Source organism: Anser cygnoides, chromosome 1, assembly GCF_040182565.1.
Source record: "Anser cygnoides isolate HZ-2024a breed goose chromosome 1, Taihu_goose_T2T_genome, whole genome shotgun sequence".
NCBI lineage: Eukaryota > Metazoa > Chordata > Aves > Anseriformes > Anatidae > Anser > Anser cygnoides.
In genome coordinates, this window is record NC_089873.1 from 68,823,847 (window position 1) to 68,878,918 (window position 55,072).

The 55,072-nt window shown below is 35.6% G+C and overlaps 1 long non-coding RNA gene across 2 annotated transcripts; it reads left to right on the top strand.

Annotated features, from left to right (window-relative positions):
• The first annotated feature begins 1,062 nt into the window (after positions 1-1,062).
• Positions 1,063-50,565, top strand: LOC136791058 (uncharacterized). Of its 2 annotated transcripts, XR_010832234.1 has the most exons (6): positions 1,063-1,370; positions 1,817-1,930; positions 13,332-13,433; positions 15,914-16,028; positions 21,710-21,763; positions 50,438-50,565. It is a non-coding gene; the product is annotated as an uncharacterized lncRNA (long non-coding RNA). The 2 variants fall into 2 exon arrangements; XR_010832232.1 differs by having other exon boundaries at positions 1,063-1,930.
• The last annotated feature ends 4,507 nt before the right edge of the window (positions 50,566-55,072 follow it).

Below are 55,072 nucleotides of genomic sequence, written 5' to 3' on the forward strand. Positions count from 1 at the left end.
ATGGGTGCAGGTGTGCCCTGCTCAAGGAACTCCTCGAGCAGGTGGCTGGGCTGCAGCGAGAAATCAGCAGCCTGAGGGTTGAGGGTCTGGACAGTAGTCAGAACCCAGGAAGCAACCCAGAGAAGCATGTCAAGACTGGGGGAAGTACTGAGCATAGGGAGCGGGGCCGGACGGGGTACTGCATCACAACCAGTGCCACAAAACAAGAGCGGAGAGTCCTAGTGATTGGAGACTCCTTGCTGAGGGCACTAAGGCTCCCATTTGTCACCCAGATAACCTATCCAGAGAGATGTGTTGTCTTCCTGGAGCATGTGTCAGAGATGTTAGGAAGACTCTGCCACAGCTCTTTAAACCGGAGGACTACTATTCTCTTGTTGTCATTCAGGTTGGATGCCGGGAAGCTGTGACAAGAAAAATGAGTAATATTAAAAAGGACTTTGCATCCCTGGGAAGGTTGTTGAAGGGATCGGGGGTGCAGGTAGTGTTCTCCTCTGTCCTCCCGCTGGGTGACTGGGACCCAGAAAGAAGGAGGAGAACGGGACAGGTGAATGACTGGCTGAGGGAGTGGTGTCTGGACCAAGGCTTTGTGTATTTTGATCTTGGGCAGCCCTTTGAGAAGCCGGGTATGTGGGCTGCTGACCAACTCCAACTCGGCAAGTGGGGCACAAGTATGTTGGGGAGCAAGCTCTCTGGGCTGATTACTGGGGCTTTAAACTAGGTTTGACAGGGGAAGGGAGGGGAGCTGAAAGTTACAGAGGACGGCTGGGGGAAGTTGTCACTGCTGTCACTGTTGAAGATAGTAGGGAAAAACCTCTGAGTTGTCCCATAGGATCATCGGAGGGCTCCTCAGAAAGTAATGATCCCGATACCCCATCCGGAATCATCTTCTTGCATCCCTCCAGGGGTAACTGCGCCTGCTGCTTCCCTAAAGTGCCTGTATACCAATGTGCAGAGCAGGGGAAATAAACAGGATGAGCTCGAGATCTGTGTTCGGTCACAGGGCCACGATCTCGTTGCGATCACACAGACATGGTGGGACAGCTCCCATGACTGGAAAGCTGTCATGGAGGGCTATGTCCTTTTTAGGAAAGACAGGCTGGGGAAGCGAGGGGGTGGGGTTGCCTTTTATGTGAGGGAGCAATTAGAGTGTACCCAGCTCCACCTGGGGGAGGGTGAAGGAGAAGTGGAGAGCTTGTGGGTGAGAATTAAGGGGTGGGCTGGTATGGGGGACACTGTTGTGGGGGGTGTACTACAGGTCACGAGGTCAGGAGGAGGAGGTTGATGAGGCCTTCTACAAGCAGCTGGTAGTAGCCTCATGATCCTGGGCACTGGTTCTCATGGGGGACTTCAATTATCCAGACATCTGTTGGGTAAGCAACTCGTCCAGGCATGCGCAGTCCAAACGGTTCCTACAATGCGTTGAAGATAAGAGTTTATTCTAAAGCTAACAGAGACTGATTTTAAAGTGCATGGATTACTTTAATTTCAAAATTTTTCTGACTTTGCAGTAGATGTACTTATTTATACCATCACAGGCATTTAGTGTTTCTTGGGATTAACTGTTTTGAGTAATCTGATTTTTGTTATTGTTAGCTATACTTACTTCTGTTCTATGTTTTCGATTTCAGGTTTTGAGCAGAAAGAGATATACATTATAAAGAATGATATTTTTGTACACAGACATTGCTTTTTGTTGTTGTATGTATAACCATTAGAAGAAAAAAAAATCTCAAAATATTTCTGTTGAGCTTTTAGTAATTAAATGAAGTCTGTAATACTTTGGCGCTGACAATTATTGTTTGCTTTTGTGCTTCAGGGGCAGGTCTGAATATGGAGAACAAACTTTATTGGTAAGAGATTTAATATGCTTAAAAGAAGGCTCTGTATATGACAAGAAGCATTTCTTCAGGCAGCTTACATTTACTGCCAGGTAAATACAGCTGTCTGGAATAGCTCCATCTGGTGAGTCACAGGAAAGCCCACCTCTCCATGTACTCCTTAGTTCATTGACACTAATCTGGAGCTGCAGAGAAGTCATAACCTTGTGCTTCTGTTATGGAGTTCTTATTCTAAAAATATGTATTACTTGTGAAGACTTCACTGAACTGATATTACAGTTTATGTTGTTTGAGTGTTGCTTGAGTGTTGTTGCCTTTTTTTTTTAATTTATTTTCCTCCTTTCTTAATGAAGGGAAAAATAATAATAATAATAATAATAAAAATGCAGAAAGGTTTTTCTTATTGTATTCCCAGACCAGAAAATATCAGAAATGTCAATAACATGAAATATATAATCTGATCTTTGAGACCCCAGAGCTTCTCAATAGGCAACACTTCTAAGTGTTGATGCCACCCCAACCAATGAAGATGTTTATTGATTTAGATTTGTCAATGTTTAATTATGCACCATTACAGAAATATATGATGTCCATGAAAGAGAGGGTTATATGAATAAAAAATTCTTTGCAGCAGAGGAACTGCACGCAGAGCAAAGCTTTTAGTGCTGGCTTTTAAAGTTGAACAGTTTTTTTTTTTTTTTAATGTAAACAACATGACTCACAAGAAGGGTACAAAGTTGTTTGGGAGGAAGAAATCACACATCTAGGAGCACAGCTTTTTGCGTTGCATGCCCAGATGTCTGCTTATATACAAAGAAATATATTCATGTCCACTCCATGGATGTCATCAATTCCATGTGTAAGTGTGATTAAAGACCTGAAATGTTTCTTAAACAAAGGGAAGTGTATTCAGGATGACCTAGTGTTGAAGTGACCTGGCTCCCAGCAGGTCTCCATTTCTCTGTGTCACTCTTTATTTTCTCTCTTGACTTTTCAGTGTATAGGGTTTTATGACCAAGCTGCAGTATCCAGATCTGTAGACAAGCATCCTTAAATTATTAATGTATAATTTATCTTTGTTTTTAATAGTGGGGGAAAAAGGAGGGTAACACTTTGAAAACCCTGTGAGATCTCCAGTTAGTTGGTTAACACTTTTGATTTGCTTCTTCAAACCCATTACTAATTCAGTGTGTGAAATCTTTGAAAATTATCTAATTGGAGAAAGTTGTCTTGCATATGACCATTTTCTTTTTGCAAACCATTGATCTGCTGATATATTACAGTCAACCAGCTCAATGCACCGTTGAGATATTTTATTGTAATACATTAAGAGAGCAATGGTCATTGATTGATAACAGGGGAGCAAAGGAAGATTTCTTCTGTATGTTTTGCTTAAAATAAAAAATATATTAAAAAAAAAAAGATACGCTGGACGAAACTCTGTTCTCACTCCATTACAAATCCAATACCATTTCATTGACATCTGTTGGGTTTCTTTAGAATTAAGGTGGTATGGTTGAGAACTGAATTTGTCTTGCATGTACTAACATCCAATCAATATCCTCTTTGCCCAGCATGTATTGTGATCTTTAGATGCTTTATTTGTATTTAAATGGAAATCAGATATACAATTATATTTTTAGGTATAGAATGCTCTTTTACTAGTTTTAAATTCGTTTGTATTTAAACATGTACATGTATGCATGTTTGTTTCTTTGAATACTGAATAGGATGAATAAAGGACACACTTCACCTGCTGGAAAAATAAATCTGACTATTTTAAATTCAGATTCATCTCTTAAACCAGCTTTTGCTTCTTTTAAAAGCATATTTTTATAAGAAATGGCTTTGTTTTGCAAAGATCCATTACCATACTAATTGAATCTCAGCTCTAATGTAAAGGGACCATTTCCGTCGGGGGTGAAGGAAGCATTGTTTAGTCCTTAGGTCAGTGGAATTTTTGACCTTACTACCAAGTCTGTCAGTAATGGTGCCAGTTCCTGAGTGTGGTGATTTCTATGACATCAACTCTTGTCTTTTGGAGATTGGGCTGGGGCCTTCACGATCATTTTATTCAAACCCCTACAGCGTAGAATCTCTCTAATCTGAACATATTGGATTTGTTTTACCACTTGGTTTAGTGAAAGTTAATGCTACTGAAATGTTGATATGTGTTTTGGAGGTGTGTGGTTCAGGTTTTTTACATGGAAATTCAATCTTTTGGCAAAGAGCTGGTTAAAGAGTAGTGGTAATAAAGCCTATGTAGAAATGTATGTTGCAGTATGGAGGCTTGAATGGTACTGGGAGATTAACTTTTTCTGACCAAAACATTTGGGACTGTGTGTTCATGTCCACCCTTCTGTATCACTAAATGCATTGGAAACTATGTTCAGCATTGTTTTATTAGTACAACATCTTGTTTGTTTGTTTGACTTAGGAATCTAAATTTGGAATGTAAAAATGATGAGATTTTTAGTATCTTATATAATACTGAAATTCTAGATTAGTCCATATCTAAGTTGTAGATGGGGTAGGTTTTTTAATTATTCTTTTTAAAATAATGCTTTTGGTATAGTGCTTTGTTTAGAATAAAAGAACAGAAATCATTTACATATCCATGTTAACTCTCAGTTCTCTCAAGATTTTTCAATGCTTTCATCCTCTGTTTTAAATATATTGGTGGTTTCACATTTTCTTTTCTTTTTGCAGTTTTTTAGTTTTAGATCTTGATATATATTAGAACCTCATGGTTGTGTTTAGATTTGCAGGGCTTAAGAAGAGTAAACTGTATCAGAAACTCTGCACTGTAATTCAAAATAGGCTTAAAGGAAACCCTCTTATCCACGTTACCATTCTAAATCCTTACCTGAAAAATTTCCAACAATCATTTGTATTCACAATTTTCCCAATGAATTTAAAATCAGTGTTTCAGAAAACAAAACAAAAACTGTATCTTTCATATGACTTCACAACCTACATCAAATTTATTTAGAGGAAAGGAGTGGTAGGGAAACCCTGATGCTATCACCTCTGACTTTTGTAATGATTCTGCTTTTTAAATAGTTTTTAAAAAGCTTTTAAAATAAAAACTGGTGTGAAAATAATTGACAAAGTTTGCTAGAATAAAAAAAAAATCCTATTTATTTGGGGGGAAAACTGGGAAAATAAAACAGCTGAAAAGGATATAATCTAATTAGTTCTATATAGTCTCTAGAAAAGTTATAATTCTGATTCATCATACCCCTATTTTTAAGTGTAATATTCTTCTATCCGTGTTCAAGGGACTACATCTTACATGGTAAAGAGTTTGGGATGTGCAATCAGACACACAAAGAAAAATGGGTTAAAAGAGATGCTTGAAAGATGTCCTGCATAATGAATACTGAGTGACATCATATTAAAATACAAATGTGTGAGTGTGTCTGTATATATACATATTATTAGTTTTCTAACTTATTTTTCATAGAAAACAGAAGCTTTCAGCACAGCAGAAATATCTTAGCCTAGATTTATATTTTGGAGTTTTATGTTGTTGAACTGTAGCTGAAATTTGTGCTCTCAGACTTTTACTTGTGACACAGCATTTAATATTGCTTCAATGTTTACAAGGAAGAGAAGACTTGGTTATTTTTAAGCAAACCATCACTTCCTAACTTACTAGTTCATGCTAAATTGGTTTCCATTTTAGCAGTATACAGTTGTCTTAGTTCTTGGAAACATGCTTCACTGAATCATCGATCACTGTCTTCACTATGATGATGGTTTTTACTTATACAGCTGTGTGAAATGGTCACTGTGAAGTATTAGACTATAGTAAGTTCTTGTGGTTTTGTGCTTTGTTTCAGATTCTGCCCTAATTTGCTGAAAAGTGACACCATGGTTTATAAACCTTTAAGTAAACTTGATCTTCTTTTTGAGCTAACCAAAATTAATTTAGAGAAGGTAGAACTAGTTATTAGTAGATTAAGTGAATAGTATAGCTTGCTTGTAAATGGCATAGGCTTTAAGAATATTTGCTACTCAAAATTACCTAGCATATATTGTCTATTGACAAATTCCTGCCTCTGTTTCATTACACATTGAAAATAATATTTCTGAATGTAGTTTTCAAGCTAATTTGATGGCTCATTTTCTTCCTGTATTTTAATCCTTGATTTGATGAAAATACCACTATAGAATGACTAAATGGAGAAAATATGGAGATTTATTGTTTTTTAAAGATAAGGCTCAGATAATTTAATTGGGATACATTAATCTTATTTTTTCTCAATTATCCAGTAGTTCTCATATTGTAGCAATGCTCAGAAACAACAGATTTTTTCAAAAGTTCTTATTTTCTTCTTACTGTGGGATCATGACCTAAATTGCTGAACACTAGACTTTTTTTTTGCTGCTTACAGCAAATGTTTACATTTAATTTTCTCTTGCTACATTGATACCACAGAATAATGCATACAATCAAACTTCTGAAAAATTCAATGAGATTCTTACATAGTTATTGTTTCTTGACTGTATGCAGCTGTGTCTACATTGAGCAGCCTAAAATGAATTGGCATAAAATTACCTATTTGCCCATTTCAAATTAATAAATTACTGTTAGTGGCAAGTACCTGTCCCGAGACTTCAGGGTTTTGCGCACAGGGCTATTTTGTATTTATGCAATTGCATAGAAACTATTTATAGTAGTCCTAGTAGTCCGTTTTTTCCTGCAAATACACTGCTCAGGTGTGAATATCCATTAACGCTCATCAACTCAAGCAAGCTCCCCAAATTTACCATTATAATTCAGGGAAATGAATAATGAAAAGGGAAAAAGAATAGAATCCATCTTCAAAGTTGGTGTAATCTCTTGCTATTTGCACAGTTGCAATCATGAGACATTCATGTTTTTGTTGTGAATATTTGAATCTCAATATCAAAGTGAAACTTACAGAATGCCACCCTGTTGACCAACATAATAGAAAATATTAGTACAAATATTTCAAAGCCTAATTCATGAGCAGACATGAATAATGTCTTATTGAAAATAATTCTTGTTCAAATCTACAATGATCTCTGAAATGTACAGAGCAATCAAATCAATGGAGTCAGACTTGAATACACTAACAGAAATCTGATCCATAACGCAAAAAAATCTTTTATTGGTAATTTTTAAAATGGAAATTCATTTCCAAGCATCTTCATTATAGTAACATGCTCAGGTCTCAGGACTAGGTATGTGTGTTTAGTCCTAATAAACCAAGGAAAAAAATCAAGACACTAAGATTGGTAGTAAAGTTTTTTGATTTTTGTTCATTCACCACAAATTGTGTTACTAAAGGAAAGATTTATGTATTTAGAATATTCATGTGAAAACCTCATAAACCCGATTAAAGATGTAGGAAATTAAAATGTTAGAAGAAGAAAAAAGGATTTTCCAATGCATGCCTACATTCCAGGTGAGAATAACTGTTGGTCCTCAGACCTAATGGCACCATTCTTCATAAGTCAGATCATAAGTTTGAAATGATTGGAAGAATTTCCAGTATATCAATACATGTTGATAATACTATCCTTCATGCCATGTAAATTTTACTTAAACTTTACTTTCTGAATTGGAAACTGTGGTGATTACAAAGATACCTTATTAGAACAAATGAGTCAAGAAAAAAAAAATGTAAGGACAACTATATTGCCAAAGTGACTATAAAATATATCTAAAATAAATTGAGATACAAATTAATCATTGTCTGTCTGTATACTACCCAATGCTAACAAAATCACAAAACCCATGTATTTAAACCTACATTTTATAAAAGCTCCCTGGCAAAAATCAATAGAAAGCTTTAGTGGGCAGAATGTGTGTAATAGTAACAAGTAGAAAGGTTAGTGTAGAAGTTAATGGTTCTATCAAGAATAAAACAGTGTTAAAGTGTGAAGGAAAGCTCTACCACAAGTGGTTCATTAACCTTTGAGAACTCCAGTGTATCTTCAAAGTAAAGATTACAACAAACCTGACTCAGTCACTAGTAGCACTTGTTAGCTCTTGGCTTCAGAAATCAACAGCTTTTTCATTTGCATTATGAAGCTATCACAAAGCTTTCATTCTACTAAAATGTTTGACCCTAAGAACTAACTAGATTAGATAATCCAAGGTCACGTAGAACAGTGGGAATGATGGTGAATACCTTGCCTAAACTCAGCAGCGTGCACTGCCATTAGCTGGGAATTTCAGACTAAGATGGTCAACAGTGGACAACATCTGCAGTTAATTAGCATCACAATACTGGGGAACTAACATTGCAGTGATGTGGCTAGAGATCATTTTTATCTACTCACCTTTGTATCATTGCACTTTTCCTAAAACAAATAAGAAGGATCAGAGCTTTTCTGCCTGTAGTCTCTGCTAGGTGTATGCTGGACAAGATGCCCAACATCAACTTCCATCTAGTTTTCACTCAGCAGCAGTCACTACGAGTTCAAACCTATAATTGGTATCAATTTCATATGTTGGTATCACATGAAAATGAACTGTAAGGTAGGAACTCCTTAAACCACTATTGTGTCCAACCAAACAAAAAATCTAGTGAGGTTAATGATAGGCTACCAGTTGTAGTAGTAGTTTCCAAAACAATAGAAAATATTGTTTCTGTATTGGACATTGGATCTTATAAAAGGCCATCACAAATAAATTCCTTTTTAAATAAGCAGTGGCATCCTGTTTGAACAGTAAGAACAAATAATATGTTTTGGGATACATTTTATGTTTATCAATATCCATATTTATATTGAATGTTTCATAACTAATATCACTATATTACAGTAATATATATTCTGCACAATTACATATGTACCAATATACCTCTCAATAGGAGAATGCTATGTTGGGGCCTAAAGGATTCCTAATTTACAGCCCCTCATATTCAGTTTTTTTGCTATATTCTGGGCTCCACGTCTAACATACAATAAGAAATAAACAACAAAAATGAAATAGATACAAGGAATATACTTTTTAATAAAAAAAATAAAAAAATAAAATTAATTTTTATGTAAGAAAATTCAGACAGGAAATTTCAATGGAAAATGCCTTAAAAACTAGAATTTTTACCACTTCACATAATGTGTCTTGAAAATTGTTGTGGTTATTTGGAGCACACTGACATTGGTCAGTGTGTCACACTTTTGGAGCTCAGCCTAAGCTTCTGCTGAAATTTATCTACATTAAGGAACCCTCCAAAATCAGTGCACTTAGTTTTCTAACATCAACCTATCATGACACTATCTAAAATCGAATTCACTAACTTATATCCTCAGCATGGCAATCAAGAATTCTTCAAAACAGTAAGTCAGTTTCATAACTGCACTGGGGATAGACCTTTTTCAGGTAAACTATTTTCAGAATATAGTGACAGTGTGTGCACCCTATCAGGTATCTTTTTTTCCACTTTCTAGTGTAATAGGATAACAATTCATTTAAGTATGGCCATAGTTGCAAAACTACATTCAATTTGCTAAGAAAGAACTACAGGGAAAGTTTGTAACTGTCATATGTATTATGCTATTATGACCTAAAGGTAAAAATGATGTCAGCCAAAGGGACAGTTGGGACCAAGAACCATTAGCTACACATAGACAATTCAAATGCATTTGTATGGTAGCCAGTTTATTTCAGTCTCTAGTCCTTCTACTATTTTTTCCCATTTCATTCTTCCCATCTTTCCCCACCTACTGCTATAACTTTTCTTCCAGCAAGTTTTAGGGTTGAAGTTTAAATGAGCATCTGCCACAGCACCAATGCCAACACTAACTGGCCATCAACCAGCGGGGTACTCTTGCATGGGATGCCTGGCTCCACTTCGGAGACTGCGTTTAACCTTTATGACATACTCAGATTCCACCAGCTTGGTGCCTCAAATCCCATGTTCCTGTTTCTCTCCAAATTTTCTGGTTGCTAGTGTATTCTGATGAGGAGACTCGCCTCCCTGCCCTTCATTTTCCTTCACATTTTTTGCAAGTCAAAACAAAAAGTTTTAATTTTATGTCATGATGTTTTATTACATTTATTTCTGCATTAAAAAAGCAAAGGGAGTGTGTGTATGGGGGGAGGGGGGGGATTCAGTTCATAATTAGGGGAGGAGTCATTTTTGGACTCAATCCCCAACATGAAATCTGTTATAAATAGATTCTGCCAAATTGCTGAACAGAGTGCAAATTTATAATGTGCCAGTTTTTTAATAGGTTTAGTTCTTTGGGCTCTCTCTGCAAGTCCAACCCTCGTGTCATTTCACTGACACTTTGTCCTTGAAAATCTTGTTCTGCTACCTCTTTTTAAAACTATGTGATGCACATGCTTAAGCCTTCCAAGCTGTGACAGCTCAAGACAAAAAAAGTCAGGCTAGGTTTTGGCACACCTACAGTCTTAAAGTAATCTCATTTGTGCTTGTCTTAGAACTGTTCTTATTAGTCAGCACCCTTATCTCATTGCCACAGCTGAGGATGGCATTGTGACTTCAGAAAACATGGTTACTAAACTGGCTAAAGGGACATCCAGATCTTAGTTACAGCAGACACCATCTTTGGAATCGACTCCAATGCAAACATTGCTGAAGCCCTTCATCTGTTCTATTTCCTTTGCTTGAATGATGGGTTAAACAGGCATACTTAAGAGTACAATAGCTCCATCCATTTGAAATGCTAATTTTCATCTTGGCCACAATACATTGAGCATATCAACTCCTTTTATACCTTATTGGTTTTGAAGATAATGAGATTCTTTTAAAAGAACAGAATAAAATCCATGATATCCAGTGTTCAGGTTCCCCTCAAATCTTGCTCATGCATGCAAGGATTGAGAGCAAGTACAGACATATGAAAGCATTGTTTAGATTTATAGCCTATTGTACAGATAAAACATTAGCACATCTGAGAGGCATGTCTTCACAGTGGGTAGAAACAACCAGTAAACAATGAAATGCATTCCTCTTTTAGAAGGCCTGTTGAACCTTCTAAAGTGTTTTTCTTGGAATTAGATCTAATGATCTGAGTATATATATTCTTGCTGTATTTTCAGTTTAGCAGAAGATGAAGATACCATATGAGCACCTTTGCAAAAGACTAGTTAAACAATAAAAGCAAACATGTTGTTCATCCAGATTGTTTGCTGTTGACCCAATCTGTGCTTTGTATTTTCCAGACTGTAGTGTAAATGTTTCCAGGGACAGATGTTGTGAGAGAACTCTCAAAGCATCTGATGCTACTTCCAATCATTTCCAATGATACTTTTCAAAACAGAGATATATTGAACATATTTTTTAATGTAAATGTTTTGGTTTATACTATACACAATATACTGACGGATACTTCAAAAATTTCTTTCTATACAGATAAAGTTATAATTCCAATACTAGAACTCTGCTGATGAGGCATGCTGAAAAAAAAATAAATCTAGATTTTCAGATACCTGAGTTTACAAAAATGCTGACAACCTAAAATATTGTAAAAATATTTGCAATGGAAGTGAGGGAGAAGGAAAAAATATGTATCGATGTGGAAGACTAAATGCAAACTGTTAAGCTTTGTTTCTGCATTTTTAGACCTTAACCAGATACAGTGCATGAATATGAGTGGGAATAAAGGACAGCTTCTGACTTAAACTGGAATTTCAGATCTGAAGTTTATCACAGACAGGCAGATAGCAACCACTGCAATGTATCACTTTTTAATAGAAGAAAGACTTGATAACTGCCCATGAGGATTTATGAAAAAAATATTTCAGAATTCTTTCTTTAAAAAAAGAAAAAAGAAAAAAATGATAAAAATCACGCCTAAAAATATATTTTAAAAATAAAAAAGTTGCATGATTAAATCAAATCTCTTTAAAGAGAATTCCAGAATATACTTTTCAAATGTGTTCCTCTTCCTGACTCCCTCTAGTATAATGATGCATGTTTGTCCAGTTGGTATTATCATATTAATATTTAAAGCCTATAGCAATCCAAACAAAATGTAGAAGAATTAGCAAATTCACAAAAGAAATTATTGTTAAACAAGTGTGCTGTTCAGCAAGGACCAATTCAGGTTCACCAGAGTTAATTCTTTGAAGCTTTCACATGTAACTTAGACTTGACTGGTCTGGCAGTGAAGGACTGCTGTGGGAAATGGTAATAATAAATAGAGATTTATTTATATTTTAATTACATAGCCATCCTTGGAAATTTGACCTTGGAAAGACACCAGATCTGACTATTGCATTTAGGAAGGATACTTCTTCAGATCTGAGTAACAGGGAAGTCAGTACTATTTTGTTTTTCTTAGAACTTCAAAGGCTAAGAGGAAGAAGTATAGAGGAGGTTTTATGTAGTCTCCCCAGAATTACTGAATTGTAGTAGTGGGTGAAACCAGTACATCCAGGTACTTTTCAATGAGGAAATTACTATCTATATTTCATTGAGGAAAGAGACTTTTACCTACAGTGTATAAGCTTTAAGCAAAGATGGAGGATTTATTAACAACCATACTTCTCAGTTATCAAGGAGACTTTCTGGCTTTCTGGAGTTGATGGTTGGGATTAAAACTAGTTAAAGCTGGGTATTTTTTTTTTTTTTTTTTTCCCTCCACTGCAAGGTTTTTTTTTTTTTCCACTGCAAGGAAAATACAAATCCCTCCCCTCACCTGCACTTCTGGTCTTCACCCAATATGTTTGTCATCACATTGTAATAATTTTTTAAATATTGATTGTTCTCTCTTTGTATCATTACAGGACAGAGTTCAGTTGTTTATTTTACTTTAATACATCTACAGAAAAAAAAAAAAAAAGAATTTTGCCCTGTGCTATTTCATAATGAGTTGAAAAAGAAACATCAAACTTAGGTTTTCTTTCTGTTAATTATTTGATTATTTGTGGACACATATTTGTACATGCACCTTAGGAGCAGTATGTCAATCTGGAGCACTGCGAATATGCCAGAGTGAACTGGCCAGTTAAGCTGCATTTACAGATGCTTTGCATTGGCAAAGCAATGCAAAGCAGCTGGGTAGTGTGTCTTAGTTTTCCCTTCACCTTCTGTTCTTCAGGTTCAAGTTGTTTCTGGGACCTCCCTTCCATTCCGCTCTCTATATCTGCAATTTCCCCGTACTTCCTTGCCCTTGTGTATTCGTGCATTTGCCAGACTTTTTTTTTTGTTGTTGTTAGTCTCATATTCCCCTTTTCCTATGCTCTGGTTATATGTTTAAATAAGAATTATCTTTAGGAACTGTGATTTTGGCCAAGAATTTTCCAAAGCCAACAGAAACTTTCTCCTTCTCCAAGTTCCTCTCACTCTCTGAAGGGCTGATTACTTCCACAGTTATAAGCAGTATTAGACCTGTAACTTCTGTCTTTAAAAAATAAATTAATTAAAAAATTCCTGTGGTAATCCTTTCGCTATCTTGTGAGAGCAGAGTCAACAATATTAGCTGGAGGATTTCTACAACCTATTCAATTTCTACAACCTATTGTCTATTCAATTTCTACAGGATTTCTACAACCTGTTCAATTAGAAACATTAGAAGATTTACGTTCTTCCTAAAATGGCCACCAAAATGTTAGTAAACAAGGAGCTAGTACAATCACGAAAGGTAAGAAATTAGTCCTTTGGAACAGACCTTCAAATTTATCATAAAATCTTTGTGAGTCCACTGAGTCCACCACTGATCTTTCAAAACCAGTAAGACAGGTTACCGGAAACAATGAAACTTTCTTTAAAATAAAGAAAAATAATTTATGTTTGGACCTTCGTATTCATCTGTCATTTTCTTCTGAAACAGTACATCACAGTTTTAGCTCTCTTTTGTTAAGCTGTGAGTGTTTAAAATGCATTACTCACTAAATGAAAGATGATTTTCTTCTTAATTTACAGTCATCTGAATCCTGGAGATCATGAGATGTATAGAAGGAAATGCTTATACATATTTTGGAGGAGACTTTGTCTTTTTCTACTGGCAACTGAGTTATAAAGTTGAGTAAGACTCAGTATAAACTCACTTCAAGAGTTAATTAAATTTATATATATATAGACACACATATATTTATAAAGGATTAGAATGTCAGAGTTTTAATGGAGGGTAGGGTTTTTCTTGATTTGTTTTGGTGGTTAAAACAGGGTGTGTGCTTCTTGCTGGTATAATAAAATCAAATGTTAAAAGTAATAAAATTAATCAAATGAGAATACTGCATTCCATCTAAAGATGGAAACTATTTCCAATGCATTTCTGTGTTTTTTATGTGAGGGATGTTACTGACTGATTTGAAGCATTTATTTGCTAAGAATCCTTGTTTGACAGTTCTTTAATATGCCAAACGTATATGAATAAATCTCTGTATACAAATGCTGAATATTATCTTTCTCCTTATAGACATAAAAATTATTTCTGTCAGTATAGTGCTTTTCATGTATCAGCATGCATTGGCATGCCCTTTTTCTCATAGAAAAATATTATAAGAAACAATTTGGCTAGCGAGAGAAGGACCTACTTGAATATCAAAGAAAAGGAGAAGAACTTGGTGAAAGCAGTTTTCTTTTTCAGTTTCTTTCTGTCTAAAAAATGTCCTCAAACAGCAGCCAGATGCCAGTGCCTCTGACTTTGTAATGGAGATCTGGAGTCCCTCCAGTTGTGCCATACCACTCTGCTCCTTCTGTGGCCGAAGTCCCTCTTTTCTGGGATGGGTCAGGAGGCTTAAAACAAAGAATTCACATCTGTCCTGACAGGCAGAGGAAAGGAGCAGGTGCTAAGTTTCATAGCTATAACTTCAAATTTAATTTTAGCTTCCATATTTGTAAGTTCCTTTGAAAATTAATTGCATGTCCAAAGATCAAAACTAATTTGGATGGTTCCTGTATTCTTAGGAAGTACAGTGTCCAAATATCTGCATACATATTCACTCATCTTAACTTGAAATCTGTAACATAATATGTATAATGTATGGAATGGAAATATCACTTAGTAATGTACACATTTAATTCAAACTTTTAGATAAATAGCTGCAGGAAGGCTGGTGTTTGAAGTCACAACATATTTAACCAAGTGTCATTGAGTAATAAGGCAAAGGGACAAATTTTAAGATCTATGCCAACACAAAGTCAATAAATGCATGTGCAGTCCAAAGATGTGACAGACAGATATATTGTACAAAAAGGATTTCTTGGACAGATTCTGTCAATATAGTCTGTCAACATACATGTGCCTTGTCACGCTGCCTTGTCATAATTGCAGTCTCAAGAGCTTTAATTATCTCTTTAAACCATCGGTATTTACATTTGGTTTGTCTCATGGTCCTTCATTGCTCGTGTCACATTTTTTTTTCCCATGTGAGGGTGACAACTGGTCACTCTTCATTAATGAAATGACAAGTCTCTTATCCATATTGTACTTGCAATAGGCTTTCGAAAGTTAAACTTCAAGAGATTAAATTCCCTCTGTGGTAATTCTAGAGAACACACACTTCAAAAGAAAATGCTACTAAATCATTGTTTTTCTTCTGCCAAGACTAAATTCTGTTTTCCAAGACTAAGTATAGTTGAGACAAAAATAAGAATATGACTCTCAGAATTCTGTAGTGAAGCAGTGACATGTATGTTCAATCTTTATGAACTGTAATGTGATGAGGAAAAAGATATTCCTGTGAACACTTATCAGTCACTTCAGTAATGTGACAAGTATATAAAGTCTTCTAACATTACATGTTAGGGACTGCTTATGAAATCCAGCATTATCCCTGACTTCAGAGAATCACAGAAAGGTTGAGGCTGGAAGGGACCTCTGGACATCATCTCGTCCAACCCTTAAGCTCAAGCAGGGTTATCAACAGCCGTTTGGCCAAGACCATGTTGAGCTTTTGAGTATCGCCAGGGATGGAGATTTATTTAGATCAGATTTTTGTGTTTATATTTTGAGGTCATTATCTTGTTCTTTTCATTAAAATCAGTGAGAATTAAAGATACATAGCACTTAGAACTGAGGGTTTTTTACAACATTGTAAATGAAATAAAATTAAGCACAGTGTTGGTTTAAGGTTCCCTGATCTCATTCACAGAGATGTGTTTCTTTTCCCTTCTTAGATGAATTCTCTGTATGATGAACTGTGAACTACTGGTTTCAGTTTACATTTAAGCTGTGATTCTGAACACATGCCTTTACATCTGATGGGGGTGACAACAATGATTCTGCCTCTAGGTGAGTTTCTGTCTGTCTAAAATTGTAAGCTGCCATAAACAGTGGCTATAATCTTGTTGAACACAAGATCATCCCAAACCTTTTTCAATGACAGAAAAACTGACACTACTTTGCAAGGCCTAAACTGTTAATTTAAAGGGGAATCGTAGAAAGCAGACACTGTTTTCAAAATGTAGAAACACAATTCCTAGTTTTCAGCCATGGCTGGATCATGTAAGTTATGTAGATTTAAACTTCTGTGAGCAAAACAATAGCAACTCTGTCACATGGGGCAGGTCAGCTCATGTCACTGCAATATGAATGCACGCTGGATCACAGTCAGAGTTTTCTCTGAGAGTTTGATTGTGTGACCAGCCATGAGATTGGGAGTTTGTATTTAGGTGAGATCATGAAGGGGAATAGCTGGACATACAGCTCTCAAGCTGCTGCATTGACCATATGGTGTAAAATTTGGGATAACACTGTCCTATAATAAGATTTCAGCATGTCTTGCCTCTGACTGCTGTCGACACAGAGTGTAAGGATGTAATTTTTCTTTAGAAGTTATATAGCTTCATCTTGCAGGGGCTCTCCTGAGAACCAGCTGCAGCATCACATGGCTTGACCACGGTAGTATGACTCCACATGGCAGGTAGGAGATACAACCCAGCACTGGAGCCATGCCATTTTGGCTATGCAGTTACTAGCACTCAAGCTAGTTGTTTAGAGGGCTAGTTTGAGTTTGTCTACATTACACTGCAGTGACTGCAGTGTAAGCATTGCCCAAGGCAATGAAGTACTGCAGCAGATTTTATTCTTCTTAAATGACTTACCAGAAATGGAGTGTTTAGGCCTAAAATGAGGATATGTATGGAAGAAAAGCACCACCTCTGTCCAGTGGGACCACTTAGGATGAGGATTAGTCATAAAACTTAACAAATGCTGGAGACATTTACAACTCTCTGCTAATGTAATGGCACCTATACCAAATACTTATATTAAATTGCAAATTTTATGTACCATAATGCTATGCACAATAAATTACCAAAGCCTGTATCAATGTGAATATGAAGACACACCAGAAAAATCATGTTTATTGTTAAGGATAAATAAAGTAAAATGCTTTATTGCTCAGTGACAAAAGATTATAAAATACCTTAAAAAAATAGAACCATGTTGTAGTCCACAGGAACAAAAGGATTGTCTGATTATGGAAAAGACCTAAAATTCATTGGGGAAAGAAAAGATGAGGTTTACTGGTATTATTTGGTATTAAATCTTATCTTATTCCAATGAGAATGCAATAAAAAATCTTTAAGGAAATCGATGACTAGATCAAAAAAAAAAAAAGTTCCTTTTGAAGGTTAGTATGGCTATAGTGAAAATCGGGCTTATTTTGTAGGAAAATATAGGATTTAGGTTTCTGTATGCATTTCTGTTTATTGTCACAAACAAAGAGATAATAAATCCTACGTTCTATTCTGCTCTTTGACTTTTGTCATGACTAGAAACCAATATTTATTATTGGAAGAAATGAAATAAGAAGCAAAGTACTCTACAGTTATGGTGTTTTTCATTCTGATTGATCACAGGGCACATTAAACAATGTAGGGGAAAAATCATTTAGATTTGGCTGTGCTGCCTTCAGGCAGTGTGGTGATGCAAGAGAGCGTATATAGTGAAGTTGGCTGTGCAAAAACATGATAGGTGTACCTTCCTGGCACTTGCAATTATCTATCACTGATTTGGCCTTGGGCAAGCATTTTGTTACTCAAGCTTTCATCTCTGAACTGAGACATGACAAAGCAAAATATATGTCCTTAAGTAAGAACTTCACTGGAGAATACAGTACCTCTTACTATGTTTTATACTTCTACAGGTACAAGGAGATCTCAGTCTCATTTTCACATTTTAGGCACTGCTATAGCAAAGTAAGGTGACTTTTTTCACACATTTTGAACTTGATCACGTCTTTGTTGCCTAAAGATATATCTCAAAGATATCTGTATCTGCTTCTGTCTATATGAAAGCACACATTTTTAACTACAGGGGGAAAAAAGCCATATATATATACCTGAAACATAATCTTAAATTTCCACAACACAAATAGAAGACATCTGGATATCTTTTTTTTTTTTGGATCAGTTTCTAATGACACAGATGTGAGTAAATACAGATGTATGTAAGCATAACCTTTTAAAAATGTAGAAATTTTCTACTAAAAAATGGAAATGGGGAAATTGTACTTTAGAAACTTACATAATTCAATATTGTAAAGTTTAACCAACCCTGAAATACTATTATAAATGGGAGATGAGAGGTGTTCAGGATACAAATGCATGACCTTTGAAAATAAATAAATAAATAAGCAAATAAATAAATAAATAAAGCATGGGATAGTAGTTTTTAGTTGACTGTGGTTAGATTTTCTCTGAAAGTAGTAGAACATTGATTCAATAAAACAACATTCAGCAAATTGTCCTTCTTCAGGAAGGCAAATAAATAGTTGCCTAACTTGTTTAAATCCCTCTAAGTTCAATTCTGTGCTGAATCAGGTTTAGCAGAACATGATGCTTAAAATCAAGGGATAAATTTCAGCCAGCTGATCTTCTCTGTAGTTCCTTTCTTTGTCCCTCTACTTTTGCCATTCTCTTAAATCCCTTCCCAATCCCTAGCTGTTATCAACTGAATGCCCCTTCTTTTTAATATAAAAAGTATTTCAATCCTCTGAAACAGCAGATATATAATGGTATTTGGTGGCATAAACATCTACTCTTCTGGACCACTTGTTAGTGTGTTGGAACTCTGTGCCTGTCAGAGGGGAGGAAAGGAAAAAGCCAATTCAAGCAAGTTAAATCACACTGCCTAATGCTAATTACCCATAGTCACTTCATTCACATATATATATATATTTTTTGCATTTAATGAATTTTGTTTCTGTTTTGATTGTGTGAATGATGATAATGGCAATTTTTCTACTCATGAAAGTGTATATAGTGTATTCCTCTTCTTAGAGGAAGACTTGCTTGGTCCCACACAGTTGATTTCACTTTCCAACCAAAGCTAAAGGTTGAGGAAGAGGAAGGCAATAGTGTTTGAATGACTAGAAATTTTGCTATAAGGAGCAGAAATCTCCAATAGCATTAATTTGCTCTGGCTTTCCCTCTGGCAAGTCTTTGATCTGTGGGCATGGTGTCAGGGGGAATGGAACAAATGTCATTGCTTCAAAGGAGACTTCACAGCAAGTCTGACCTGGATTTGTTCCTTAAGAAGTAAAGCAAAGCAGGGCTGACCTTAGTATCCAACAGATCTGGTTAGTAGCAGTTCTGTCTCAATTACATCAGCTGGTTAGATGAAATCCAAATGGATACCAGTAGGATGAGCTGGTTTTTAAGAGTAAGACTCGTAGATTTACTCATAAATCCAGCTGGAGGAGAGCTGCAGCAGATGTACTACTTCTGGATCTGCAGAGAGAAGAGTTGTCCTGTGTCCTGTATATGTGACTATTGCCTTGGTGCACTTCTGTATGAGAAAAATCAGCTGTTTGAGTTTTGTTTTTATTTACAAGTTAAACCTATTCTGAAAACAGACTTTTGTTTCTTTGTCTCAGTTCCTATCACTTTCACTGTTATCTTGCAATTACATTAAAATATTGACAATCCTGCGAAAAATATAGTCTAAGTCATTTATCTGTCTTCATAGGATAACTATAACTGGTGATTGGATTATATTAGATCTAGAATTTGTCCTCAGAGGTAGTTCACTGTTTGGTGATTGGCTGTCTTCTGGAAACTGCATAATTTATACAACATAAGCATGAAAGCACTTGAGAAAGCTTCCAACAGCAGTCAAAACTTTCTAAAAAGCAAAAGCACTGGAAATTAATGGATGTTTGTCCTTACAGTGGAAGAAAAGAAAAAAATAAAGGAGAGAGGAAAGTGATGAAGATGGAAAGTTAGAACAATAAAAAAAAAAAAAGAGAGAAAGAAAGAAAGAAAAAGAAAAAAAAAAAGAAGAGAAAATTAAGATTTAATTTAAAAAAATATATATTTTTAATGGGATCAATATATAAGTACTGATAACTACTATATTTCAAAATGGTGTTTCAGAAGACTATAGCTACCTACCAGACAAAATGGTGAAACTGTTTAAATATGTATAAAAAAATTTCCTCATGATAGCACCTTTTATCAAAAGCCTACGCAAACTTTCATAAATTAAGAAGGAAATGCTTCTTGTTGGTTAACTCATCAAAAAAATGAACCAAAAAAAGTATGTTTAGTGAGTCTTTCAGGTCCTACCATATCCAAAGTGAAGGAAAAAGAAACACTTTTGAAACTTGATATGAAGACATTCTGATAAAAGGAGCTCATGACATTACAGCAATCAATCTAACTAAATCAAGAATAGCTATTACTGTGATGCGCTGTGAGTCATCCTTAAGTAAAAGCAGAATCACCACAGCACAGGATTTTATTACAATGGAGGCTATATAATGAGAAAATGGAGCATTGTCTTCTGATCATGAAGATCCCTCCCCTTTGAACATAAAATGCATAAAATATCTGAAATATTAATATAATTGTACAAGGTCCTGAAAATCACAATGAAAATATTTTATGAGTGTCCTTAGTGTGCCTGTGACCTATAAAGATCATTACTTTGAAGCCTAATAGCCTACCTGATTCCATACAACTTCCACAACCTGATTTGGCAGAAGTGTATTATATGTATAATATTGTTAATAATGTAAAACATAATAGAATGCCACATAGTATTACAGAAAACAGTAGAAGTAGATAATTATCAGTGTTATAATACGCCAGTAAGAGATCAAAGACTATAAATGTTATATGGGCAAATGAAAGTCTGATGATGCAGTAATTTCCTTTTCAAGGAAGGATTACACCACTGGAAAAAAAAATACAATTCCAATAGCTTTTGTCTTTAATGCAAAAAAAAAAAAAAAAAAAGTACGTGTAGAAAATTAGAGACTTCAGTGCAGTAGATTTTTCTCACTTAAAAATATAATTTAAATGATTAGAAAGCACTGTAATTTTTTCAGATCAAGATCAAGGATACTTGATTGCCCTTATCATCTGTACTTTTTCTGCATCCCTGCCTGATATACCTCCTTATCACTTAACTAGCTAATAAATCACTAGACTTTTCCCTACATTTTAAGCACTGCAGAAGAGCATCTTTCTAGAGTAAGAAAGGTGTCAATGTGTTGCACTTACTCTGAGTCACCCATGTTCATTTTATCATCTACATCCTAAAGCTTAAACTAAAGTGATTCTATATTAGAATTCAGTGGGAATTTAAGGGTTGTATGAACAATATTTATTAAATGTTCATTTTATTAGGATTAAGATTGCCTGTAGTTCTAGAAATCCTCTGTAGAAAAAAGTAATTAAGAAGAATGAAGTGAAAATGATATACCATAGTGGTCTGCACAGGCGAGGCATGTGTCTAGTGGATCAGGGCTTTGCTTACACTGCATGGAGCACAAGTGCAGAGAAAAGCACAGAAATCCTTACCCAACTTACTTCTGAGAAACCAAGCATGTCTGGCTTAACCTGCCAGTACAGCATTATACTGTCAAATGAGACAGTGCTGTGATACCAAGTGTCTCAAAACGCACAAATAACTCCTAATTTTTCAACATCCTCAACCACTTTCTTTTTTCTTCTGCTCCACAGATCAGAAGCACATTTTTAGGTACAATGGGCCAACTGGTGCGCTGCCTCCTCAAGGTAAGGAAGTCTGTAGCTTGCATATCTTAGAAAAGGATAGTGTAGGAATAACAAACAGTATGGTGAAGCCATCAGGACTTTTCTTCTATTCTTTTTCTACCAAAAGATCCTATTTTAAAATGAAATGGTGCATGTAGCAGGTTTTCATTAGGAAAAATATTGCTGCTTTCTTTAGATTTCTACTGACATGCAGGAAAACCGACTAGTTTGCTTTAGGTTCAACAATACAAACACACACACAAAATGATAAACAGCATTTTCAGGATGCATTTTTATTGCTAAATGGATGCCTGAACATTACCAAAGTGATATGTGAATCTGGAGGAGTACATTTGCTGGTGCTGAAAGAACACTGCTGAAAATTTTGCATGAGCCAAAAAAGAAGTCTCAGTTATAGACTCAGGTTTGGCTAAAGGCTGAAAGCTGATCAAAGCATTTGGTCTGACAATCAACATTTTTTTCAGAGCAGTAAGAAGTAAAAAGTATTTGGCATATTTTTTTAAGAATTTATATGTCTTTCATTTCTTGCTATATACTTGTGATTATGGAACTATAATAACCATATCACAACAAAGACAAAAATATCCCCACTCTATTCAGCTTATACCATCTACTTCGTAGATCTTAGACAGTGGTACTGAAGTTTGTGTGATTCTCACCTTTGCAAAATGTTCTGTGAAGTTACCTGAGTGAAATGTATCTGTGAATGACTATATGCTTCTTAAGAAAACCTCTTACCATTCATTTTGTTCTTACTGCTGTTTGTTCTAAAAAAGTAAGAAAATTCATACTTTTGCATGACTTCGGAACAAGTTTTGTTTTGTTTTATATATATATATTTTTATTTGGAACTAATAAATGTGCTTGTGTTTACAAACATGCTCAAAGAGTAAAGCAGTTGATAAAAAAAAGACTGAAATTAATTTATTTGTTATCACAGCTTGTTTGAACAATAAAGTTAGCAAGCAGAGACTTTCTTTTTCTTCTGTTTAAGCACAATGCTTGGCACAATACAGTCCTCATTTCTCTTCTCTGATAATAGTATAAATAAATAAATACTATTTGTATTATGGCAGCATCCATAAGCCCACGTGAAAAGGATAAAACATTTTGCTATGCATGATACAAATACCTGGTAAGAGAGAGCTCTGGCTTGGAAATGCTTGGAATATAAACGAACAAAGCAGTCCAGGTGGGAAAGGAGAGAGAGAAAGAGGAAGGGAGAAGTGAAGTGTCTTGCCCCAAGTCACAAACAAAATCACTGGCTAACAGTAGATTACTATTCATTTAACTATGTTGCCTCCCCCAGTGGTGCTGGAATAAAGAAACACTGACTCTTTTCCTGCAGTGCATGTGGACTGTTGTGGTTTAACTCAGCAGGCAGCTAAGCTAAGCAAGTGCCACACAGCCATTCACTCACTCCCTGCACTGCAGTGGGATGGGGGAGAGAATTGGAAACCAAACCAAACAAACAAACAAACAAAAGGTAAAAACTCATTATTTGAGATAAAGACACTTTAATGGGACAGTAAAGGAAGGGGCAATAATAATAATAATAACGATAATAAAATAACAAAATAACAGCCAGACCCCAAGGAGCTGCCAGCCCTCCCATCCTGGCCAGCTCCCCCCATTTTTATTAGTCAGCATGATGCTGTGTGCTATGGGATATCCCTTTGGCCAGTTTGTGTCAGCTGTCCTTGTTCTGGTCCTGGTCCCCTTACAGCTTTTTGTGTACCCCCAGCGTCCTCACTGGCAGGGCAGTATGAAAAGCTGAAAAGTCTTTGCCTTGGTGTAAGCACTGCTCTGCAACAACTAAAACATCAGTATGTTATTATTCTCATCCTAATTCAAAAAGGCACTACTATATCAGCTACTGGGAAGAAAATTAACTCTATCCCAGCCAAAACCAGGACAATACCTGACCCAAAAGAAAATCAGTAGTGGCAAAAAGGCTGAGCCAACCTTCAGGTTCAGGGAGCTGCACTGGTTATCAAAATATACATCTCTTGGACCTTTAGTAACAGAAAGACCAACATGAGAATGGAAATGACAAATGTGTTTCTATCATAATTACTGTGTTGGGAAATAATTTCTGAACTTCTTAATCTATGCTAACTGGTAGGGGAAAGTTATTCATGATGGTACTTGATGGGTATTTCAACAGACACATAATTTGATATGGTTTAGTCTGATTTAGTTTCCTTCTAGGTCTGTGCCCCAAGGCTCAGACAACTAGTTCTCTTCTCCATTTCTAGCTGATTTTTCCTGATTTTTAAAGCTAGACATTGTTTAAGGGTTTTCCTCTTGTCACAGTTTCTTCATGTTAGCTGATTTTAAAATTAAAGTCCTTTCTCTAGACTCATTACCTAAATACTTCTAAATTGATGTCTTATTTATTTATTTATTTATTTATTGTTGTATATAACTGTCTTTGAAAAACATACTTCCTCAGTTACTCTCCACTGTGAATACAGAGTTGTGAAGTTTTTTGGAGGACATATGTGAAATATTTTCTGTAGAGGATTTCTCTCTGTAAGAAATAAAGCTCTATATGCAGTTTCAACAAGATCAGTTCCCCACCATCAAAATAGAAGAGAGCATCTTCGCTGCTCTTTGGTGAGTGCTGATTAAGAAATCTGTCCCTCAGACAGATCAGTGCTGAGCTACTCCAATGACACTGTGCGTTTGTAATCAAGACTCAAAGACTACCATAGGATTACAAAGAAAATAATAAAAAAGTGTTATTGAATAAAAAAAAGTATTCTGAATCTAACAACTATAAAATACTATTATTGACAACATGTATATTTAACAAAGACTTATAAATAACAGAATATGACAGAAATCAGGATAACTTTAAGATGTCTGAAAAAGTTCATATGCCCATATTCAGATCATGTATGTTTTCATAAGCTCAGAGCTTATGTAAGCCATTATGATGTACAAGTTATTTTGCTGATTTAATCTACCAATGATCTATATGTTTGAGTACCACTCTTAATCATAAGATTTTATCTACAGAGATTGTTATTAGGAGGTCATCATTTGCCAACTATCTTCTTTCATGCTATCAGCAGCATATTAGAAAATACTGTATTTGATATTCTGGCATTTTCTATTTCAATTTCAGACTCAGCCTTTCACTATTACCTTCATGCTATTTTTAAATTCCCTCAATCCACCGTTATATCTAATTATGTCATAGTGATCAAAAAAAATTACCTAATATTGTGGAAAGCACAAAATAGAGACAGATTTAAATTTTGCATTTCTACAAAACCTTGTTTTAGCAAACAAATTCATTTTAAGCTTTGTCCAGCCAGCAGCTTGTCTGTTTTATTTATTATTTTTTTTTTGTTTAGTATTTTGTGTCCAAATTCTGTAAATGAAGATTTTTGTGGTTAAGTTTAATCAGTGGAATCCCTTGTATTCTTAGCTTTAAATGCAATTAATAGTTTCCCAGAAGGATTTTAATTGTTGTTTTTTCAAGAGTATTACTTCTTCCTTTGTGTTTGTCACAAGGATTTTAAATACATGTTATTTGCTTCTTTCTTGTATTATGAAATTGTCACTTAGGATGTGTATGGAAAAGATGTATTACAATCTTTATTCTATCATTGACATCATATACGCTCAGGTGGTGTTCTTTCCATTTAACTCAATAAAAATAACAATTGCCAAATAAACCTTCTCATCCACATAATGTAAATACATAAGGGAATATTTTCTATAATAATATCTTTTTTTGGTTTTAAACTGGAAGGTTAAATAATTACGGGTGCAGTATCCCATCAATAATATTACTGGAAAGGACTTAGTTCATATATTTTTATAAGTATAGATCCATCTGTCTAAATGATGAGGTACACATATGTAAGTTGTTATGAAGGCAGCACCAAGCCCACAGTTAAGTCATTCATTATGGCTGAATTGCAAATGTCCTTTATGGGATAATTTCCATGTTCACTAACATCTTGCATCACATTTTGCATACACTTGCATGACTTGATCCAAGGGTAGAATTTTCTTCCACATTTCTTTTCTTATAGTAGTTGCAGTATTTGTGCCTGCAGCCACCTCACACCAGCTACAAACTGGACCTCTTGACTTGCAGAAGTTAGAGATGGAAAAGATCTATTATGTCCTTTACTCCATTCCTCTGCTCATGTGAAATTGTTCTGTGCAATCTTTTTGATACTGCAAAGTATAATCCTGCCTAGGCAGGGGGATGGACAGATGACCTAACAGGTCCTTCCCATCTGAAATATCTCTCATGCTATGACTAACTTCACACTCCTCGTTATCTCCCACTTATAAAATTCAAGGACCAGATGTCTTCATGGGAACTGCTCATAGAATCATAGAATGGCTCAGGCTCATGACTTAGGCTTTCACTGCTGCAGTTGCTCTTTCAAGCTTCTTCCTCACTGTAAACTGTCATGCATGAATTTCTTTTTGCACAATATTTATTGTAGGTATATAGTGAAGTGTGACTTGTATTGCTGGGATGATATATTTTGCTAGTTACAGACATTGCTATTTGGTAAAGACTTCCTTTTTGATTCTGCTATCGTATACTGTAAGAGCTGTAGCAAAGCAATGCACGATAACTTTCATCCTGAAACATACAGATAACATCAATGAAAGGATGTTAAGTCATCTACATAATTAAATAGCAATTGGCCTTAGCCATTACTCATTATGGTGTAGCCTTTTGTCATTCTGTTTGATGCTAAAGGATGTTCAGCTGCTTGTAATTGATAGAGAGGTTTAATCTGCAGTGGTTTCACTGTAATGAGCCAAGCATGAAACTATTTTTGATTTTAAAAAGGCAAAAAGACCCTTGTTTGGGTATAAACAAGGGAAAAAATCTTGGAGTTCCTCAAATCCCCTTGGTACAGAAAGAAACTTTTCTTTTACATTGATTGATTTTCATAGAGCTAAGGAAAGATTGCTTTTGCTTCAGGTGTAAAAATCCAGACCTATTCACAACATTTGTATCATATTGAAGCTATTGGAATATTGTGTTTCTAATCTGAGGACTTTGAATAGCAGAGGGATAGAAAGGAGCACTGAGCATTTTACCAGAAATTAATTGGGAAAATTTTTCTTACGTCTGATGATCCAAAAATCTCTAACGAGGTTTCTAAAACCTGTCAGGCAAAATGGATAATTTGAATAGCAATAAATGGATTATATTGTGCAATCAGTTTGGGGGAATTCTAAGCAATATTTGTAGATATCAGCTTTAATGGAAAGTCCAAACAAGAGTTTTGAAGATTGTTTTTATTTTGATTTTGTAATAGTGTCATTAGCATACTATTGACCATAGCTTGTAATGGTGTTATGATTGACATTACTGTAGCCAAGTCAGCTGTAGAAGAAATGTCCAGCTAACTGTACTGAAAGGTTTTGATTCGTTGTTTTTGAATGAACTTTTGCAGTGGATAAAATACCACCAAAGCAGTCACAGCCCTTTTACTGACAATTCTAGCCTCTATCACAGGAGCAGCAAAAATGTATGATATTTATATACAACTAATATATTACACTTCACTGTCCGGGGGGGAGGGGGGGGGACAATAAAAAACCAAAACCAACCAACCAAAAAAAGAAAACAAACAAACAAACAAACAAAAAAACACTTTCGCCAGCTCTGAGAAAGAGCCAGTGAACTGGTAGGATTAGATAGCTGAGGAGTAGATGTAACATAACTACAGCAGCAAGAGCTAGTCAGTGAGCCCTAAACCAGATGAAAGGCAGAAGAACTTTTAGTCCAATGTCAATAATTATCAGATATGTGGTAGGCATAATGTCAAGAAAACACTAGACACTCCCCTTCCTTCTTTCAAATTTCCCCTTTACAATAGTGAAGAACTCTGAGAGAAATATGTCAAGACAGTGGGAGACTCAGAAAGTGTAAGAGATACTAGGAGCAAAGCACCACTTGAGAGAAAAACAACAACAAAACACACCACAGAGAAAACAAGGTTTCTTGCTCAAAAACAACTGAGTTGATCGTGAAAACATCACGTAGAAATTGTCAGAAAACATTTACCATAAAATCATAGGATATTTTAGTTGGAAGGGACCTCTGGGGCTCATCTAGTCCAACTCACTGCTCAAAGCAGGTCTAATCAGACCTGCTGAGGACTGTATCTAATTGAATCTTGAATACCTCCAAGAATGAAACAATCTCTCTGACATCCTGCTTGTATTTGGCCACACTTATTGCCATATACTTCTGAAGATAATGGAGACGGAACAAAGCCATGAAGGAAATGAAACTAGAGAGTAGAAACCCATGCTTTGCTGATTATAAAGATATGATGGGGAGGAAATCATACACACAAAGCATGTGTTTCTGTGCCTTTGGAGGAACGGTTTGTGTCAACAGAATCTGAATGAAATAAGAGGATGCATTCTTAAGCTTAGGAATACTGTTTGCTAGGCTGAAAAGAAACAAGTTGTTTAGTGCAAAAGTCTAGGGGGAAAAATACTTTGGAGATTAACCCAGTTGTTTTGTTTTCTGCACCAAATCAATGTGAATCTGCCTTCCTTGTGGTGGTTAAGAATTTTGAATTGCCCACCAAGAGATGATGGTTAACACTTTTCATGTTGAAGAGAAATTGCTACAGGAAGAGATTTGAAAATGTTCTGGGACAGCATAGACCTTCACATGGCTGCAAAAGCTGAATAATAGCTCCAGTGAAAAATCCAGAAAGATTATTTCTTTTAAAATATGTTTTTTAGAGAAAAAATCAAACCAGCAATGTATTCATATTAAAAGGGAAAGAACAATAGTGCTTCTTTGCCAACATAAAGGGGAAAACATTATTGTCATTTTATAAATTACATAAAGGTGTGCTTTAGTCTGATTTTCAACTAGCACTTTGATCCTAAGGTAGTCACAAACACACACACACACACAAAAGACAGCATAATTATAAGTGACTGAATTTCCATTGCCTGAAAAAATTCTGATATTTCAAAATTTGGTTTGATTTCATATCAAGACACAATATTCATATTATAATTTTTTGTCAGAAGTAATATTTCAACTTTCCCCCAATTTTATTTTTCACTTCTGTAATATGTTAGTAAGTGATAAAAGGATATGTTTGAAACAAATCATAGAATCATAATTCAATAACATCCAACATAACTTTTAATTAAATTGATATGTTCCAATGAAATATATTGACATCATAAAGTCTTCATTATATAATATACCCCAATGAGTTCTAATTGTCAGCTGAATTTTCATTAACAATGAAGGATATTAGGAAATTCCTGATCCTAAAAATCATTCAAAACTCTGCTTTTAATAAGTTAGGAGTTTTAACATGGGATTCTGTCCTCTGAAAACTGTGGGCAGCTTCTAGAAACAGCCCTGCAAGGTTCTTTTTTACTCTCAGTTGTTTTTGTTTGTTTGTTCTTTACAGTAGGAACATGCTTTTTCATGTGTCAATAATATAATTAAGTATAACATGCTGGCATATAAGTGAGTCATTTACCTCACTTTTAGGAATTAAAATGCTATAAATATAAGCTTTTTCTCTGCAACAGTGATTCATCAGTGGTACTCCACTAAGGGCTGGGTGACCATGCATCCTGATTTTCCAATAGCCGATAACTTGTAATACTTTTCCAGTATTCCTTCAGAACATACTTCTGTTACTCTGTGATCATGTGAGATAAGGAACCAGTGAGGTGTCCCCTTTACCAGGTTGTCTTCACAATGACAAAGCTTTTAACTTCTGTTTAAGACAAAAATGAAAGGGAATTTCAGCATCATAACAGATGGATATGACATATTAGATGACCAAGTCCATGCTCCTGCCAGTTCAAGATAGTCCTACTAATCAGATATTAAACTGTTATTATAATTGACATTAGGAGATAACTTAGCCCGTAAAATGTCTTTTAGAAGGTCATGAAGAGCCTGTGGGGATTCAATTAATCTGGGGACCTCTCAAATCCCCTGCATTCTACTTTTTGCCTCTCATAGTCATGTTATCGCACAAAGGTCTGTCTGTTCAGTCAGAACCCCGTGTAGCAATCTTTAATCACTATGATCCTTATAAGGGGCAGAACATGGGCATAGACTCATGAGACTAGAACCTCAAACTGAAGAAGACCCGATGGTTGCCAATAACTGGAAACAGAGGGAAGAGGGGAATAATGTAAGAAAGGGAAATAAACACACATGTTGATTCATATCATCTATAAGGCAAGTTCGTTGAGCTTCATGTATCACTTATGCTTTGGATTGGCAGACATATCTGAGTAACATGGCAAGCATTGCAGTGGCATAGAGTTTTTTAGCGAATTGCATAACTTCAACTGACAGGAGGAAAAATAAGCCTAAGCATTTTACTTGATTTTAAATTGTTCTTTAGAAATAGAAAATAAACAAACCCACACTTCAATTGTGCTTCTGCTGCTTTATTGTCTTTCAATACAGACTTTCATAGTAAAAAGAAAAATAAGACACAAGTTAGCAATTGTTAGATATAACCACTCTTAAAAGAGTATTGAAAGAAAAGAAAATGTGAATAAAGCTTTAGAGACTGCAACTTGCATGAAGTCTGCAGTAGGGACAACTATCTAGGTTTTAGGCAAAAGAGATAACTAGTTCATATTAGAGTGCCAGTTAAATTTATATTTTTTTTCTTTAGTTTCATGTGTTTCTTTTTCCTTTTTCTAGTTTCACATGTAATTCCTTTTTTTCCTAGAAAGCATTAATGTGATTCTTTCTTAAAATAATTTTCCTGTAGCTCCCTATTCTAATTTAAAAAAATCCACTTAAGATATAAAAGTAAGATGTAAAAGAGGTGTCAAAAAGAGATTGATCTAATAAGGCATTCACGGGTGATTTGATTACCCCTGCTGTTGCATTCAGTTAGTAGATAAAATCATATTTTGGACTCTCTTAAAATTTTAGATCTATTCATGAATAGTATTGATGAAATTGCTACTGTAGTTAGGTATGTCCTTTCATTTTTCAGTGAAAAAAAAACTTGTTACTATTTCCACTGGAATACTGAAAAAAAAAAAAGAAAGAAAAAAAGAAAAAAAAAAGAGAGATGTTAATAGGAGGAATTGAATTTAAGTACCATCAGACAGAACATTAATGTTGTTACTGAGGCTGTTGAAATTGTAAATGAGAGTGGCGATTATTCCAACCTGAAGCTTCAATTCTCAATGCTTCTGAACTATTAAGTCTCTGAAACTGGTATCTGCTTTTAGACTCAAAAAATCTCAAAACCCTTTCACTCTTCCAACTGTTGTATATGTCAGATATGCAACAACCAGCGCCAAATCACAGAATCACAGAATCACCTAGGTTGGAAGAGGCCTCCAAGATCACCTAGACCAACCCATGACCTAACACTAACAAGTCCTTCACTAAACCATATCACTAAGCTCTACATAATACAGCATTTCACATATATTCTTTGACAATACCTTCCATTATCAAATAATTTATGTGAAGAGTAATATTTAGATGTATTTTACTAGCTTCTGCAGCTTTGCTGAATAAATTGTTTCACAAATAACATAAATGTTCATCAAATAACATAATCTGCAGCATCAGATTCTTTTGTTATTTGACTGGCTTTAAGATAGGATGCAGTTAAAAACATCAGCAAAATGAAAGCTCTGAAAATACAGTGATAAGACTATAGCAGCTGTCCCCAAAATTTTTCACAAACCAGAGTGGAAATTACAAAAATAAAAACCAGTGCTCATTCTTCATGTTTTCTTCCTTGTTACTTACTTATTTTTGTAACACAGGTATTAGCTAATTAATCAAAACAGTATAGAAATTTTGTTGCTGGGTATATTACACCAGTAATTTAAAAGGTGTATAGTTTTTTTTCACAGTGAAAAAAAAAGAGAAAAAGAATCATAGTGCTAGTTAGGTGTTTTTCAGCTGTTCAGTGAGTCAAACAGAAGTGCTAATAATTAACATGCACTTTAAGAAGTGTTTCTATGCCTAGCTGGGGTAAAAACATGGACTATATTCTGCTATCACACTAGAGAGAAAAATAGTGGCGGCTGTCTAAAGCAGCCATGCTTTTACTGAGATGGTCATATTTCTGGATGTTGATAGATGTTCTTTTCTAAGCTGCTTATTTTTGGAACAACTCAGGTGAACTCAAAGGATTCACACAGATAGTTCGTGGTAACAATTGTGGAACTATGGTGACTTTGGAAAGGAGCTCAGTCACATGTAGAAGAGAGACATTGCAGGTCAATTTGGTAGTGGATAGCCTAGCAGCAGATGTGTTTCCATGAATGCTGTCTGACTGCGTACACCAGCCTGAAAGACTCCCACTTGTGGGGAACAGGGGGTATGAACACAGCCCATGTGCTTCAGGGAACGTTGCCCTTTCCCATGAAAAGGAGATGACAGAAAGCTCTAGAAACTGTTAACTTTACAGTCTTAATCCAAACCCCATTTGAAGACTTTTTTTTTTTTTTTTTTTTTTTTTAGATTTCATGCTAACTTTGATCTGGCTACAGGGTAACAAGAGGTTGGATTATCAAGGCAGCTGAGGATGATCTTGTTTAGAGTGCTTTTGTAAAAAGCAGGTTGCAGACAACAGCTGACAGCTTAAAGACATACTTCATCAAATTATATGTCCACTTCTGGTATAAAAACTAATGCATTTGTCACATGGAATTGGTCCTAAAGCAGGCAAAAGTACTTCACAGCATGTCCTCTGAGAGCTGTCATACATAGAAATGCCAAATTCTTTAAGGCTTGACAGCAAATGATGTCTTAATTTAGTGGACATACAAAACTTCTCTGACATTTAAATGGATGTATGCCATTAGAGATCTCTCTCCCTTTCCTCAAATATTTGTGACAAAAGAAGACCAGTACACAAAACTAATTGTTTATTTTAATTAAAAAAAATGCGCAGTAGAGAAAATGTTGCCTTCAGAAGGACTCAGTACACATATCTAAGGTGGAGTTGTTAGCAAATTAAGAACAATTTCATTTCAAAGTGGAAATAGGAGTCTTTAAAACTGGATACCTATTCTACTCTAACCTTAGCATAGGGTAGAGTATACTGGCATCTATAACACAAAATAAATTTTATACCAATCTTTTACCTCAGTATTGGCCTAGTCATTGTAATTAAAATGAGGCAGAAGGTCAAAGTCTTGGAAAGGAAATCTTACTGCTTTTGCAGTTGCTTCTTGTGTCAAAATGTTTCTGTTGAGTCCTAACTAGGCTCTGTTGAGCCTAACTACCAAGTTATTTGCACTTCTAAACCAAGAGCTATTATACAGCAAGTGTTCCGTGACAAAACTAAAATGATGTAAATCATCCTTCAGATACAGTAGCTGCATTTATGATGCTTTCTGACCCTAAACCTAGAAAAGTATATTAAAGTGAGCAGAGATAGTTTACTATTGGAAGGTGCTGACCTTTCAGCAAGGTTGCCAGTTCATTTATATGCCTTCTGAACTACTCATCACCTTCATTTATGATTAATAAACTCCAGTCATCCTGTTTGCACAGGATCACGGGTTCTTTGTTAACTTTCTTTTTCGTATCATTTGGTATAAATGGAGTATGCAAGGGTTGTGGAGATATCTTGGACTCTCTTATTAAATACGTTACAGCTACATAAGTAAAAATTATCAAGGTAACGGTTTACAACCATGACATTCCAAAATTTGTGATCAACTCTGCATTCAGTGCCTAGATTGTAATAGTGCTGACTGAAGTTTTGGTATTTTGGAAGTCTGTTACACTTATTGTCATTTCTGATATTTTTCCTTGTTGGCCACTCCTGTCTATCATTTGAACTAGCACAATTTCAGTTGAGGAGAACAGGATTCAGGGATCAGTGTACAGTTCTGCCACTTCCTCAAGGACTGGAATTGAGTGCAAAAAGTTTCTTCATAAGCCTGTTGCTGGAGGCTCTCATTCCTTCAGCAGACGCATGCATGTCTAAGAAGTAAAGGACACTATTTTCCTATCTGTCTTCTTTTGTCCTGGGGGCCCTGTCCATTTTGGAAGGACAGGACACGAAACACAGTAATGATTTTTCATGGTCTCTTGATAAAATCTGACCTGAAACATGTCCACAAAGTAAACGGATGACCACAAGTCTTCCAGAGTCCTGTTTCTGTTCCTGTTATTTCTGTATGAATTATGTCCGGAAAAGCTACAAAAAGGCTAAAAGAAATTCTAATTTTTCAAAAACAAAAAGGTAAGCAGTTCTATCTTTTCTATTAACTGTTTAGAGGTAGCATTTAAGTAATAGCTAATAGTATTATCATCATATCCTGTATAACACAATCCAAAAAGTCCTCCAGCAAAGTCAATAGTTTTTGATGTTCCTGTGTATACTGCTTTTGTGGGACAATAAAGAACTCCAGAGCTCTTCACGTTCAGACCCCTTCCATGACACTTGCTAACTCCTATATTCCGTGTCGTAAACGAATCTATCTTTAAAAAAGAAAACATGTTTTTTTTTTGTTTGTTTTTGCCTCACTGCATGTACCACCACTTCTCACTGTGTCTGTAGCATTCTAGAAAACCACCTTTAAAGATCATCCCGATTATGTTAAATATACTTTTTTTTTTTTTTTAATTTTCAGATTTAGTTACCTAATGTTGTTATAGTTTTTGGTTTGTATCAGTGTGATTTCAAATGAGATGTCTTTGCTCTTTTTAAGGTCCTTATAGTCACATTTTTTTTTCTATTAACTGTATAAAGAACATAGTAAGCATTCTTTTGGATTGTATATATTCTATTTTAGTTTAAAACATATTTTAGCTGCCAGTTGTCTTTGTTTATTAGGGGGAAAATAGATAGATTCTGGTCTTGAATCACAGACAGACAGTTAATTTCCTAGATTTTGGGAGAGAGTTGTTCCACAGACCCAAAGAGAATGCAGGACAGATTCAATTAGTTCAGTTTTAAACAGTTAAAATGTTGGTTTTTAGCCTAAGGAAATTATCTGGTTATCTGGTCAGTGAACAAATACAAGCTGTAGAAACCTAGGCCAGAGTGGGAAAAGTCCTTAAGTGGCTTATTCTTTCTATTCCACTTTTTCTCTCTGACTCTGTGTCTCATTTAGTGGTGGAGGAAATCTAGAGTATGGACTTTAAGACTTGGGATGTTAGATGAAATAAGTCGTAATCCCCTCTGGACTTTTTCCTGAAAAATGCCAAGCCTGGTAAAAAATAAAGCAAATCATTTTAACTCATTTGGAGTTTTAATATGTAACTAGTCAATGGGATTTTCACGTCTTATTCCTAAACACAAGCAAAAACGCTTTCTGGATCCAGCTAAATAATTTATCATTTTGCAAGGCTCAGGTCTGTCTCCATACCTATTCCTAAACTCTTAAATAGTTCCATCTCACTTTCAGGACTGAATCATCCAGGATTATCTATGTTCACTATATATTTGAATAGTAAAATACTAGTATAACGAAGCTTCAATTTTGGTGGCAGCCCCATAATAATACTAAAATAAAAATAACAGATAAGAACAAGTATGATAGAAATTCTTATCCTGCTTCTGGAGACAGAAAAATCTGGAGTAACAAGCCTGAAGCCTGTGTTGTATCAAGCTCAAAAAGGACTCATTTCAAAGATGAGAATAGTTGTCTCACTCCAGAATCCAAATTTACAAGTGAAGTTTGACTGTGTCAGAGCTAGTTCTTTACCCTACATGTTGCAAATACCTTTGAACTCACTCCTATGAAACAGAAGTGCCTTCTGAAGACAAAAAGTTGAAAAGATAAGTGGCTTACGAGCTACTGTAATTAAAACCTAAAAGATGCTTTTCCAGCTGTTGCTTTTGAAGTTATGCTTAGTTGGTGGCTAGGTGCCAGCATTCAATTAGAAGTATGCATTTTTATTAACTGACTATCATGTGCTATATTATGTCAATGATTCCTTTTCATTTAATTCTTTTTATTTCTTGAGATGGTCACAGGTGTCCAGGTCATTAAATATTAAAATAGGCCCCACTGACAATTGTGCAACATCCGAAGTTTGTTTGGTGTTTTATTTGCACTTCATTTGAAGTTCAAAATTAAAATATCTCTGAACTTGTAGAAAGGAGGGTTTGGCCAAGATGAGTTAATGCCTGAGGGGGAAAAAAAAAATCAAAAAGAGAGATGTCTACGTGCAATTTTTTGCCTGCATTTGAGTTTCTAATTACCATGGTTTCATCTACTTACTCATCGTATGCACATTGCAAGTGGGGGCCTCATTATTTTGATTCATTTTCTTAGATGCCAAAATCTTAGGCCGATATTAGTATTGTGGGGTGGGTTTGATGTTTGTAGGCCGTTAGAAGTGCAGAACTACCTGTCAGAGTAGCACAAGAGTCCTTTTCCTGACAACAGACTATTTTCTAGTCTTCCAGCTATTTACTGCAAGATTAATCTCGCCTAACTTTAGATAGTTGCAGTGTGGACACTTTCATCTGAGGTTTCTGGCTATTTATTTATTTATTTATTTTTATCTGACTACTTTAGACAGATATTTTGGGTCAAGATGAATGGAGCCTAGAAGTGCCTTTTAGTCTTCCTCAGTTGGTGACAAAAGCCTTAAACAGCAAAATCAGGCAGAGTATCTGCAGTGTAAAGACACCTGAAGTTAAAAGAAGTGATTCCAACCATATTGTCTTCATTCATAGTTAAGACCCTACCAAGTATGGAAAAGGATTGAGGCATATTCACTTCTTTCAGAGTGTCAGTGAAGATTTGGGAAGTTGTCCTACCATTTAAACCATAGTATATAATGTGTTTCCTCTTCCTTTATATCTAAAAACCATTAAAAAGTTATAGATTACAGATCATTTAGACTGAACTCTTCAGTATGAAGAGCAGCTGGACTGTTGTCACTCAGTACTTGTTGTTAACCAAGAAGGCCTCGTTTCCTCTGTTCTCAGTCAGTTTTAGGTATTCCTTTAGAAATGGTACTGGGAGAAAGTTAAATTGCACTAGCAGCCTGGCTGCTGGCTCTCTGTTGTTAACCACTCTCTGGAACTGAAGATCTTTGAAATATTCAGCTACTTGCTATATATTAATAATGATTGTATTATAATACATATCCAATTAGTAAAATAAATATAGTTAGTACTGTCCTTCGTTTGTGGTATACAAAGGATGTCAAAGACTTTTGCCAACACACGTTAATTCTTTCTTGTATAATATTTTTTGAGTAATTGCCCATTTTACACATGGGAAAAAGTTATTTATACCTGGAAATGTGGTAAAAGCTAATCAGAAACCTAGAAATCTTGATTTCCATTGCTGCTTTGATGGCTCCTGAAGATTTGGTTGAGAAATGTTTCTTGAGATCTTCTGGAATTAAGAGCACTAGGGAAGCAAGTCATATATATGTGTGCCTGACATCCCCCCCAAAAAGAAGAGAGAACAATTGTGATGACAGTAGAGAATAAGATAAATAACATTTTAAAACCATTTAGGTGACAGTTTTTCTAATTATAATATAAAGCTGTTAATTTGACCTATTAGTCATTTTTCATTACACTTTTAAAGTTTTGGATCACAATCTATATTTAGCCATCCTCAGATAGCTTAAGAAAAATATACATGCTGAAACTTTACACTTTTTATAACTGAATAACTCTTCCAGCAAAATCAGAATTTTCACATAGACCTATACAAGTGCTGATGCTTCTTTTGGTCGTGACCTGTCCCTGACATCTCTAAGATCTACCTTTGGTAGACAGATCCCTTCCCCCCATTAATATCCTGTTTCCCACTGAACAGTAACTGATTGCTGGCCTATGCCAAAAACAAATTCTGACATTAGCTGCATTGTCCAGCTGTGTTGTAGGAAAGAAAGTCAATGTTTTTCCTGCTCCTCACTTTTTTCTTCACATCACACCTGTCTGTTCATTCCAGAGAAGGCCAGTACCATTAGTTTACATCTGTCCAATAACTTAAGACTGTGACTGTCTGAGAAAGTTGGTGACTTGCCATCCAAACCCATATTCCAGTGTGCATGATTGTATGGTCCATTTGAAAATACATGCATAGACTAAGTGATGGATTGCAGGATGTAACAGAATCTGCCATGGATTTGGAAGGATTTCAGTTTCTTTGGATAGTCTGTGACCTATTTATGCGTACTCTATTGATAAATGAAGTGAAAAATCCTCTACACCTTTCAATGAAGGTGCCATTTGGTCTGGCAACAGTGCTGACAATTTTAGTGATGGCCTATAGGAAACAGCTGGAATTATTAATTCATTTTTACACAGGTCACTAAGCATCTAGAAGTCAATATTTCTTTTAAATTGCTCTCAGTCTGGACCAAATCCATTCTGGAGGTGAAAGGTTCCAGATATATACTGCTCCCAACCATTATTAGAGTCTTTTTTAAGTCTTGCCAATTGTTTTTCCTTGGTTCAGCCTGAGAATGACTGTATTAGGCGGAACAGATAATCTGTACATGCACTTTAACTTTTGTTTTCAGCTCATGGTATGATTTCATGTTTTAGTTCCTGGAAATATATTTTATTTTATTATAGACGACGCAAATCAGGATGAAAAAAGATGAGAAAGACTTTAGATTCTGAGTCTGAAACAATTGTTCAGTGACTCAAGACTCAAATGTAATGAGGAAGGAAGAATTGCAAGAAAGAAAGATTTACACAGCCACAGTTAAGGATAAAGTTGAGCAGAACTGTATGGTTTCAGTTGACAGGAATTTCTTCAAACCTGTAATTTGACTTTTACTTTGTGAGAAGACAGAGCCACTGACTGACATTCGATGAAAGTCAGAAGAAAAGTACTAAACTTCAGACTGCATTATGTCAAAACTATGGGTCTGAATCCTGACCTTAACATCTGCAGTCTTTAAAGGAGAAAGGAAACAAAATGAAACTTTGCTGTTTATCTATTGAGTGATAAACTTATATACTCCTGAGCCTTCAGATGTTATCATTTACAACAATACCTGGCTGGCTTAACCCACTACTGATTCTCTTTTATAATCCTTTTTCAGGGTTGTGAATGACTAAACAAGTCCAGGACAATCATGTATTCTATCTTACTTGGAAATTATATAACTGGAAGGAGTATGGAGAAGAGCTTCTGTAACTACACAAGTTCTAGAAAGAGTACTTTGCTGCAAGATGTTAAAAATGCAGTGTTAGCTCCTTAAAGGGAAGATCAAAGCTGATATGATTACAGTGTATAAACTCCTTCTTGGAGAGACACTTGAGATACTGAAATAAGAGAAACAAGCACTACAGGACCAGTGGCAAGAAGTTAAACCCACACATATTTATATTACACATAAACAGTCCTCTAGTCATGGAAATTAAAATAGCAAGGGAAAAAGTGTGCCAACATTTTTACACCAAGTCTGCATGTCCTTGTAGAATACAGCTTTCAGCCAAGCAGATGCTGGCTGCACTGTAAGGGCAGATATTATTGATGTTATACAAGAGATCAAGCTAGCAGGTTTGTGCCTTGTTTTGGAGTCCTTCCATTTGGACGTACCGGTAACACTAGGGAGTCTGCAGAAGAACCCAGACCAATTTTCAACATTAAATGTCAAGCTAAAAGATTACTTGAATTGTTCTAGGGCTACTCCCTTTTGGAAATTTTTCTGTAGTATCAATTCAGTTAAATTTGCATTTATATTACAGATGGACTGATCAAAAATGTGACTTCTTTGTTTCTTTTTTTTTTTTTTTGGTTTAGTAATTATGGGCTTTATCCTTCAGTTATTACAACCATGTAAGTCAAGCAAGCAGCTGAACTGGAAACACTGAAAAAAATAATATTAAGAAGCTTCCTAGTACAGTTTTCAGAGAGATTTGAAATCAGTAGCAGAACTGTCTGGGAACTTAAATTCATTAAAAAATGTCTCCTTAAAGAAACAATTTCTGTAGGAAAAACTTATTTCTGCAAATAGTTTTTGACTTTACATCAAGAAATCCAAGCCCTAATTATTTAAGTTTGGGCTTGTTTGACCTGAATAAAATATCTTACTTTGTTCAACTGGTCAGAAACAGTTAATAATGAGCCAGTTCAATATTATTGTTTCTTTTGTTGAGGTGGTATCCCTAGGGATTTTCTGTTCTCCTAACTCATTCCCATTCTATCCTGTGGGCCAGATTGATTATCTGTATCTAATACAGCTAGATCTCCTCTGGAAGCAAGAAGTATCACGCAGTGCAGAAGTTCTGTGATGTCTTATGGAAAAGTCATCCCTTCAGAGAGCGTATGAAAAGGAGCAAATGTAGGTATTCCTAGGTCAGGTGGAAAATGAAATAGAACACCAAGGAACAATTTTTCAGGAGTATCTACATTAAAGTCTTTATGATCAACTGAACTATTACTGACAGGAAAAAAAATCCTTCCTTCCAATACTATCGCCTTTTATCTCCTCTAAGCTCTGCCTTTCTTTGTTATTAGTCATGTTGAATTCTTCATCCAACCACCTCAGGCACCCATTTTCAGGAAATTAACTTGGCATCATAACAGCTCTTAAGATCTGTGACTCTTGACTTGGAGATAGTTGACTAAAAGGGCTAGGCAGAGTTTAAATTTATTGCGAAATGAATTATTCCTTTTTTTTTTTTTTTTTAAACTAGGACTTAAAAGTTTGTTTCTTTCCCTGCACCATGGTAAATTTATTTGGGTATAAGACTAACAAATACAAGAAGGATAGAACATATTTTGTAATTCAACATATTTCAGAGAACAGGACAAAATAGAATCCTCATATTTCCAGATAAACCTTTGTATTCACTGGGAGAAAGATTTTTTTTTGTTGGTTTTGTTTTGTTTTGTTTCTAGGCAGGTGCTGATAAACCCTTGATGAGAAATCTGAAGTGGGTGCAAGGTGCTAAGAATATTTGCTGCAAAATAGCTTTGCTCTCCCATCTCTAGTTCATCATTAACTTACCCCCAAAGAGAAACAAAAAAAGTTACAAGCCAACCACATTTTTACAGAACAGTAACACTATGGTTAAATACTTCTGTTGTCAATGAAGATGCAAGGCAGGTAATAACAAGCATAGCGTGATTTACACCTGGAAGATGGTAGGCACACTCTGAATCACAGTATCCAGCTTTCTGTTTCTACATCTAATTTTCCATTCCTAATGTAATAAATAAAGGATCATATTGATACTTAATTTACTTCCACTTACTATTCCAGATAATCCTTTTTTCTTCATGGTCTTTCAGATTTTCCACTGATTTAAAGTTTATCACACTTCACAACAACCAAGCCTTGCAAACAGAACTCTTCTGCATTATACACAGCCTCTTTCTTTCTTTTTTTTTTTTCATTATTTTAATTTTCTCCCTACTTTTTTTCAAATTAGTCTTCTTCCTGTTATCACAATCTTCTAAGTTAACTAGACAGATAAATTCCATAGTTACTAACATCTATTAAGAATTCTTTTTAATGAGCTGGATCTGCTGTTGCTACTAGTAAAACTCAGATACAAACTGATTTCAGTTCTAGATCCTAAAATTCAGATGTTCTCCTTCCTTCCATTGAATTAAAAATAAAAATTAAATTTAGAAAAAAAAATCTATAAAAAAATTACCAACACCTTGAGTCTTGGCAATTCTAAATTTTGATATCCATATTAACAAGTTGAAGATTAAGACTATCCTAGATTTTCCACTTAAATTCCCACCGCTTAGCTGTAATTTTCAACAAATAAATAAATAAATAAATATTTTTGGTAAATACATTTATATCTACTTGGAATTGTAATCCAGCACAACACAAACACACACACAGAAAGATATTTGGAGGGAATCGTGTGTATGATCTTTTAAATAACCATATACTAAGCCTGCTAAGCAACTATCTTAGGAGTGACTATTCAGAATGATCAGAGCTGAAGGATTAAACTACAGCCTGATTTTTCAAAAATGAAAGTATTGACAATTTCTATTGAAATCACAGTAAAAGCAGATATAAATTAGAAATATACAATCTATAGCTTCAGATTTGTATATTTGAAATTATTAGTCCAAATTTGCAATATATAAAAAGAGAGGTCGTATGGTATCTCTAATCCTTTAACAGTCCAACAGCAAAACAGTATTAGACTGGCACACTTTGGTGTTGCTAAGACTTAGTAGATCAATACTAGATATTTAACATGTAAATCCTCTGCATGCATTTTTATAATTAGGTCAACAGTGCCTATTTCGAAACTCCCCATTTATCAGTTTACTGCAGTGGAAAAATAGCCAAAGTTTAGAAAATTTCAAGTGTAAACCTTCCTTCCTTCTTTTTCCAAATAATTTTATTCAGCATTTGCATATTATTTCTGCTGCACTACAGGTGCTTTTTTTTTTCTTTTCTCTAAGCATAAAATCTATCTTTTTAACCGACTTTAAAATCTTCAAGCTTAAAAGTCATTATTTCTGTTACTTGTAGTACAGAAGATCAATGAAGTCCAAAGTACTTAAAACACCTTTTTAAAGTGCTGTACTTCCTACTATTTACATTTTGCCTTCTACTGATGAAACAAGGCTGTTCAATGATTCATATGTTTCAAAGTCATTGTAATCACAGCTACTTTTTGATTTGAAGACAGAGATATTTGTACTGAAATTATTTCACTTGCAATTACCATTCTCTTTCTCCTCTCTCCATTTTCTCTCCCCAAGAAACTTCCCCAACCAGCTAAACATGAAAACTTTTAGAACCTGAACTTAGCTGGTGACAAGAATATGTGTCTTGCAGTACAACCGAACATCTCTGAGACTGGACACTCAGGTTTTGTTTACAGATGCCACTTTGGACTTGTTACCATTTCTACTAGCTAGGAGCCTTAAAAGTCCACTGGGAGTAGTGGCAATCCTACGCCTACATTCTTTAAATTTTGAACTAGGATTTATAATTATTCTGTACCATTTATGTAGGATACTGAGATGAATGAATGATGAATTTGACTTCTTATTATCTTTATTAAAACAACCTGATTTCAGATGTTTTTAATTAAATGAGTTATCCTAGTATGTCTTTCCATTTTCTAACCAGGAAGACTTTATTGGTAAATTTCCATTTGGATTTATTTTTTTTTTTCCAGTTGAACTTCTGGCTTGTGAAAAAATCAAAACTTCATGGGGGAAAATCGTGATGTCAAACAAAACAAAACAAACAAAACAAAAAAACAACAAAATATTCCATTGGTATACAAGAATATTTCGTCTTAGGTTCATTCAACCTATCTCTCGCATTTGAGAGTGGGCTTTTTTACCCATATGTCCTTATTGAAGTATTGCCTTGTAGTTTGGTTCTGTCACTTAATTCAATGGCAGCTCTCCCTTCTGCTTTTCTGATTGCTAACAATAGCAGTGCAGAGAAAGTGCCAGAGACATCAGTGAGCTGTAGCAGTCCTCAGAGGCACGCATCGTGCCTAGTGCCATGGTTGTTCTGCAGTCACAGTTTCAGTTGTTTTGTTTGACCTCACTGGCTTACAGCCAAAGACATCTTTCCACCTCAGCAGAAGCTGGTGAGAGGGACCACATTGCTATCCACAGTACTTGGGTTTGTCCTGTTCTGTTCTCTTGGGAGAAGAACCTTGACCTTCATTTTGGAATTGATATGTATTGCATTGTTTACTAATCAAAACCAAACGTCTTTACCTTTTTAACCAGCTAGCAGGTAAAATAAATGTTTATTCTCAGGTATAACTGTCAGGTCTTTGGTGATCAGCATAGTATAATAGCCAAGGCAGAAAAGAGTGTGCTTGCAAGCAAGCAGACTAGGGATTTAATTTTTTCTCTTTTCAGCTTTAAGAAAATCTTGTAACCTGTGTGGGCCATCCTTTTAGGTCAATTTCATGCAGACTATTTTCTCTTTTCCTATATCAATCCTAAATTAATACAGTAGGTGCTTTGCAGCCAGCATGGTTTTGCATTGATCTTGGCCAGCTTGTTTACAGTGTTTTGGCAAGTTGCTGATGTACTTCTCCCTGGGGACAGAGCAGGGGTTAATTGCTGTTAAACTCTCAGTGCCAAGTAATGGTTCAGACTCTGTGCTACATTAAAGATGACACTAATAAGGAACGAGTGCACTGGATTGCTCTGTGTTGAAAATTGGACTTGTGGTGACAGAAACTTGGAGCTGAGCTGATGTAATAGGGAGGCCATAATGTAATTATAACTGCTGAACATGTGTCATACCAAGTTAAATGATACATTAATGAATCAAAACAGGTGATGGAGTGTTGCTCTTTCAGCAGATAGAGGTGTTTTCAAGGTTAGATTGTCATTAATTTAATAATCTGTAAACTGTATATTCTTTAAAACTATAACCAAAATCAACTCTAATGTTTTGTGTGTGTGTTTATTTTTTGTCTTGTACCAAAGGCGTGAGAAAACAAAAGATGATATTCACAGTATAATTTTGTTTATCTGTTTTTTATTATATCCCTATTAGACCTAATACAATATATGTGTACATAGCATTTTTCAGCCAGGTATAAACTCTGTTTCCCTGTGCTCCGAGGGGGCTGAACACAAGCCAAGAGGAGTGGAGACATATTAGTGTAGCATCAAGCCGAGCTAATAAGCTTTGCTGAGAGACAGAATACATTACACAGAATACAGTCAGTAAATGGCTTCAAGTCAGATTGAACCCTGGACAGTACAAGCTCAAGCCTGCTTAGAACAGAAGTAAGGTTAGTTTATATTAGTGTGCAGTAATATTGTGAGTTATATTAACTTTAAATGCCCTTTGCCTGTTAAGATTCTGAAGCAAATTTGAAACCATCTCTAACTTCCCATGGTTACTTGTTTAACTAAAGCATCATGGATGAAGTTACTTCTTTTTAATTCCAGTAGGACCTCTAAGTTTAGGAATTAAATAATTCTGGACCAGGTGACAATCCAAGGCAACACCACACCGATGATACTTAACTGCCTGACCATGACAGTATCTATCTAGCTCTCCAGCAATTTCAGAGTACTTAAAGGAACCCGTCACTTTTTTTTTTTCCTTCAAATTTACTGTATTTTTATCAGTAACCTTTGTTGAGAAGGTAATACAGGACCACATAGAAAAAAGAATATACTTATTTGTAAAATAAATTCCTTTTTGAATGTTTCAGTCCTCTGATTCCTGCCATGTCTCAGAAATTCTGTTTATTTCACATTTGTCTTGCATCCCATAAACTTTTCATTTATCCTTATGATGTTATATGTATAGAATAGAGTAGAAATATTTTTAAATGATCTAACTGAGCCCAGTGTTGAGTTTCTATTAAACAAACAAACAAACAAACAAACCAAAAAAGAAAACATAGTATTTTAATGCCTAAATCAAATTATGTGTTCTGAAAATATTATAGTAAAGTCAGATTTTGACCGCTTTTTAAAAATTTTTATATTTTTTTTTCCTAGTATTTCAAAGAATAACCAAAAACTTGGAGTGTTGCAACAGGATTCTAAATGATGCTTCTGCATTGTCTTTATACTTTTCTTTGTTTTTCTTTGGGGGGAGGGGGGGAAGGAGGTGTGGGTTGAAATTCCTGTGTTTGGGAAAATCTTGGATTCTACCTTATTTACCCTCCGATTTCATCCTACTTGGGGGAGACTGGTTTTACCCTTTTGGAAAATAAATGAAAAAATAAAAGAAAAGTAAAACTATGAATCCATGTAGGTGTCGGGAGATCTAGAAGCCAGTGTCCGTGCCATCTCTATATATCAGCATGTCCTGTCTCACAGCTCTGTTTAGCAGAGCATCTCCTTTAGGGTGGGCAATTCCAAGTCACAAGTTTGAGAAATATCTGAGCTAGGAGGAATGGTTCACATATTCTTTTCCAATCTTCCCCATTTCCCATCCTCACATCTGCTCCTTTTCAGCTCTGTATTTTGATGAAAAAGATGATAAGTTGTTTAGCTCAGCAACTACTCTGCAAGGATGAACATAAGGGTAATAGCCCTTGCCTTCAGCAAATTAATTCTAATTTGGTATGTTACTTCCAAGTACATTTGTGTGAGAAATTTTGGTTCTTTCCCCAGAGTTCAAATTTGGCCTAAGTCATTTACATTTCGGGATTACAAAATAAAATACTTCCCTTTCAGAAGGTGTCCTTGGGAAGGGTCGGGGTAGTAAACCTTTCCTGAAGGGCAATGTCCACAGAACAGATGTCACCAGTGGGGTCTAGAACAGGTTAACAGGTTTCTCTACTTCATTTGGCTTCCTTGGTCATTGAAATACTGACTGTCCATTTCTGATGAGCAGAAGTAGGAGAAAACACAGTTTTCATGGTATGTACTGTAAGTTATCTGCCTTCCTGGTCAGTTCAGCATTTTTTATAGATGGAATTCCTGATTTTTTTCTTTTTTTCCCTTGGGACTTTATTTCAAAATAAAACCAGTTAATAAAAAGTGAACGTTGCTGTCAGTACATCAGGATCATGTATTTAAAAACCTGTGTTGTATGTTCTTTAAGCACTACATCTACTCTAGCCATCATTACAGTAGAGGTTTGACACCCCAGCACTTTCTTGTTTGGCTGGTCAGTTAACCAGATCTAAGAATCATGGATATTTATTATGGTTGCCAATCTGCCACTGAATTTCACCTTTGAGAGTCATAGGAAATTTCATTGCCCATTTTATTTATCACCCTGCAATATTGGAAAAGAATGGGTAAGCACTGTAACGCTCAAGATGACATTCTCAGGGAAAATTTGTTACCTTGCAAGGTATAAATTATCTAGAACATTTCATTAGGAAGGCTTTCTTCAATACCCAGAAGTTGAACATGTTAAGGGGAGCTCGTAGACTCTCCAAGTAGTAAACTGACTCTCTCATGGGGGAGAACAGAACAATCCTTTACCATGAAGCAGATCTGATAAAAAATGTTACGTTGTCAACATTTAAATGTTCTGTGAGAATATAGCAAATTTGTAGAGATATTGTGGGGAAAAACACAATAGTTCTAGTTTGGAATGGACCGTTGAAACTTTCCGATTTGAAGCAGTATTTTGTGTTAAGATGTATGAGATTTTTAAATTGTTAACCAACATCTGTGATTTTAAAAGTCAAGATTAGACTAAAGTATTTTAATTTTATAGAAGCAGAGTATAACCCTCACACAAAATTATTTTTTCTCATACATTTTTACTTAACTGGAATAAAATAAAGGAAGAAATGCTCTTTTTATGGTTGTGTAAGAGGTGTAATAGGAAGAGAAATGTGAACCAGAACTGGAACATGTGAAGTCCCATTCAGCAGATGCTGAAAGCTTGCCTTGAGAAATCTCTCATTCCTGGTGCTCCCTGAGCCAAACACATTGAAACCCTTGTTGAAAGTCGGTGGTTGTCTGAGAGTCTTCTCTTTCTGGCTCACTGGTATGTTAATATTGGTTCAGAAGGAAAACAGATTGAGAAAAAGTTGGTATTTGCTGCAAAATGGAAATTCTGGGCTTTAAAACAAAGTTTAAAACTCTCCTGACTCTTCCCTGTATTGGGCCAACCATCCAAGGCAATATCACATTTTACGGTGCATGTAACATTGAAATTTGAGTCTTTATAATCATGAAGAATTGTCTGTGTCTGTGGAGGTACTCCACAGACTATGTATGTTACTTGTATGTACAACAGACATTACTATGTTACTTGTATGACAACAAAGATAGTAAAAATTGTGTTTAGGAATAAAATTCCAGTGTCACCAAATGCATCTGGGCTTCTTTCACTGATGTCAGTTACAGATTTCTAGTCTGGTATTTACACAATACAGTATCGGGGTTATTTGCATCATTGTTGTGCCCATTTAGAGCCTGTATTATTTACTAAACAGGGCTTCACATATTACAGGGCTGGCATTCAGTCAAGTAAAACTGTAAGTTACCCATGATCAATCCCTGTGAAATCTGCCTGGTTCTTGAAGATAAACAAAGCTCAAAGAAAATTTTGGATGTCTTGGTATTTCTCTACTATCTTTTTAAAATCCATGATTGGATGCTGAGTTATGTTCTTGATAGAAGAATTATTTTGAAATATATTGAACTTTGTAGTATAATTCACAAGAAATTGCAATTATCACCTGTTACTGATGACCACGAAAAATGCTCAAATCATCTATTTGAGGTTAATGTGCCTGAAATACTATTTAAATTTCTCTGGTTGGGTTGTAGAGTGATTAAGTTCTTATGATTTGGTCAAATGGATTTTTAAATTCCTCCCTCCAGTAATCAAATTACTATGGTCTGAATGCTGCCCATTTTACTATAGGGCACTAAGGTAGGAAAAGAATACTTTAACATGCCTGAGTATAGATAAAATGAAGTCTTTGGGGCCATGTGAATGTGGATTTTGGCAATATGACCACTTGGCCCAGGATAATCTACTCCTTGGACAAGGAACAAATTCCTCAATTCCTCAATTCCCCTGTAATTGCAATGCTCCTCGCTACGAGAGGTCAGATCCTATATATATATATATATATATATATATATATATGTTTTTACGGAAAAGGAAAGATGCCTTTCAAAGACACTAGCACATTATCAAAATCATTTTTTTTTCTTCCAGTTCCTCACATCTTGTGTGGAAGCACAATGTTTTCTGTGGTACAGATACTTGAGTTTTGTGCATTATCATTATCAACATCTCTTGCATCACAGTCCCTGTATAATGTAGTCAAAATCTGTGATTTCACTTTGTTGAGCTCTGTACAAATACAAGACAAAAAGGGTTCCTGCCCCAGGAATCACAGAATCATATATTGTGGTCTTTCAGTACTTAAAGGAGACATAAAAAAGATGGAGAATGACTCTTTGTCCAATCAGATAATGACAGGACAAGGGGGAATGGTTTTAAACTAAAAGAAGGGAGATTTAGATTAGAGATTAGGAAGAAAATCTTCAATCAGAGGGCGGTGAGAAACTGCAACAGGTTGCCCAGAGAGGTTGTGGATGCCTTATCCCTGGATTTGTTTAAAACCACATTAGATGAAGCCCTGAACAACCTGATCTAGTGAGTGGCATCCCTGCCACCCCCTAAGGCAGGTGGGTTGGAACTAGATGATCTTTGTGGTCCCTTCCAACTCAAGCCATTCTATGATTCTGTGATCTAATGGCTTGGGTTGGAAGGGACCTTAAAGACCATCTAATTCCAAATCCTCTGCCATGGGTAGGGACAGACAAACAAACAAACAAACAAACAAAGACGACGACAGTGGTAGAATTAAAGCACAAAAGACAGCAAATGAAATGGTAGTAATCTCCTCACAGCTGGGACCTAGTGTTTATCAGGTTGTGTTGCCAACACAGAAGACAGCTTTAAGAAGACCTACGAAGATGAATAAGGCGGTAGCTTTACAGATGATACCAAGCCACTCCTTTGAGGCCTATCTTCAGCCTGACTGTGTTTTGAAATGCACATCTTCCCTCTTTCTTGTATATCCTCTATGGCCTCATCATGGAAGAAAGATTAAGATGTGCACTTCAAGATCCATAAAAAAGATGAAGACTGGTCTCAGGTATTGAGTAGAGGTCAGTGTTACATTTCACTGTGCTTGTATTTGCTTATGAAATTATCTGGAGAACAAATGTAGGGAGGAGAAAAGTCAACACAGGACAAAGGCCCCCCAGTAGGACACTGGTATAGGATAAGAATAATTTACCAAGCAGTACCCTGTAGGAATGACTAGAAAACTAGGAAGGCAAGTTGGAAAGAAGACGATTACTGGGGCCTAAACAGAATGCAGTATTATGGAGAAGAGTATGGTTCACTGCCTCAGAAGCAGATAATGGGTCAGCAAGGATGAGAAAGCAGGCACTGTCCTGATCTCTGATAAGAGAGCAGTCATTTCAAACAGAGAAGAATAATTTCAGTGCACTGGAAGCAATGCAAATCAGCATACAAAATTATTTTTGATAGGATTATAAAATGTAGAATCTGGGTATTCACAGTTAAGAGGAAATAGTGGATAGCAACTACAGACAATATGTTGCCAACTATGGGTTAACAAGAAATACTTACTAGCAGCTGTTTATGTTTATAAGTTAAATGTAGCTTTCCTTCATCCACAGATCTACTTCCTGAATCTGCCATGAGTTTCAAAACCCCCTTTTGTTTATATTTCTTGGCATGTTGTTTTTGTTTGCTTGTTTGGTTGTTGTTTCTTTACCCTAACAGTTTAGAAAATGAAAAACAAAATCAACAATAACAACAAAAATGAAAGCAAAAAAAACATACAGACACCTGTTTACTTTAATCTTAATCTGACATTAAGGCTTCTTCAATTGTTTAAAGAACCAATACCAAATTTCCTAGTCTACACTCCAATCCTTCTTTAAAAATGATATCAGCTTTTCTCTACATTTTCCTGAAAATACCAGCTGTTAAGTGTATATTTATTCTTTCCACTTCTTCTTTGTTTATTATCTTTTTTTTTTTTTAATTCAATTAGACATATACATTTCCCTCTTAGGACATATTTTTGGGATACTCTAACTGGAATTTGCTGTGATGTTTTGTCTTCCATGTCTTGGTAGAATATAATTATTTTAAAATTTAACTGTATCATATGCTATTGAGTTGGGAACTTTCAAAAGAGTTGCCATTGATACCGGTTTTGATTCATATCCTGGGAACTGCACAACACAGAATAATAAAACCCTATATTTATTTATGTATTTCAGTTTATCTAGAGCTTCCATCTGGTCAAGGTGCAGTCATTAAGGGCAACAGTTTCCCAGCAATGCAGTTAACTCTATATTGCTGCTTGAAGAGGTAAGTAAACCAACCTTCCATAACCATACTATTGCACATGGTAAATCTCTGAGAACACCACTCCATTTCCATTTCTCTTAGAACCCCCAGTCACAGCATCCTTAGCATTTTCTAGGCTGCAGGTTTGGGCCTTAAAATGTAGTATACCAACAATATTCACAAAATATATATTTTAAACTGGGCAAGTATCTGATTACAGGGAAAAATGCAAAGAATATTCCCCTTCTGAGTGACTACTGTCTCATTGCAGCTAGGACTCAGCTAATAAAGTTTTTATATTAAGGAAGTTATAATTTGCTAGCAGGATGTTGACAGTCATCTTTAGAATAAGACAATATGCCTTTCCCCTCCTTTCCCGGACTAATTCCCTAGTAACCTTACTGAAAATGTGCATGGGCTACAAAACTAAAGATTAACTGTCCAGGGACCTGCTTCCTGAAGCTTATTTGAAGATTAAATCAAATGGCAGGCAATATATATTTGGTAATTCAGCTTTGTTTCAGACTTTTCCAATCTCGTGGCAAGTGTAATAGAAGAATCTGACACTCAGAAGCACTAAATGGGTTTTTCTTTTTTCTTTTTTTTCTTTTTATTTGCAAATGCCTTGTATTTCTGTTCATATAGCAAAATTAGATTTAATTATTTATTTCCTCATGTCTGAAGATCTTGTTCTTTTATTTTTGTACATATTGGAAAGTAATTTTAATTACAGTTAATTACGATTTTTCTCCTTTTGACAAAGTATTATTCTTTCTTATTGTTTTACTTAACAATTGCCACTACAAGAGTTTAAAGAGAAGCAATGAAATATCTACTATAGCATTACTGTGTTCATTTAAATAGGAAGAGAAACACATATATTGTTTTCTAATTCAGTGTTTAGACTGTGTATTAGTTAAACAGATTTCTATTCAGCGAATTGGATTGAGATGGATGGAGATGTTATGCTGTTTTAAAAAACTGTATTTAGAAGGCACGTTCTAAGACACTGAAGTGCGATTTGTCCTAGTAGCAGACATCTGAAGAACAAGTGACATTCTTACACAAAATCTATATTGGTGATGTATTTAATTACAGAGTTGATTGAAATTGACAGCCTCAGTGACCTATGAGTGCACTGTTACTGACTGATGGATGCTTCAAGTCTGGTTACTTTTAAAGCAATTCACATGCAGTTCAATAATATCCTGTCAAACTGCAAACTACATTTTTACATGTATATAGACTAGGCAGAGCACATTTTAATTAAAAAAAAAAGGTAGAGATGAATGTTGTTTAAAAATTAATGTAATTCCTAAAAAAGTAGTCATTATGATTTGAATACTAGATAAAGAACTCTCAATATTATTCATGCTGGCAGTACTCCTTAAGAAACATATATTTTACTTTCATACTCACTGATACAAGAGGAAAACCTTTCAACACAGATTAATTCTCTAAACTCTTCTGTACGCACACAGGCAATTCCCATTAATAGCTAGACAGAGACATTGAGGAAATGGTACCAGAGCTTTCCAAAAGCACATGGAATCTGCTAAGAAAGACTTCAGAAGCTTGGCAACTGACTCCAGTGCAGTAGAAAAGTCCCTTAACACCAAATATGACCCCAGTGGTCACTCTGCTCAGCCTTACTGGAGCATTAATCATGGTCTTAATTGCTAGATATTTCTCATGTCTTCATAACAGCACAGGCAGCATAGAGTGCAGTTACCAATCAGGGATTAGCAGTGGGCAACCCTCCTTCTTTGCCCCTCTGCCTCCTTTTCTCCTTTTTCTCTGTAGTTCTGTGGGGATAGGTTATGCTATCCTCAAGCTGTTGAGTATTTGAGACTCCGTGGACAGTAGTTGTTTCTTAGTAATATCTAAAAGTATAGTTTGTATTCTGGAAGAGTAGCCAATAAGCTCTTCTGACTGAAGAACTCATGTTGCAAACTGAAGCCAGGAAGATGGCATAAAGGATGACCATGTAGTTGAGATGTCAAAATGCCAACTGAACTCATAATCCTGTTCTGTTAATTCATATCTATATCCTGGTAGTAATGGTAGCAGTAAATAAATAATCTTCCTCTTTTCCCAGATTGGTTCACAGTGATCAGTGTTTTCCTTGCTGCCAAATTACACTAACTCATTACGTATATAATTTAAAGCAGAAGTGATGTCAAGGTTTCAGGATATGCCATATGTGCTCGCCTATCTAGTGAGATCACTTCTCCATTGAGCTCATTGAGAACTACCTGAAAAATCATATTTATATAGATTATATTTATATTCAGTGAAAGAAAAGAAAAGGTTGCAAAGCCTTTGTGAAACCCAAATGATCACCGTACTAAGCATCAGGCTGAAAAAAAGTCTTTGGTGAAGACTAAGCTCCTTGGAACAAACGAAGGATTTTTGCCTTTGAAGGTGCTTGCTCAGTGTAGCTAATACTAATAACTTTATGCATAAGTGATGGAAAAATCAGACTCCCTATTGTTGAGATCTGTATTTAAGGAATGAAACGCTTCCTATTATCATTACTATTTTTAGTAGTTGTAGTAGTAGTAATATTATTAATAATAACAATAATAAATTTTAAAAGGATTCATCCAGCCTAATCGATTTAATAAAATCATAAGGAAAATGTAGTAACTTGCTCAAAGAAAGAATCAAAATTGTTTCTTTTTCACTTTTGCTTTTGTTTACTTAACAAAGTCCTGCATTCTACCTACTTAAGTAGAACAGATTTCACACTGCACCTTGTAAATCACCTCTGAAGTAAGGTAAGAGAATGTAAAAATATTAAAGTTATCCTGAGCTTTACCAACGGAAACAAGCCCATTCTGTCACAAATTATATTTTGAGTGGAAAAAGAAAGCAAATAGCAATATTTAGTGTTTGAAATCATCTGCCCAGACCACCTGTACTAATACCTTCTGTGATAAGTGGCATTGGTCACATTTTAGGATTTCCTGTGCTGGGCTTCTGCACTTAGACTTCTGTCTCTATGATAAAGGGTCACCAAAATCCATCATATAAAAAGAGGGTTCTGCTGAGGACAGAAGAGAAATTACTTGAGCAGAATTACTCTATTATTTTTGGCTTGTTTTTATAAGCTGTGTACCGGCATATTTCTAACCTTTACTACGCTTCTCTGCCTTCTTCTCTGGACTCTCTATTCTTTCTATGTCTTCTTCTCTTCATGTGTGTTATTTACAGGCACAGAGTACATGGATTTAGTACTTGTTCTGCAAGCTGGACATATATCAAATCCTTCTGACCATTTACCTAAGATGTAGCTGTGGCAATATGTAGACAGGTGAAGTCTAAGCATGTTTTCCATTTTGTTATGGTTTTAAGTGCTAGTCTCTAAGAAGAATTTTGTTTTTCCTTGGACTTGTTGGGTCAGTTTTATGCTTTTTTTTTTTTTTATTTTTCCAATTAAAGCTCTGAAATGCTGACATTTCTGTCCACACATGAACGATTTAAATGGATGTTTCAGATGGAGCAGCTACACCTTTAGTTGCTTAACTAGTGCTTTTTAGTATAGGACCCCCTTTTCAGACTTCAGAAAGAGGGGTTGAAATTTTCTGGGTCAACTATCTGCTTGAGGCTCAATAGGATAAAATAGTTCAACTGTTTCCAAGAAAAAGATTAGGGGAAAAAAAAAAAAAAAGAGAGATTGTTTCCTCATGTTAGAAACCATTATTTGCAACAGGTTTCAGAGAAAACCTTGATATCTGTGCTAATGACAACAGGAGCTGGGAAGTCAGATCTCTGAGTCAACAAGAAAAGGCATAATTTCAAAGCACAGAGGTTGCTTTGTAACCTCTATGCCTTGTTTTATTCAGCACCAGTCAGAGTGTGTGAGGAAAGCCTAATAGCGGAGCAGGAATTCCTCTGACAAATCCCAGTTGCGTTATTTCCTTACAGGACTGTTCTGTTTTGATCGCTGAGCCAGAGGAGGTTAATGATTATGCAAGCAGTATCTGAACCCTAGAGAACAGGGCATGGCCAGGAACTGGCATAACTGCTCTTTTTCCCATTTCTTAATACAACATCCTCTTTAACCACAGTGCGTTCACACTATCATGAGCCATTGAGTGTGGGCAGGCCACAGAATCATAGAATCATAGAATATCCCGAGCTGGAAGGGACCCATAAGGATCATTGAGTCCAACTCCTGGCACCACACAGGTCTACCCAAAATTTTAGACCATGTGACTAAGTGCACAGTCCAAATGCTTCTTAAATTCAGACAGGCTTGGTGCAGTGACTACTTCCCTGGGGAGCCTGTTCCAGTGTGCGACCACCCTCTTGGTGAAGAACCTCTTCCAGATGTCTAGCCTAAACCTTCCCCTTCCTCAGCTTGACACCATTCCCACGGGTCCTATCACTGGTGATTAAGGAGAATAGGTCGGCGCCTGCCCCTCCACTCCCCCTTGTGAGGAAGCTGTAGACCGCGATGAGGTCTCCCCTCAGCCTCCTCTTTTCCAGGCTGAACAGGCCAAGTGACCTCAGCTGCTCCTCATATGTCTTCCCCTCTAGGCCCTTCACCATCTTCGTCG